Source organism: Dasypus novemcinctus, chromosome 2 (assembly GCF_030445035.2).
Source record: "Dasypus novemcinctus isolate mDasNov1 chromosome 2, mDasNov1.1.hap2, whole genome shotgun sequence".
Taxonomy (NCBI): Eukaryota; Metazoa; Chordata; class Mammalia; order Cingulata; family Dasypodidae; genus Dasypus; species Dasypus novemcinctus.
In genome coordinates, this window is record NC_080674.1 from 197,392,920 (window position 1) to 197,465,008 (window position 72,089).

At 39.6% G+C, this 72,089-nt stretch overlaps 1 protein-coding gene across 3 annotated transcripts; it reads right to left on the reverse strand.

Annotated features, from left to right (window-relative positions):
• Nucleotides 1-2,183: 2,183 nt before the first annotated feature.
• Nucleotides 2,184-59,899, reverse strand: LOC101436713 (zinc finger protein 596-like). Of its 3 annotated transcripts, none has more exons than XM_012526198.4 (6): nucleotides 59,336-59,899; nucleotides 10,125-10,223; nucleotides 8,409-8,535; nucleotides 7,157-7,252; nucleotides 6,651-6,733; nucleotides 2,184-6,203 (listed from the first exon to the last, which is right to left on the reverse strand). In XM_012526198.4, the coding sequence occupies exons 2-6, from the start codon at nucleotides 10,134-10,136 to the stop codon at nucleotides 5,001-5,003; spliced, it is 1,521 nt and encodes a 506-aa protein (XP_012381652.1). In that variant the 5' UTR covers nucleotides 10,137-10,223; nucleotides 59,336-59,899; the 3' UTR covers nucleotides 2,184-5,000. The 3 variants fall into 3 exon arrangements, with proteins under 3 accessions (XP_012381652.1, XP_012381655.1, XP_012381654.1); XM_012526201.4 differs by having other exon boundaries at nucleotides 59,033-59,670; XM_012526200.4 differs by lacking the exon at nucleotides 59,336-59,899 and adding an exon at nucleotides 34,774-38,150.
• Between the last annotated feature and the right edge of the window lie 12,190 nt (nucleotides 59,900-72,089).

Consider the following 72,089-nt stretch of genomic DNA (forward strand, 5'->3'; position numbering starts at 1 on the left):
AGAGAAATACAAATCAAAGCTCAAGTACGTGTAAAATGAGGTATCATTTCACACCTATTAGAATGACCACTATTAGAAAGACAGAAAACGGCAAGTGTTGAAGAGGATGTGGGGAGAGAGGAAATCTTATTTACTGTGGGTGGTAGTGTGCAATGATACAGCCACTGTGGAAGACTGATCATTCCTAAGGAAGTTAAGTATAGATTTTCCATGTGACATGGCAATGCTATTACCAGATGAAGCGAGAGCACTGACAGGATCAAATATATGCATGCTAATGTTCATAGCAGGATTATTCACAAATGCCCAAAGATGGTAGTACCCAGGGTTCAAGAGATAAATGGGGGCGGCAGACTTGGCCCAGTGGTTAGGGAGTCCGTCTACCGCATGGGAGGTCCACGGTTCAAACCCCGGGCATCCTTGACCCGTGTGGAGCTGGCCCATGCGCAGTGCTGATGCACACAAGGAGTGCCACGCCACACAGGGGTATCCCCCGCGTAGGGGAGCCCCACGTGCAAGTAGTGCACCCCATGAGGAGAGCCGCCCAGCGCAAAAGAAAGTGCAGCAGGCCCAGGAATGGTGCTTCACACACAGAGAGCTGACACAACAAGATGACACAACAAAAAGAAACACAGATTCCCATGCCGCTGACAACAACAGAAGCAGACAAAGAAGACGCAGCAAATAGACACAGAGAACAGACAACCAGGGTTGTCAGGGTGGGGGGGGCGGAAAGGGAAATAAATAAATAAATCTTTTAAAAAAAAAAAGAGATGAATGGATAAAATATGGTATATACATATGATGGAATATTCAGCTGTAGGAAAGAATGAAAGTACTGGCTCACCCAGTAACACAATGAACCTGTTATGTGAAATATCAGACTCAAAAGAACAAATATTGTATGAGAGGCAGCCAAGCTTCATGGATCCCCAAGTGGGATCCTAGCTGCCAGGAGCTTTAGAAATACAGAGAAATGCACTTTACAGTCTCTATAGTGATAAAAATCATGACTATCAGGAGTGTGGCATGGATATAGAGTGGGCCAAAGTGAAGTATACGTAGAACTTTATGAATGCAGGGTAATGAGGATCATTTCCTGAGCACTTACTCATCTTTACCCACAACATATTCGGATAAATACCCTACTTCCTGTGCTGAAGTCACATGCATAAAATTTATTATTGTGAACCTTTTAAACTTCTCAAGTCTTTTTCATTTACCATTTCAGAGAACTCTGTACAAGTGTAACATAATTTCAGAGTACCTTTTCACTACTGTGAACTGACATTTTTCGTAAGGAAAGTTAGAGCACTTCTTGGATCTTTTCTTATACCCTCTCCCAATGCCATTTTTTCTGCCTGGAAATTTACTGGCTTCCTGCCCAGTGGGAGTCTTGGAACCACAGAACCTCTTCCATTCCCAACATGCTACCTCAGGCGTTTCATTAGTTTCCTCACCACAGTCACCCACTTTCAGTAGTTTGTTTCCCAAAGTCTACCCAAAAAGCCTTGGTTCTCTTCCATGCTCACTGAAGCTAAAATAAATAGCCAGGGAATGGTAAGCCTGGTCCTATCACTTTTAAATACTAGTACGTTTTCCAATCCATTTCGCCATAACACTAGTAAGAATCCATGGATAAACAGATTTACTCCACTGACAGACCCCCAGTACCTACAGTGTGTCTTTAGACAGTGTGTTAAAGATGGTGTGGCCAGCATCCTGGGATATCATTTCCTTCACCCGAAGTATCATATCACATGCAAATCACAGTCATCAGAGTCCTGGGTTCTACCTCAGTCCCAATCCTGACACCTGCTCAAGGTTGATATTGGGACAGTGATTCAATTAATGAAAGTAAAGTTTCTTTAACAGCATATGACACCGAAATGCAGCTAGTAAAGGATTATTATGTCCATCACTGAGTTATTAAAAATGATAAAATGTTAGGGGGCAGTTCTAGGTTAAAATAAAACAGAAGGTAGTGAGTAAACACCTGGGACAAAGAGAAGATAATGAAATCTTCCAGTTAGTAAAAGAGGTTATATACAAAGGAACAGGACTCAGAACAGCATCAGTTATCTTACCAAGAAATGTGCATGCCAAAAAACAAAACAAAACAAAACAAAAAAAACCATATACTTCCTGTGGAATAAGAGACTGATAAAACAATCAGACAATTATTTTAAGATAAATCATATCAAATGTATTTGAAAGTATTATCATAAAAGGCAATGCAATTCCTATGCTGTACTACTCCAAAAGGAATACTGAGAGGAAGACAGCACATTAAGAACATGGGGAAATAGAACTTCCTTGGGAACACACACAGTTCTCAGGGGATGATACTGAGCTTTGGGTATGAAAATTGGTACAAAAACCTGGATCATATAGCATGAGGAGGATGAATGGGATTGTCCCAATAAGTGACATAAAAGGAGGCCACTCCATCAATGCAAGGGTAAGATAAAGAAATTTGTCCAACAATTTGTCTTTCTTATGATTTCAGCTAGTCAGAGTGGCGTTAGCTAAGTATCCAGTAATGGGACTGCTTTTTCAGACCTATGAGATATAAAAAATACATAAAATTTCACAAATGTACGCCATATCTAGTCAAGAAATCCCAAAATTAAGAAACGAAATAACAAGTGAATAAAGAGACAAATAATTGCAATACATGATCCAGAAGTGGGTCTAATAATTAGGGATACCTGGGTGATGTTATTTTCTCTGAACGTGCTTACTTCTACATTCTCAACAAAAGGTCTTTCATGAAAATCACTTCAACCCATGCTAACTTATATCAGGGAAAAGTACTTCACACAAGTTTGGATTTTTAACTCATACCTTGATGAAAACAAATATTTTTTATTGGCACACATGGAGTAATCTGCAGGAAAGAGATAGTGAAGTGTGCCTGTTAATTCTGTGTGTCTTTAAGGAATACTTTCATTCATGGAGGTGCCTTGTGTTTAGTATCAATATATTCAGATAAAATACATTATCTGTGCAAATGGGACAACATCTCATACACCCGTTCGTGACAAAATGGATATACATTGGAACTGCATTGAATCTACAGATCTGAAAGAAAACTGATACCTTAAGAATACTGAGACTTTGAATACATGTGTGAGTGTTATCTATAACTTTAAATTCTCTAAGTAATATTTTAACTTTCAGTAAAGACTGTGCAAGACTTCTATTTTTTGTGGTTTTATGGATTAATATAAGCATTTAAGGCACTCTGGAAATTGGACACTAGCCCCATCTTCGATATACTTCCATACCCTTGTTTGTTGTAATCTCTATTCTAGTTGACAATAACCCTGTGCAACAAGATTTCTAATACATGGCATGAAGCAATGCCAAATTCTAGTATTAAAAAAATTTTCTTGCTAGTGTATGTATAATTCTCAAGGACTGAAACATTTTTCATTTATTTAATATTAATTTTTATTTCTTTCTGAAGTTTTGATGCCAATTAAAATGGAGAATCTATCTACAATCAGGTTTCTATAGTATATTTATTTATTCATGTCTGTCTAAATAGCTGATACGCACATACATGCTCTAATATTAGTGTAAGACATTTGTTTTCTGTTTTCTGTTTCAGTTGACACTTCCACTTATTTTCCAAGGAACCCAATTATTTCTGATTATAGCTACATTAAATAAAGTAGAACTTTGCCAAATTAGAAGTTCAGCAACAACTTTTGTTACTTCCATATATGAAAATATTAATCTGGTGAGTTCTCATTACATACTCTTGAAAATTCTTCATCCAATACTCCCATGTCATTTCATAATCCTGTATTGCTTTATTACATATTTTCAATAATAAGGCTTCTTCCAAATTCTGGGTTCTTTGCTGAATTGGGTACATATAAATTATATTATTTTCCAATTTGAAAATTCAGCTGAAGGTTTACCCATTTTACCTTCAGGTAATTACATCCCCACTGGAAGGCTATTAGAGCTACTAGGAAATGAGTTATCGCTGAACACCTTCTTTCATTTATGACCTGAAGATTGTTTTAAATAATGTGAATTCCTACATGCCCTACAAATGTTGCTGTATGAATAAATGATTTCATGTAATTTTCACTTAAAATTTTTTTTCAGCTTAAAATATCTATTACTCCTCCAAGGGGTTTTGCCTTTCTAGTAAAGACTCATTATTTTTTAAGTAGTTATTCCTGCACTGAATTTTTTTTTGCACACCAAGGTTGGTCCTTGAGTAAATGTACACACTGATTACAAACCTAGTGTTTCTCCAGTTGTGTTTCCTCATTTCATTTAAACAATAACAAATTCAGGCATTCCCCCACTGATACCAGATGTAGATTTTTCTAGTTTATTTATAATTTAGAAAAGTAGATTAGGACTCCTACTTTTATTGCATTTCTACTGTTAGTTCACTCGTATCAAAAGATTGACAGTTTTTGCTACATTAAGACATTGTATGGATTATTTTCTGAATGAATTTAGATAAGATGAAGTAGTAAAGATGAAAAGCTCTTCCATGTTGATTACAAACAGGGTTTCTTCCGAGTGTGAGTTCTGTGCTGTGTTAAACGTTAATTTTATGGTTGCAAATCTCTTCCACATAGTGAATAATGTTACTGAATGTTGTTATATACTCAGGGCAGAATGTTGCCTGGTGGTTTCCAAATATACATGCCTTTTATTCCAATTTGAGTTCTTTTAGCTGTGTTATGATTTAAAAAGATAAATATAAGGTTCTCAGAATAAGAAAACATTCATACATTTTCTCTTAAGTGTCAGGACACTCATGTCATATAAGGCCAGACTGCATGAAAGCTTTCCCACATAGACAACATTCATGTGGTTTCTCGTGAATTCCCTCATGTTGCTAAAAGCCAGTGATGGCTTGCCAGCGTAGATAACATTGACATGATTTCATTTGAGTGTGAGGAGACCTCATGTTTTCTAACATCAGAATAAGAGGTTAAGGCTTTCCCACATAGACGGCATTCCTAGGGTTTTTCTCCAGTGTGAATTCTCTCATGGACTCTAAGATAAGATGATGTTCTGTAAGATTTCCCACACAGATGGCATTTGTAGGGTCTCTCTCCAGTGTGAGTCCTCCCATGTTGTCTAAGGACAGAACTAAAGGCAAAGGCTTTCCCACATATATGACATTCATAGGGTTTCTCTCCAGTGTGAGTTCTCTGATGTTGTCTAAGGGCTGATGATTGTTTGTATCCTTTCCCACACAGATGACATTCATAAGGTTTTTCTCCAGTGTGAGTTCTCTCATGTTGCCTAAGGCTCGAAGAATGATTGAAGGCTTTCCCACAGAGAGGACATTCATAGGGTTTCTCTCCAGTGTGAATCCTCTCATGTTGTCTTCGGTGGGACCAATTAGTGAAGGCTTTCCCACAAAGAACACATTCATATGGTTTCTCTCCAGTGTGAGTTCTCTCATGGCCTTTAAGTTGAGAACTTGTCCTGAAGGTTTTCTCACATAGATGGCATTCAAATGATTTCACTTCAGTGTGAGTTGTCTCATGTTTTCTAAGGTCACCACAATGGGGGAAGGCTTTCCCACATAGATGGCATTTGTAGGGTTTCACTCCAGTGTGAAGTCTCTCATGTCGCCTAACACTAGAAGAAGTATTAAAGGCTTTCCCACACAGATGGCATTTATAGGGTTTCTCTCCAGTGTGAATCCTTTCATGTTGTCTAAGGCCAGTAGAAAAGGTGAAGGCTTTCCCACATAAAAGACATTCATAGGGTTTCTCTCCAGTGTGAGTTCTCTCATGTGGTCTAACTGCTGAAGACTGTGTGAAGCCTTTCCCACACAGACGACATTCATAGGGTTTCTCTCCGGTGTGAATTCTCTCATGTTGCCTAAGGCCTGATGGTTGATTGAAGCCTTTCCCACAGAGATGACATTCATAGGGTTTCTCTCCAATGTCAGAACCATTGAATCGGTTAAGGGCACAGGATTTAATAAAGGTCTTCCCACTTACATGATAGTCATCTGATTTATTTCTAGTGTGAACATGCTTCTGTCGAGTAGAAGATGACTGGTTACCAAGGGCTTTTCCAAATAGTTTGCTGAAGATGGGTTTCTTCCCCTTGTGAGTTGACACATTTTGAAAAACTGTTGCTTTGTGTGTGAATTCTTCTTTAAAATCGTTATATTTCAAGGGATTCTTTCGAATGTGAGATCTCTGCATTTGGGAAGTAGGATGAGAGATATAAAAGATTTGTCCATACACATAAACTTAACCCTTTTTCTACATATGCATTCTCAAAAGAACCATTCACTGACACTCTCCAATCATTCCTAAATTAGATATATACACACACCATCATCCTGCATAAATAGAAAGTTTCTGATTTATAGCATTCTAATGGCAGAACGATCTAATTAATTTTGAAGACTGAATGATGCTTCTCATTAGGTATATGAGCCATGTTCAAGCAATTATCCTTTTATAAGAACTGAAGTTACAGTTCAGTGTTCAAGTTAATTATTCCTTAATTCAAAATATCTCAGGCTTTTTGTTCAATTAGCCCTGTATGCCAACTTTAATTATTTAGATTGTACAAATTTCCTAATTCATTCCATTCAGTTACCAATGTGGAAGATGAAAATTTATACTCATGAAGCTTACCAATGACATGATGGAAGATGCATCTTTCCTGCACACATTTTGTATGGTTATCATTTCTTTTTTTTTATGGCCATTTTGCCTGCCTGAGATAGAGGAAAAAACCAAAACAGTTTATTTGGGTAGCAGTAGGAGAATAAAAAAGATGGAAAAGCACACATATCCCTGTATATTTCAAATATTCACCCTTATTGAGGAACAATTATCAAATTATAAAATGCTCTAGGCAGCGCAACACACTATAGGACACTGGAAATAACAAGGGCGATTACACAAAAACTTAACTCCAAAAGAACTTGAAAATTCATTTCCTGAAGGCCAAAAATACATAAACAGAAACTGACAAGTATATGGTAAAATGTCCACCTGTGAGGAAAATTTCCCCAGTATCACCTACATTTGTGAAAATATAACAAAACAAAGGAATCTGCAGAAAATATTCCCTAAAACTTTTGTCACTAACTGATGAAATTTTTCATTGTATAGAAGCAGAGGTTCCTAGAGCTCACCTGAACTCCCGTCACGAAGAAAACCTATTCCTTCTCTCCAAAGTTCCTCTCCTTGCTCCAAATGGGAAAGCACATCTGATTTGCAGACCCGAGTACCTGTTTCCATGTAAAAGATAAATGGGTTTTTCATTTCTGTGCAGATAATTGGGGATGATACACAAGTCCAGCATAGGCTAATAAAAAATAGTAAGTTAAACAGGAATCGGGAAGTGGACTCGGCCCAATGGATAGGGCACCTGCCTACCACATGGGAGGTCCACGGTTCAAACCCTGGGCCTTCTTGACCCATGTGGAGCTGGCCCACGTGCAGTGCTGAATATGCGCAAGGAGTGTCGTGCCACACAGGGGTGTCCCCCGCGTAGGGGAGCCTCACGTGCAATGAGAGTGCCCTGTAAGGAGAGCTGCCCAGCGCGAAATAAAGTGCAGCCTGCCTAAGAATGGCGCCGCACACACGGAGAGCTGACACAACAAGATGACACAACAAAAAGAAACACAGATTCCCGGTGCCGCTGATAAGGATAGAAGAGGTCACAGAAGAACACACAGCAAATGGACACAGTGAGCAAATGGGGGGAGGGGAGAGAAACAAAAAATAAATCTTTAAAAAAAAAAACAAGAATGGTCAGCTGAGGGAACCTGGAACATAGAATCATGACAATACTTCAACATCCAGTAAGGACCCTAGGTGGTATATACCCATGCTCAAATTCAAAGAGATACTGTAGAATCCCTTATTTCCAAACAGTGTGAAATTCTCTATCTGCAAAGTGGCTGGTTATTCTTTTTATAAATAAATCAATAAACAATCTCCACTACAACTATGTAATTTCTATGTAGAAAAAGAACATTTCTCTTTATTACTACTATGGTATAAAGTCTCAGCACAGATCTTCAAGCAGAATAACTATTGGAAAAATATGTACCCCACTTACTTATGGGCTCAAAAAATATTCACTGAGTTCCCATCACTGTTCTGAGTGTTGGAGATGAAAAAGCTAACAAATTGTCAAAAAGATCCCTTTCTAATGGGTTGAAAAACTAGATAGAGGAAATAAGTATAAGGAAGAAACTGTCATAGGTAGCTGTTAATGTTAAAAAACATTACAATTTAACACTGAAAGCTTAAAATATAATAAGTACATAACAAGAATGTAAAACAAAATGGAAAATCTGCTCTAAGCTTTTCTAGAATAAATGGCAGATGGCATAGAAAGATGATCAATGTATAAATTGATAAAATTTTGAGACTCACCCACTGAAACCAGATGATTGATGATCTCAGCCATCACATCTCTGAACAGTTTTCTCTGGGACAGGTCCAGGAGATCCCATTCTTCTTGGGGAAAGTCTATAGCTACATCTTTAAAGGCCAATGACTCCTAAAACATCATGGACATTTGGGTTCAAACAGGGCCACCCTTGCCAATGTCCAGAGTGGGATGTTCATGATGACAGCACAGAGGAATCAGGAATTGCATGTATATAGGAAACTCAATACTCTTTTATGGTTTCAGTCAGATCATTCTCAGTGCTGAAGTGCCACCTACATTTCAGATGCACACGCAGATACATACACACAGTGAATAAAATAATTCTATTATAAAGGAATATCACAGGTTATGTGATGTGGGACAGCTGGGCAATCCTCAGTAACTGAAAATCATGACTTCCAGATGAAGATGATACAAATTTGTATAAAAGCATTCAAGAAAAATACATTCTTCTCCACTAATTTCATGTAAATTTATAGACTCCTCACAAACTAATCAATACCCATGACATGGCACATTAAACCATTTTCCTCTCATCTATGATATTTTTAAGAAATACATTAGGAGATCTGAAAGATCCACTGATCTGATGGGCAAAGCACTTTCTTTCTGAACACAACTCATTAGTACATTATTCATTATAATGGCAGAGAGCCTTATATAAAAATGGTAGGATAATTCACAACTAAATAGGTTTCATATGCAACTTTAGCTTGGTAGGTGCTGCATCACTCAACTCTAATACTCAGGTGATCACAGTAACATATTAAAATAAATAACACTCAGCACACATCTTCAACACCTGACACTGCTCTACTGAAAAACTGTCCTAGAGCATTACAGCGGTTTCAGACCTTCCATGTTGAACTTTTCCTGGCATCTCCAAACACCATTTTTTTATTAACTCTCTTTATCTTCACCTTATCTCTTTTCAAGGGTAAAATAAATTTCTTTATTTTCTTCAGATCTATCCAATTAATCAAAAATTTTCACAGGGACATACATTTTACTATGCTTACTATAATTCTCCTGAGAACATAACCCAAATTAAATAAATAATACTTCCTACTCATTGCTTCTATTTATCAAATGTGAATGAAATTATATACAAAAGTGGAGAATGAGCAATTGGGGAAAAATGGGTAAGAAGAATGGGAAGTACCTTTTTTTAAGGTTTTCAAAATGTGCGAATACGTTCTATCAAAACATAAAATTACAAATTGGGGAAATAAATAAATGATTCTGCTTTTCCTTCTATTACCTAACCTTCACTTGTGCTCCTCTCAGCAACACATAACTGTTACCCTAGAACCTGTAAAACAGGTGATTATAATGTTCTGCTCTTATTCATCTCTATCAGCTATTTTTGCAACATGCCCAACCAATATCAATGAGTGCATTATTTCTCCAATGTGATCATCAACTAGATGGGAAAAAAAAAGAAAACCTCACATGTGTTCAGTGAACAAACAGCATTAGTGGAGCATTACATTACAAGTTAGTGTAATGTTCGAATGATTACTTATTGATAAACCCCCAAACCTTCACAAACATTCTCAGAAGCAGGGATAAACTTAACTAGAGTTCAGAGCCTTGAATAATTCTGAATGCCTTTAGAATACCCAAACCAATAGGAGCAACCTGAGCATTGGTGGCAACATATTATAATGTCAGTTAAGGAAGAATTCCACACTTACCATAGGTTGCATTGTCAATAGCTCAGTTGAGAACTGCCTTCCTCTGTATTTCCTTTACAACCAGAAAACCAGTAGTCAGAGAATGGAGAAACCAGTAATCTGAGAATGAAGAAAGAAGCCATGAGACTCCAATCTTGTGCACAATTTCCAGACCCACCTGTCATGAGTTCCAAGTCATCATCTGGAAGTAATCCCATGCAATCAACAGGAGTATGAAGCATGCTCCAGTTGAAATATGGGGAGGACCCTCATCATGCAGGGCCAAAATTTACAAGTTCTTCTCCACTCTGACTAATCAAATATGTATGAACAAAATTTCATTGTACAGACAGGGATTGCTTTTTTTTAAATTAGAGAAGTATATTTACAGAAAAATTATGCAGAATGTACAGAGTTCCCATATACCTCCCTGTCACACCCACAGTTGCCCCTATTATTTATCTATTATTAATATGTATCATTGGTATGGTAGTTTAGTTAAAATTGTTGAAATAATAATACATTATTAACAGTAAGAAAATGTTAACATTAGCAATCACAGCTTGTGTTAAACATTTCTATGGGTTTTAAGAAGCTCTTGGGAAGCGGACTTGGCCCAGTGGTTAAGGCGTCCATCTACCACATGGGAGGTCTACGGTTCAAACCCCGGGCCTCCTTGACCCGTGTGCAGCTGGCCCATGCGCAGTGCTGATGTGCGCAAGGAGTGCCCCACCATGCAGGGCTGTCCACCGCGTAGGGGAGCCCCACGTGCAGGTAGAGTTGCCCAGCACAAAAGAAAGTGCAGCCGCCTAAGAATGGCACCACCCACACGAAGAGCTGACACAACAAGATGATGCAACAAAAAGAAACACAGATTCCCGTGCCGCTGACAACAACAGAAGCGGATAAAGAATAAGACGCAGCAAATAGACACAGAGAACAGACAACCCAGGCAGGGGTGGGGGGAAAGGGGAGAGAAACAAACAAATAAATTTTTAAAAAAATAAAAAGTTCTTATTCTGGCAAAAGATATAAAACCTGAAATTTTCTACTTTAACCACTTTCAAATATACAAGTCAGGGGTACTACTTACATTTGCATTGTTGCATTACCATTGCAAACATCAATTACCAAAACTCTACCATCATTTCAAAACAAAATTCTCTAGCATAAACTTCTCATTCCCTACCCACATCTGGCCCCTTGTAACCTGTATTCAGTTTTCTGAATCTATGCATTTGGCATATTCTACTGCACTCATATTAGTAAGCTCATACAATAATTATCATTTTCTATCGAGCTTATTTCACTCAAAGTGCGGTCCTGCAGGTGCACCCACATTGTATCATGTATCAGAACATCATCCTTATGGTTATTATTCCATTTTATGTATATATGTTTTGCTTATCCATTCATCTGCTTTCAATTCTGTCGGATAAGTACCTAGGAGTAGAATTGCCAGGTCATATGATAATTCTATACCTTCCTTTCTGAACAAGTGTCCTCAGTTCTCTGTATGCTCTCAAACACTTTTTTTAAAGTAGCTTTTGCAGATTGAAGCATTTCCCCCAAAAAAGGCGTATTTCAAGTCCCAATCCTGGTCCTGGTGTTGTGAACCCAACTGATAATAGGACCTCTGAAGATATTAGTTAAGATGTACCCAAACTGAATAAGAATGAGCCTAAATCCAATATGGTTGACACCCTTAAAAGCAAAGTAAACTGGACACAGAGAAAGAAGCCACTTGGTGGAAAACATGAGGAGCCACCAGAAGGTGTTAAGACAATGAAGCACAGAAGAGAAAGGACACAATGCTGCATGCATTCCCATATGATGGAAATTCACAGAAACTCCAAAATTCCTGGCTAGCCTATGAATCTGTGAACCAATAAATTCCTGTTGTTAAGCCAACCATAGATTTGCTTTAGCAGTTTGGGAAACTAAAAAGCAATCATTATTCTATTGCATGTGAAAGGGTATCTCATTTTGGTTTTGATTTGCATTTCCCTAGTGTCTTGACAATTTTGAGAGACTTTTCAGGTGCCTATTGGCCATTTGTATTTCTTTGGCCCATGCGGTCACCCCTCGGGCTGAAGTGTGGTTTGCTGGCCTGGCGGGGGAGCAGCCGCGGTAGGCCAAGCCGCTGCCCCCATAATAGGGTGGCTGGTCGGACTCACCGCCACCCCTGAAGGGAGCTCGGCATGGGCGCAGAGTGCCCTCGGGTCTCCCCTTCTCGGCAGCCATGCTTCCGCGGCCGCCCCTCCTCCCGGATGGCGCCACACGATGCCTGTGGGGTGGCACCCTTCTTCTTCTTTCTCCCTGCGCAGGCGCAGGGCGGAAAATTCCAGTCTGCCCTTTTCCCCTCCCCCGACAGCAGCAACAGCCAGGCGTGGGCGGGAAACTCAAGTCTGCCCTCTACCCCAGCAACAGCAGCCACCAATCCCTAAACCCTGCCCCTTCCCCCAGCAACAGCAACAGCCAATCCCTAATCACCACCCCTCCCCCGTCCAGTACCGCCCACTGACCTTTCTCCGGCAACCAATCAGAACAGGGCGTGGCTTCGACCAATCAGCCTTCCCCAGCCCCTATAAAACTGTTGCCTCTCCCTCAATAAAGTGGACTTGCGTGTTTACCTTGTCTCCGCAGTAGTTCTTCTGCCGTGCGCCCTCCAGTCCTGAGAGCCCCCGACAAGGGCCTGGCCTCCCTTGTCCCCAGTTCGTCACCTGCTTCTCCGGGCGACCCCCTCGTCGCCGGCTTCGCCGGGCGACCCCGTCAGCCAAACCGCGCAACCCCTGTGAGACCGATCCCTCATCTGCTGCCGGACCAACCCCTCGTCCCAAGCGAGACCAACCCCTCATCCGCAGCCAGACCCCACCTTTACCGACTGAGCAAGCCGCCGCAGGCCCATTTTTAAATTGTGTTGTTTTTATGTTGTTTTGTGTAGGATTTCTTTACACATTATCAAATGCTCTTTCCAAATACTGTCTATAATTCTCTCGGATAAGTTTTTACTTTCATGAAAAAAGTTCTTTGATAGACAAAATATTTTAATATTGATGAAATGACATTTTCCTGTTTTCTTTTGTTACTTGCACTGTTGGTGTAAAGCAAAGAAACCACTGCCTAACACAAGGTCATGAAGAGTCTTCCCTCATTTCTCCTAGGAGTTTTACACATTATGATTTTGCATAAAGTACAACACAAAAGTGAGGCACAAAGGGATACAGGTACAGTATTTGTGTATGTTAAATTAGCGTAAACTAAAATGTGATTAGTATAGATTTAGGATTTTAAATTTAAGTTCTGACAAGGACAAAATAAATATCTGAAAATTATATACAAAAGAAAATGTGAAGGAACTCAGAACGATATACTGCATTATCAAACACTATAAAAGTAATTATTAACAGATAATTGAATGATAAAATATATAAGATTTACAAACACCAAATGTGAAAATAGCCAAAGAAAACCCTGCATTAACAATCATTACTTTAAATGTAAATGGATAAATACTCCAGTCAAAAGACAGATACTGGCATAATGAATAAAATGCATGAGACAACTAGACACTGTCTGCAAGAGATACATGGTTTTCAAACACACAAGGAGTCAGTGCTATAGGATAGCTTAATACCTGAAAGTAACTTGTTTCTCTCTCTGTTGCTAGGATAGAAAAGAATGAATTATATGTAAATTAGAAGGTTGGGAGATGAAACCCTCTCTTAGTGTCAAATTTCACTTTTGGTGGTCAAGAACACCCTGTTGAAGCAATGAAGTATGAAAACCTGCTTCCACTGGTTGGCCAGACCTGTGAAGAAGCAGGCCCTTGCTATCCTCAATTCAACTTGCTTAATTAACATAGTAAATTTCCCACCCAGGGATTGAGTCATCTGCCCTCTTTTTTATCATGCAATGCAAGTGCAAACGTGATTTCCTGAACATACTTATCATAAAATTATATAACTAGCTACGTATGTTCATCCATATGTACAAAAGCATTATCAAAGCAAATGCTAAGTAGTAGGTATTTAGTATTTAAGCAAGAGTGAAATCCAGACCTAATAAATGTGAGTTTGCCTAACTCTCATGTTGAAGTTTTCTTTATGCCATCTCTGGTTATCCATGAGGGCCCTGTTTTAAGGCCTAACACTTATGGATCAGTCTTCAGGATAGACCACATGTTGGGTCACAACACAGGTCTCAATTGAGAAGATTAAAATTATACAAAGAACTTTCTCTGATAATAATAGAATGAGCCTGGCAATCAGTAACAGACTGAGGACTGGAAAATGTACAAATTATGGAGTTTAAAAAACACAAACAACTAATGGGTCAAAAAAGAAATTGCAAGAGAAATAGTAAATATCTCGAGATGAAGGAAAATGAGAACAAAGGACATCAAAATATATGGATGCAGCAAAGGTGGTGATGAGAGGGAAATTTATGGCCTAAACGCCTACATTAAAAAGGAAGAGTTTATCAAAGATCTAATCATGGACCAGGGGAAATTTTTTTAAAAAAAGAATAATCCCAAAGCATAATATTTTGATGACATAGTTTCTAACAAATGTTTCACAAAATATAAGGTTGTCATGGTGGGGTGATGCAGGAGAGCCCCATAGTATGCTAGCCCTGTAGTATGATATGCATGTTTACTTTATAAATTCACTACTTTTACTGTAACTGTTGTTCATGTATGTCCATGCATGAATGATGTAACTCAATAAATATTTTTTAATTAAAAAGTTCCAGAGATAGGGGCAAAATGGCTTCATTTTAAGTGCGCACTCATCACCTCTCTCGCAAAAACAGCCCGTGGGGGCAAGAACCTGCCGAGTGAGCTGTTTTGGAATCCAAAGAGCAGGAGGCTTTAGGGTATCCATCTGGAGAGAGCTGGACAAAGAGATAAATTGCTCACGGCAACACCCTGAGTTTCTAGCCTCTGAGGCTGGAAACTGGGGGATGGGAAGGTACACACCCTTAAGGCAATAATCCCCGACTCCAGCCACCCAGTGGGAGGCAGCATTCCCTGAGGGTTCTCCAAGAGTGCGAAAGTTCTGGCAAAGGGTGGAGAGGGGTCTCCTTTCTGTGGGTTTGTTTACCTGGGCCACTTTGAACTCTGAGGAGCGCATACCAGCTGGCTTGAGGTGAATGTGCTGAGGCAGCCTGATTTACCTAGCTGACCTGGGAGACAAGAACCTGACCTGGGAGAGGGTGGAGTCAGGCAATTGACTAGTCCATGCTGAAAACTATCAAAATTTATCAAAATATCAATTCCCTCAAGGGAAGAGGGCAATAGGAAGGGCTTAATAAGCTTCCAAGAGCATATTTAGGGTCCCCTGGGAGAGGGGATAGCTTAGAAGAGGGTTGGCAGTCTTTCATGCTGCGAACTCAGTCACCAGAGTCCCCTTTGAATTTCAAAAGTGGACTCAAACAGACCCAGTACAGGGGAAGGGGATTCCCTCCCACAGGCTACTGAGTCCTGCTACCCTGGGGGAGAAATCAATAAGAACAGAAAGCAGACAGGGTGTAAACTGCTTGAAGAAAAGTGACTGGATAGCTTTCTGAAGACTTAACTGACCTAAAGAGAAAGTTTAGCTCACTGGAGCAGTTTCTGCCTGGAATATATGAGGTCTGTAGTTTGATTCCTGGCTCCTTAGAACAGTGATCCACTGGATATCAAACACCCAGCTGACACTTAAAAGACATGGAAAACAGACATTATATTTGTGTTAGCTTCTCTTGGGTCTCTTATTTTTCCTAAGGAAAAAAAGCCTATTTTTATTTACTCACTAAAAGCCACGTCAAAATCTGCAGAAGGCAGGCAGCAGAGTAATTGATTGATGAGCACCTGCAATCTAAGAAGGAAGGTTGTTTTTCCTTAATGTTTGTTTAAACTGTTTGCTTGTGTGTGTGTTCTTGTTTTTCTTTCCTTTTTCTCCCACACCACCCTTTTCTTCTTTCTTTCTTTTTTTTTAATATGGTGCTGCTGGTTTGTTTCTTGTTTACTGTGCTTCCCCCTCCATGAATTCCATTTCTGTGTATACCAATTTTGTCTACCAAGGCTATCTCTTTTCCTTCCTTCATCTTCTTATCTTCCACTCTCATTAGTTATTCTTATAGCCCATCTCTCTGCTTAGTCCTCAATTTTTCTGGTTTATACTTCTAACTTGTCTGTTTTCTTTCTTTTATTAACATTTTTCTTTTGTCCTTTCTTTACTCTTTGCCTTTCTCCTCATCATTCTGGCCTTTTAATTCATTCTATATATTTTTCTCTATTTGGATTACCAGTTCACTGCAGGTACCTCACTTTACTATTTCTATTACTTTACACTGCTTACAAGAGTTAAATATTCATTTTCCTAGGTCTTCTACGGTTCCTCTACTAGCTTTTACTATTATTATTACTATTATCCTCTTTCTTTTCTTATCTCTTTCACTTTCTCTGGCCCTAATATTTTTCCTCCAAAGGAACACAGAAACTGGCAAGGGAATAGAACAAGAAGAACAAAGTGTCAAAGACAAAACCTAACACACACACACACACACAAAGAGCAACTAAATAAAAACCCTAGAGTCAAGAGAGAAGCTAATCAACAGAATAAACCCATCAAGATAAAAAGGTAACTAGACAGCAACAAAAAATTACAAACCATGCCAAGAAACAGTACGACATGGCACAGTCCAATGAACAAACTAAAAACTAGCAAGAGATGCAGACCATGGAACAACGAATCAAAGCTGTCCAAACAAGTATCATGGTCCGACTTAATGAAGTGAAGGAATTAAGGATATTAAAAAGACACTGGGAGAAAATACTGAAGAAATTTTAAACATACATAGAAAGATAAAGGATATGATGGTAATGAAAAGCACAATCCAAGAAGTCAAGAATATAATGAAAGCACCTAACAGCAGATCTGAACAAGGAGAGGAAAGAATTAGTGATGTGGAAGACAATATATCTGAAATCAAACAGATAGTAGCTAACAGATAGATAAAAGACAGAAAAAATTGAGCAGGGGACAACACAAAACATGCAAACACACACATTATAGGCTTCCCAGAGGGAGAAGGGAAGGGAAAGGGGACAGAAGAGGTGCTGGAGGAAATAATGGCTGAAACACTCCCAACCCTATTGAGGGAGATGGATGTACATGTCTAGGAAGTGCAACACACCCCAAACAGTATAAATCCCAACAAGCCAACTCCAAGACATATACTTGTCAAACAGTCCAATGCTCAAGACAAAAGGAAATTACTGAAGGCAGCAAAACAAAAGAGAACCATCATATCAAGACAGGCTCAATAAGATTAAGTACTGATTTCTCATCAGTACCACAGAGGCAAGAAGAAAAAGAAAAAAAACTTTCAGCCAAGAATTCTCTATCCAGTAAACATGGCATTCAGAAACAATGGAGAGTTCAAAATATTCACAGGTAAACAGAAGTCAAGAGAGTATGCCAGTAAGAAATCTGCCCTTCAAGAAATACTAAAGGGAGTTCTCCAGATTGAAAAGGAAAAAAAGAAGAGAAAGAGCTGAAGGAGAGTGTAAAAACAACTAAAAAGATACATAAACACAAAGAAAACATGGTTAACGTAAGAAATTCCTTGAGAGTAGTAACGCTGAATGTTAATGGATTAAAGTCACCAGTCAAGAGATGCAGACTGGCAGAATAGATAAGGATATATGGCACATCATATGCTGTCTACAAGAAACCCACTTCAGACTCAGGGATTCAATGAGGCTAAATGTGAATGGCAGGAAATCAATCTTATAAGCAAATAAGAACCAAAAAAGGGCAGGAATAGCTATACTAATATCAGACAAAATAGACTTTATTTGCAAAACTATTTTAAGAGACAAAGACAGACACTATGTATTAGTAAAAGGGGTAATCTCTGAAGAAGAAAGAACAATCATAAACATTTATGAACCTAATCACGGAGCATCAAAATACATGAGGCAAACACTGGAAAAACTAAGTGGAGAAAGAGATGCCTCTACAACTATAGTGGGGGACTTTAATACAGCATTATCACCATTGGACAGAACATCTCAACAGAGAATCAGTGAAGAAACAAAGACTTTGAATAATACATTAGAGGATCTGGACCTAATAGACATATACAGAACACTACACCCAAATCCAAAGGGATATACATTCTTCTCGAGTGTACAAGGATAGTCTCCAAGATAGACAACATACTAGGCCACAAAAAAAATTCTCAATGTAACTCAGGAAGAAAATCCCACTGTACATAAAGGATGACAGATATCACAGTGATGAAAGGCAAAATGTCAAAAAACAATTTTTCAATATTTTTCACTATTTCTTTACTATCCCAATTTTTTTTACTTTCAGTTTTCCAAAATGATTATGTATTCTATTTCTTACATTTAAACCTATCATTATTATTTCATTTTCCTAATTATATTTGGCGATATTGTGGGCTTCATTTTTGAAGTTTTGGATCACAGAAGGGTTACAACTATGGCAGGGGAGGATTACTGGTGTGGGGTCTCAGTGATGGGGTATACAAGGGAGTAAGTTCACCTGGGCATGCATAAAAGGCATATAAATGTGTTCGAGTGTTCATGGGGCATTGCCACAGTGGGTAGAAATTCGCACAAATGAAATAATACTGAATTCCCATCCTGGGGAGCTCTGCCACATTCTGTAATGTAACAGCAACAATCACCCAAGTACAAGGGCAATAACTAGTGTTCACTGATGGGTCCTTGATATTTACGACTATCCTTATGTGCCTTTGCTCTTGAAGTTGCAAGGTATTCTAATGTTGTGAGGTGCCTACGAGTTACCTCCTGAGAGCCTCCATGTTGCTCAAATGTGGTTTCTCTCTGAGCCAAACTCAGTATATAAATGTATTACCTTTCCCCCAGTGTGGGAAATGACTCCCAGGGATGAGCCTTCCTGGCACCAAAGGATTACTACCAAACAGCAACAAAGCAATGCAACTGGAGAAAGACCTTGAATAAAAGAGGGAAAAGCTAAATACAAATAAGTTTACAGGACTACGAGACTTCAAAATGAGCCTGGAGGTCTTCCCAGAGGTAACGCTTGTGCACATCTCAGCAGGATGTCATAGACAGCCAACGTAGATATTACCCCAAATAGTGGGGTTCCTGAGGGCTCTGGAGATGCCCAGGTCCCATGGTCATGGCAGATAGCCCCAGTGGTTGGTGCCTCACCAGTGGTCCCTACAATTTGGAGTTTGTGCTCCACAGAGTAACAGAGTTGGACTCAGATATGACTTCTCTATACATGCCTCTTCTGTCCCTTTTATTTGAACCTATGAATTGGTGCTGGAGTTGGAAGGTGTTATGTCCAAGAGACTTGAATCTCTGGGCTGTTCATGTGCCATCTGGGCCCTGAGCCTCAGCACAGTTGCAACACATATTCTCCAATTCATTGACTCACCCGGGACAACAAATAAGGAGGTGACTATCACCACACCAAAGAACGGAAAGACTCTACAGCTGCAAGCAAGAGAGGCCCACCTATCAGCCATATGGAACTGAATCCCCTCTCAATTAGAGATGGAATGGGCATCACCATCCCAGAATCCTCAGGATTGGGGAATAAAATTTGGATTAGAATGGACTTAACTGGTATTCTACTATAGATTTATTGTGATTCCAGTAATGGAAAAAATATGTCATTGGTGTAGAGACAGTGGCCACTGGAGGTGCTGAAGTCAAGGATACAGACAAAGAGGTATAATATGGGGGCAATTTCAGAACTTGAAATTGTCCTGGTATAATATGGGGGCAATTTCAGAACTTGAAATTGTCCTGAGTGACACTACAACAAGATACAGGTCATATTATATATGGCCATAACCTACTGAATTGAGTGGCAGAAAGTGTAAACTACAACGTAAACTGTAATCCATGATTAGTGGCAATGTTCTAAAATGTGTTCATCAAAATGTGTTCTTAAGTGAATGTACCACACTAATGAAAGAAGTTGTTAATGTGTGGAAGGGTGGGAGGTGTGGAGAGTGGGGCATATGGGAATCCCTTTTATTTTTTTATGGAACATTTTATGTAATCTAAGTATCTTTTAAAAATATATTTTTTTAAAAGTTCCCATTTCAGGGGAGTAGATGCAGCTCAAAGTCTTTGAGTGCCTACTTCCCATATATGAGGTTCCAGGTTTGATCCTCGGTTCCTCCTTAAAAGAAAAAAAAAAAAAAAAAAACCATGAAAAAACCAACTCTTGCTGGGGAGCAGATGTAGCTCAGTGACTGAGTGCTGCTTCCCATGTACAAGGTCCTGGGTTTAATCCCTAGTATCTCCTAAAAAGTAAAAAGGTTCCCATTTCAAAAAAAAAAATACTTTTGTGCTTCTGATGAATTTGTTAAGAAGGTGAAAAAGCAGCATAGTCAAGTCAATGGGAAAAAATATTTGGAAATCCCACATCCAACAAGGGTTTGATATCCATGTTATATAAAGAGATGATACAACTTAATGATAAAAGGGCATTTAAAAATGGGCAAAAGATCTGACTAGATATTTTCCCAAAGAGGAAATACAAATGGCTAAAAAGCACATGAAGAGAATTTCAACATCACTAGCTTTTAGAGAGATGCAAATCAAAACTACAAGATATTTCACACCATACAGAATGTCCACTATTTTAAAAAATGGAAAACTGCAAGTGTTGGAGAGAATGTGAAGAAATAGGAATACTCCATCACTATTGCTGGGAATGTAGAATGGTGCAAACTCTGTAGAAGAACCAATGTTCATAGTGGTATTCACAATTGTCAAAAGATGGAAACAAATGGTGTCCATCAAATGATGAATAAACAAAATGTGTATTACATACCTACAACGGAGTATTATTCAATTTTAAGAAGAAATGAAATCAGGATGCATATAACAACCTGGATGAAACTTGAAAATATATGTTGAGTGAAATAAGCCAGACATAAAAGAAAAAATAATTGTATGGTCTCACAAATATGAGCTAAATAAGTAAACTGATGGAATTAAAACCTAGAGTACAGATTACTAGGAGACAGAATTAGAGTTAAGGAGAAGGAGCTGATGTTTAATGTCCATAGAATTTTTAATAAGATTGATTGTAAATGTTCGGAAGTGAACAGAGTTGATGGTAACACATTATAGTGAATATAATTAACGTTGCTGATTTTTAGATGCAAAATTGACTCAAAGTGGTAGTATAGGATCATACTGTCAATACAATGAAAGCTAGAGGATACACTTGGGAATGTATACAAAGTGAACTTGGAGGTGGCTGAAGAATGTGGTTAGTTATATAAATACAGTGCATTAATCAAGGTTCTCTAGGGAAACAGAATAGACAGGAAATATCTGTAAATAGTGTGAGATTTTATAAAACTGTCTCATGTGACCATGAGGATGCACAAGTCAAAATTCCACAGGGCAGGCTGCAAACCAGCAGCTCTTATGAAGGTCTTTGATGAATTCCCCGGAGATGTTGGCTGTTTGAAGCAGAGATCAGAATTCTCTGTTTGCCGAAATCACGTTCCCCTTTAAGGCCTTCAATTGAATGGATGAGAAGCCACTTCCTGCTGACGGCAATCTCCTTAGTTGATTGTAAACCTAACCAGTCATCTATGCAATCAACTCACTGATCATTAAAGTGCCATTAGGAAGCAGACTTGGTCCAGTGGTTAGGGCGTCCGTCTACCACATGGGAGGTCCATGGTTCAAACCCTGAGCCTCCTGGACCCGTGTGGAGCTGGCCCATGCGCAGTCCTGATGTGCACAAGGAGTGCCCTGCCACGCAGGGGTGTACCCCGCATAGGGGAGCCCCAGGTGCAAGGAGTACACCCCATAAGGAGAGCCGCCCAGCACGAAAGTGCAGCCTGCCCAGGAATGGCACCGCCCACATAGAGAGCTGACACAAAAAGATGACTGCAACAAAAAGAAACACTGATTCCCATGCCCCTGACAATAAAAGTGAACAAAGAAGAACACGCAGCAAATAGACACCGAGAACAGACAACTGGGGTGGGGTAGGGTGGGGTAGGGTGGGGTGGGGGGGGGGGGAGGGGAGAGAAATAAATAAATCAATCTTTAAAAAAATAAAATAAAATCCATTAAATGCCTTGGTATTGCAATTAGTCAAGTGCTTGCTTGACCAAACAATTGGGTGCCATTACCTGGCCAAGCTGATACATTAGCCTAACAATCAAAACAAGAATGTTCTTCCATGGGCTAGAATAAATGTATGTCACTATTACAATACGTTGATAACATGGTGATAAATGGGGAAAATACAACTAATGGAACTTAGGAACTATAGTTAACTGTAACACTGTAATATTTTCATATCAGCTGCAATGATCAGACTACATTAATGCTGAGGGTCAACAATAAGGGAATGCAGAGGTTGAGGTTTTTCTTTTTGGAGTCATGAAAACATTCTAAAATTGACTGGTGATGGCAGCACAACTCTGTGCTTAGACTGAAAGCCATTATATGTACACTTTGGATGGACTGTACAAAACAATGAGGCTGTATAACACAGTGAAGCCAGCAGGGGATGATGGACTGTAGTTAACAGTACAAATATAAAATGTACTTTCATGAAGTATAACAAATGTACACTCCTCCTACATGGTGTTAATAATAGGGCGGTATATGGTAAAAAATATACCTAATGTAAGCTATGGATTAAAGTTAAAAGTAATAGTTTAATATTCTTTCATCAATTGAAACAAAAGTACCACACTAATGCAACATATCAACAATAGGGGGATATGAGAATGTTGTATTTTTTACATGACTTTTCTGTAAATCGACACCTCTTCTAATTTAAAAAAAGGAGAAATTTTACATTTTGATCCAGCCCTACTTATTGTATTTTCCTTCTGTGTTTGCACTTACCTTATCCTGGGTAAAAAAATCTTTCTTACTCAAAAATAAAAACCTTTCTTACTCAAAGTCACAGGATTTTCTGGCTTCAAGTCCAGTGCAGTTTTATAGTTTTAAGTTTACACTTAGGTCTGTTTTCCATTTCAAGTTTATTATTGAATACAGTACAAAGTATGGGTTGATAGTTTCTACTTTGTCTTGTTTTTGTTTTTGCTTGCTTTTGTTTTCATTAATTTTGCATATAGAGATTCAACTGTTTCTGTATTTTTTTTTAAAGGCTATCCTTTCATCAAGTTATCCAATACAAAAGTCTGAAAAAACCAAGTAGACTGAACATAAAAGTCAAGATAGATATAGAGGATTATAAATCAACAGCAGAAGACTTGAAATGCACAACTTTCAATAATGAATAGAACATCTAGACAGAAAATCAATAGCTAAAAAAAAAACTTGAATGATACTATAAACAAACTAGACAGAGCATTTTACCCAACAGCTGAATAAACATTCTTTGCTAGTGCACATGGGTCATTCTACAGGATGATATGCTAAGGCACAAAACAAGTTTCAAATCTTTAGAAAATACTGAAATCATGCCTTTTCCAACTGTTGTGGAATGATGCCACAAATCAATAATGGAGGGAGAGTTGGAAAATTTTATTTATATGGAAATTAAGAAATAGCTTGAGGTAAATGAAAATCAAAACACAACATACCAAGCAAGACCTATAGGATGCAGGAAAAAGTACTCAGAGGGAAATTTATAGGTTAAATAATTACATAAAAATGGAAGCAAGATCTCAAATCAGAGACTTTAACTCACCACTTGCAGGAACTAGAATAAATTAACCAAAAGATAGCAGAAGGAGAGAAAAAGCAAAGATAAGAGTGGAGATAACTAATCAGATAGAAATGGGACATTACTAGCAATCCCAAAGAAATATGAAGTTAACAGGTGAATATCTGAACAATTATATAACAGATAATTTAGGTGAAAAGGAGAAATTCCTAGAAACACAAAAACCACTGAATCAAGAAGATTTATGTCAATAAACCAATTAAAAGTAAAGGGACTGAATTAATAAACAACATTCCACAAGAGAAAACCTAGGAGACAGATACACTGGTGAATTTTTTCAAATATTTGAAGAATTAAACCAATTTTGCTCAAACTGTTCCAAAAATTTAAAGAGGGAAGACTTCCTAACTCATTCCTAAAGGCCAGCATCACTCTAATATCAAAGCCAGCTAAAGATACCACAAAGGAAGTTCTAGAACAATAATGCTTCAAGCAAACCATGGCAAAAAAAAAAAAAAAAATTACTAAACAAAATATAAAAGAACATTAAAAAGCCTCTGGGTTAAAATTCTCTCCCTTCCTCACCAAATTGCAAGTAGACAAAAAGGTAAGGAAGCCAAATCTTATTGAAAATGCTTTCACCACATACCATTACTCAGAGCTCATTTCTTTATCTTGGAAAAGCACCATTTCGTGGCAGATTGTCATTTATGCAGTCAATCCTCATTAGTCCTTTAATCCAAACATAAACCCTGATTAACCCAGATGACACTCGACATTAAGTAATCAAAATATGCTTTAATACAATTTTTTCCCCTCAAATTAGGTAAACCATGTAGCTGCATTTAAGAAAAACTGTGGAAACTATTTGTGGCGGGCAATAATTTAGGCAATCTATAGCAAGAAGATCCCTACTACTCTTTATTTCTAAGAGGATCTGAAGTCAACCAATAGTCTCTCAGTCTGTAGGCATCAGTATATTGACATTACTAGAATTATTTCTGCAACAAACATATACAAGGAAAAATATTTCCATCGTTCTGAAGCATGCATATTTTACTGTTGAGTAAGGGAAAGGCCACTGAGTGTAATTTCTTTGTATCAGATTTAGCTGCTCTAAGAACTGTAAAACCCTACAAGTTTCAAAATACAGGGGTTCCCAGAACAAGTGATCTAGTTTGATTATTGATTTTCCTAATAGGATGTGTGCTAATATTAAAAATTAGATCCAATCCAGGAAATGTACTTCATTGACATATCAGTTTTAGTTGTTTTTGTTTATAAAAAATAAAAGTAAACATATACAGTATAATCATTCCCAGTCACTTCCAAGCAATTTATTGTATTGTATTGTGCTATCCTCACTAACATCCATTACCAGAATGTTATCACTCCAAAAGGAATTCCTACAACCAGAGTTAACTAATCGTTAAAATGAAAATTAAAAGTTTAAGGTTGAAAGACATACCTTGAGATACAGAGCAAGGTTTATTTCAGAAGCAAAATCAAGTAATGTATTTTCGATTTCAAGGCATTTGATTCTAAAGTAATATGTTGTCTTTTTCTTTTTTAAATTCACTCAACTGAAATTTTAAAAGTTTTAGTCTCAATTATTTTATAAGCATACATTTTAGGTAATCATTTACTCCATTTACATGGTTTTCTTAAGTATCTGTATGTTTTCTGCTTAGGTACATAGCAATAGTCTTGAGACACATGATGATCTCCTTTTCAGAGAAATATGTGTAAATTGCAAGGTCAACTCTGAGCTAGGCCTGTCCAAGGATTATACTAACAAATAGAAAGCAAGTCTACCCTTTGAAGTTTAAAAGCTACTTTAGAGGAGATAAATTTCAAATAATCTATATGCAAAGGTACTTTTCCTACATAATCTTTATTTACCTTTGGGGAAGGAACACACCCTTAGAAATGATGATATCCTGTACCAATAATTTTTCTGAGGTTTTGTTACTCAGCTACTGTGTGACAGCTAAGGTCAATTAATATGATTTGAATTATTAAAGAAAGGCCAGTTTTCAAAAGTTGATGAGTCCATTTTATTACTGAGGAAGAACCTGAAATATCCCAGTGGAGAAAGTAATGTTTAGGTCTGCAGCTCATATGTGAAATTTAGACTAGAAAGTTTAAGTTTTATAAACATAAAGTAGAAAATGAGATAAAAGGAATGGGAGATACTACCCAGTAGAAAAGGAAAGGAATGGCACTGACTTCAACATTTAATGTTTCAAAAGAGCTTGCAAATACCTAGAACATGGGGCCAGAAGAATCCAGGAGAATGTTGCAACCTAGGAGAACAGGACAGAGATGGAGTTTTAAGAAAAGAATTGGAGATTTCATTAAGGAATAGGTATTCAGTGGACTCACTGAAGTGGAGGCAACTTGCCTCTAAAAGGCACTGGATTTAAGTGTAGACAGTTTAAACCACATCAAAGCACACTAATAAAAAAGAGGGATACGTAAAACTTAATTACCTCTCACAATATACTACTTAATTTTATTAGCTTTTCACAAAGAACTGAAATTTATGAGTGGAATTCAAGGACTTTAATTTTATTAATTCCCAATTTTAGTGAATTTTTTTGGTCTGAATATGGCTGCAAATATCACTAGAAAAAATTGTGAGAAATATACACCTACGCTAATATATACATGAAAACTTTTTTTAATTAAAGAATATTTCAAATTATTGTACATAAGACTATTTGCCTATTTTAATGGAGTTCTACATATTGCACCTCATTCTCCAAGGAAATGGATCTCAAATGTCTGTGCAGTGAAACCATCTGGGAGCTTTAAAAAATTCCAATACCTGGGTACCATCATCAGAAATTTCAATTGAACTCCCTTCCTAGAATTCAGAATTTGAAAAGTCTCCATTTCTAAAGGTATGTGAGTTTGAGAACTTTTATAAGGAACTGAGAGCCCAAAAAGGGTCACAGTGTATGGTAAATGGATTTGCAGCATGAGCATATTAGGAAGACAGGTAGAAAAGCAGAATCAAATGCCACAACCCAAACCTATTGAATGAGGATCTGCATTTTAGAAAGAGCACAACGGATTTGTGTAAGTCATAAAGAATGAAGAGCACTGCTTCAGAATTCACTCAACTCACTTAAAACCTCTAAAGAAAAATGAGACTACTACATTGCCACACTGAGTTCACATCCAAACAAGTGACAGATGAAAAGAAAAAATACAGACATTGTTAAGAAATCCCTGGAATCTGTCCTACACTGTAAGCATTCGGATACTATGAGTGTGGAAGAAAGCCCTGCTTCCAAGTTCCAGTTTTATTCCTGCTTTGCAAGTAGGACCAAAATAAAGTATTCTTAGTTTATAATATTGAATAATATAGCCAAGCTTAGCATGACAAACTAAGCCTGACAAGTTTCTCCACATTCTTAGCCACACTGTCTAAGCACAAGAGTTTCTGAACATTTAACTCTTCTTGTATATACAGTGGTACCTTAGTACTCATCATGGCATGATGAGTACCAAACTAATTTTTCCATAAGGAATAATGTAAATAAATTTAACGCATCCCCAAACCAAACACAATGCATGCTTTTAAGGCAATATGTTAAGAAGATTTGTATATCATTACTTTACATGAGAAATAAACCTAAATATTAATAAATACTTAGTTTAAAGAAAATAAAAACTTCACTTTACAACACTGAAAACAATCCATATCCTAATGGGACGGTGGGAGGAGAGCAGTGAGGGGAAGTTACATGGAGTGTGCATGCAAGGAGAGTCCCCCTCCCAATTGAAAATCGGACATTTGTATGTCAGGTATTCTTTCTCTTTTCTGCTTTTCAACTTACACCACAGGCTCTGAAACATTGTCACCATCACTAAAAACATTTCCAACAAGGACTGCTTCTGTCTTCACTTCAGAATTCCTTGAAAGTGTGAAACTGTTTGGTCATTCAATAAATTCACATTTCTACTTGTCAGAGCTTTGTCCAGATGGTACTCCTCCACAAAGTTTTGAAATTCTTCTCATTTTGCACGCATTTCTTTTCTCAAGGAACGGGAGACACCCTCCCTTATCTCCAACTCACCTGAAGAAATCTCTTCAGCCACCTCTTACTGCTGCTCCTTCTGTAGTTCCTGCAGCTCAGTGCTGAGCTCTTCACGATGGTCCTCCTTAAACCAAACTTACTCTCTAAATAAAAATCTTAACAGATATATATATATATTTCTGCCTAACAATATTCAACTGTCCTGTGTACAACCAGAAATTGCACAAATTCCCTCCAGAATAGGGTGCAAGTCCTTGGGGATTATTCACTCTTAAACTTGATATCCTTAAGTATTACGACATGAAACTAATACAACTTATGTCATACGATAAGGGAAAAGGTTAAAAAAGAAAATGGGGTTGGGGAATGAGGGTATATGGGATCCTCTCATATTTTTTAATGTGATATTTTATATGATCCATGAATCTCTAATAAATGAATAAAAAATCTATTAAAAAAAAGTAAGTGGACAAAGATAGTCATTTTATGTACATACACAATCACACACACAACAAAACAAGGAAGACACAGTCAGGGCCACGACAGGCCTCATTTCTATAACTGGTCACATGGTCCAAGTTCCTACTGATCACTACCTTCTTCCATTACTCATCCCATGTTTCTGTTACCCTCAGCTGGCCATGGTTCTATGCTTGACAGTGTGACCCAAAGTTTCATTCCTGAAGATTCGGGGCCACTGTTAATCCTGCTTAGATTTTTCCACTGACTATAATCACAGGGCATGGCAGTACTAAGCAATGCCCTAGAGGATCTCCTGGATTCCAGGCAAATTTTTCTTTACCTCCATTATGTAGGTACAGTCCTATTTCGCCTTGATAGGATCAACCATCCCAGCCAATACAATAATTCCCTTCTTTGCCTGTTGATTCAGAGGCACGAGGAGCCCTAAGTGGCCAGGTGGCCGTCTTAACTTTCAGTTCAAGGGAATCATTGTGTTCCCTGATAGAAGCACTTGATTTAAATTCTAAAAATTAGAACTAAGACTGGTAGACCAGCAAAGCTTAAGGTTTCAGGGAAAGGAAGCAAAAATTTTCCTTGGGAGTCACTAGAGTAATATTGAGTGGTTCCACTCCATTTCTACCCCTTGATTTCGGGACCCGTGAAACCTGGCTTTGAGAGAAACAGCACCATAGAGTGGATACTGATTTAGAGCACACACAGCTTCCTGGAGAAAATTGCCACAGCCCTACAAGGTATGGCCACCTAGATGGCACCATAATTGAATCTTCAAAAGGGCATTCAACAGTTCTATCAAATCGGCTGCTTCAGGATGATGGGGAACATGGTAAGACCAGTGAACTCCATGTGCATGTACCCATTCCTGCACATAATTTTGTTGTGAAGTGGGTTCCTTGATCAGAAGCAATGCTGTGTGAAATGCCATGGCAATGGATAAAACATTCAGTAAGTCCACATATTTATTTCGGAAGAAGCACTGCATATAGAGAAGGCAAACCCATTTCCAGAGTATGTATCTATTCCAGTTAAAACAAATCACTGCCTCTTCCATGATGGAAGTTGTCCAATACAATCAACCTGCCACCAGGTAGCAGGCCGATCTCCTTGGGGAATGGTGCCATATCAGGTATCCCCTATAAGCAGACTGGGATTCAGCAGTGGCTGTAGCTAAGTCAGCCGTGGTGAAGGGAAGGTCATGTTGCTGAGCCCAAGCATGACCTCCATCCCTACTTTCATGGACACTTTGTTCATGAACACCTTGGACAATGACAGGAGTGGCTAGGGAAAGAGGCCAAGCATTAGCCACAGAGCGGGTCATCTTAACCACTTGATTAATAAAATCTCCTCTGCTGAACTCTGGGAAGTACTCATGTGGGACACAAATATTTTCATAGTTTGTTGCCCAATCAGAAAAGTCTATCCTCATACCTCTTCCTCAGACCTCTTTGTCATCAATTTTCCAATCATGTTGCTTCCAGCAGCAAGACCTGACCATCCAGCCAAACCTCTGGCAACAGCCCATTAATCAATACAGAAATGCACTTTCAGCCATTTCTTCTTCCAAGCAAAATGAACAACCAGGTGCACTGCTGCAAGTTCTGCCACCTGGGAGGATTTGCCCTCACCACTGTCCTTCAAGGATGTCCCAGAAAGGACTGCAATACTGCAGTTGTCCATTTTTGGGTGGTACCTGCATATTGTACAGAACCATCTGTAAACCAGGCCTGAGTTTTCTCTTTTTCAGTCAAGTGATTGTAAAGAACTCCCCAAGGGGCCATAGCTGTGGGCTGGGAAAGAGAAAGCTAACGAGAGAGGAGTGGTGACCATGGGCATCTGGACTATTTCCTCATGTAAATTACTTGTGCCTTCAGGACCGGCTTGAGCCCTAATTCATATATATCACTTCCACATTATTACGGATTGCTGTTGTAAACGTCCAACTTCATGGTTTGGTAGTTCAGGCAATAAACAGCACATGATAGGGAACTCAGGTTTCACATAACTTGGTGGCTCATGATTAGAAGCATTCGTTCTTTACTAAGCACAGTTAAGAGGCCAAAGGCTGCTTCTCAAGAGAGTAGTTATCTGCAGAGGATGGTAAGGCTTTGCTCCAAAATCACAAAGGGTCTCCTTTGTGATTTTCCTATAAGGGGTCTGCCAAAGGCTCCAGACAGCATCTCTATTTAGCACTGACACTTCCAGCATCATGGGATCTGCTGGATCATATGGCCCAAGTGACAGTGCAGCCTGCCCAGCAAGCCTGGCCCTGTCATACAGCCTCCTTTTTTTTCCAGTTCCCAATCAAAACTAGCAGCTTTCCTGGTCACTTGGTAAATGGGCTGGAGTAGCACATCCAAATGCGGAATGTATTGTCTCCAAAATGCAGAGACCAGCTAAGTGTTGTGCCTCTTTTTTGGTTGTGGGAGGGGACAGATACAACAGCTTATCCACTTTAGATGGGAACCTCAACATGCCCCACACTACTGGACACCTACAAACTTCACTGAGGTAAAAGGCCCTGTATTTTTTTTTATTTATCTACTACACTTTCTCATGCAAATGCCTTACCAATGTCTAGAGTCACTGTTACTTTTGCTCATTAGGTCCAATCAACATGAAATCATCAATATAATGGATCAGAGTGATGTCTTGTGGGAGAGATGGCAAGGTCCTGGTGGACAATATTATGACATAGGGCTAGAGAACTGATATACCCCTGTGGCAGGACAGTGAAGTTATACTGCTGGCCTTGCCATCTGAAAGCAAACGGTTTCTGGCAGTCCTTACTAATGGCAATTGAGAAAAAAAACATTTGCGAGAACAGCTACATATCAGGAACCAGGGATATGTTGATTTTCAATAACACCGCATCTGGGAAAGCAACTACAACTGGAGTCACCACCTGGTTAGGTTTATGATAATGTACTGTCATCCTCCAAGAATCCTTTGTTTTCTGCACAGGCAAAATAGGAGAGTTGAATGGGGATGTGGTGGGTATCACCACCCCTGCATCCTTCAATTCCTTGATGGTGGCACTGACCTCTGCAATTCTCCAGGAATCCTGTTTTGATTGTTTTTGTTTTGTTTTGTTTTGTTTTTTGAGGTTCTGGGGGCGAGAGACTGAACTCAGAACCTCGTATGTAGGAAGTTGGTGCTCAACCACTGAGTCACATAGGCTTCCCTACATTGGTTTTTCCGCTTGTATTACTTGTTGCTCATTTTTGGTTTTTCAGAATGTACCAGAAACTGAATCTAGGACCTCACGTGTGGGAGGCGGGAGCTCAACAGCTTGAATCACATCCACTCCTCCCCATATCTGCTTTTGACATATTATTTTCCTATGAAGAGGCAGTTCTCAATGGCTTCCATTTGGCCTTTCCTACCATAATATCCCTCACTCCACAAGGAAGGGATCCAGTGTGGGGATTCTGCCAGTTACTGAGTATGTCTACTCCAATTATACATTCTGAAACTGGTGAAAGAAAGACCAAATGGGTCCAGGTACCCACTGAACCCACTGTGAGATGGACCTGAGCTAAAATCCCATCAATCATCTGACTTCCAAAGCCCCTACTCTGACTGGTGGACCATGGTGACGTTTTGGGTCTCCTGAAATTAATGTCGCTTCTGAGCCAGTGTCTAATAAACCCTAAAATGTCTCATCATGTCCTTTTCCCCAGTGTACAGTTATTCTGGTAAAAGGCCCTAAGTCTCTTTGAGGAAGGCTGGGAGGAAGATAAACAATATATATTTTTGTACCTTCTCCAAAGGGATCTGGTCTTCTCAATCAAGGGCTCTGGCACTGTATGCTGTGTCAAGTCTTGAAATTGATTAAGGAGCCATGATTCTCTGTGTCTGTAACTGAAGTTTGAGTTTTGTTTACTTGACCTAACTCTTGTGCTTATACAGATCAAGTAAGAATTTAGTAGACTGCCCATTTATTTCACTTCTAGGTACCCCATGGTCTATCAGCCAGCACCATAGCTCCACGCAACTCAGACTCTTTTGATTGCTGGTTTGAGTCTGCCTTGTGGTAGCCACGCCCACCTTGTCTCTGGTGTTTATAACTGCTGATGTTTGGCTTTTACCAGCTCGATATCTGGTCATCCCCATAATGTTTAAGGGTTCTAGTTCCGTGACAGCAGTTCCCACAAGATCTAGGCTTCAGAGAACAACAACCAGAGTTCTGAGGAAAGATGGAGTTAGCCTTACAAATTTATTCCTTACAGTCCTGTTAAAGCTGTGTCCTCTGTACATTCCTGGGGTATATGGGCAGGTCTTAAATGGTAAATCCGTTCTAGCATTCCAATCTCTCTAAGCCTTTGAATTCCCTCTTCCTCCATATTCCAGGGTAAATCAGGTATCTCGACCTCAGACATTCTGGGTCATCTTTTGTTCCGTGTTTCAGTAAGTCACCAAAGAGTAGAGCATTTTCTAACCCTTTGCCTACAGTGCTGAATCCAGTATTTCTGTTTAGTGGGCCGTATCAATAAATTCAGCCTGATCTAAGTTGATATTCCTTCCATCATAATCCCATACCCTCACTATCCATTCCCACATATTTTCCCCTGATTTCTATCTATACAGATTGGAAAACTTATGCAGTTCTTTTAAAGTATATAATACTTCCTCATGGTCACACTTTGTACTTTGCCTTTGGCAGCTTGTTGAGATTTTAGTGTAGTCATGAGTATCAAAGCGAAGAGAGGGGGTGGGGGTGGGTAAGAAGGATTAGAAATGTCTTGCAAGCTACTGACCTCAGGGAATTCTTCTGCATTTTTGTCTGGTAAGACAGGATTAATTTCTTCAGGCAGGGGTTGGAAGGCAGACTCCTCAGGGGAGGATGGAGGTTGGGCAGTGCATGCTAGACTTTGGCTGGTACCTACCTGTGCTGATTAGGCTAATGTGTGCACTCAGCCAGGTAATTGTGCCCAGTTGTTTGGTCAAGCAAGCACTGGGTTGACTGTAATACAAGAGCATTTATGGAATTTAGTCACCACTGACTTTACTGCATAGTGGATTGCAATTACATCAATCAAGGAGATTGCCATCAGCAATGAGTGACACTTTAATCAATTGAATGCTTTAAAAAGGGAAGCATTGAGGGAGAATTTCCCAGCTCATCTCTGGAGAGCCAGCATCTCCTGGAAACTCATCAAGGACCTTCAAAGGACTGTCACTGGAGCCCCTGGTTGCAGCCTGCCTGCAGAACCTGGACTTGTGCATCCCCACCGTCACATGAGAGACTCTGATAAAATCTCTTACTATTGACAGGTATCTTTTGTTGATTCTGTTTCCCTGGAGAACCCTGACTAATACACTATCACTGAGCTGGAAGGAGGTCCAGACTCCCTGGGGCAGGCTGGAGGCTGGGTGACACAAGTTTAATATTGTGTGGTCTCCACAGGGCAGATCATCACAGGTATCTGGCAAAGTCTCGGTAGAATTTGAGGTTTCAATGTCCCCACCAATATCATCATCAATCCTCAGCATTCCACTCCTTTCTAATCAATACCTTCACTGCAGCAACTTTGTAACTCTGCTACTCATACAATGTGTGTGAGTCTGTTTCTCAGAGATCTCAAGTCTGTAGCTGCATGAAACAAGATTTTCTTTCAGAGCACACATAGAAAATTCACATCATTCATGTGACATTCAAGTTGCAAATTTGAAGCCTTCAGCTCACCACTTTCTTTTATAACTGTATCCAGAGTATTTAGGAAGAGCCAGATAAATCATTGTACCTTCTAATTCCACAAACCCTGTTACGGTGTTAGAAACACCCTCATCCAGATCCCTGCCTCTTATAAGCTAAAAGCAGTTAAATCCAGTGTTGATATTTTCAATATGTCCATTGCCAAATCACACCATAGACTGCCAGTGGGCCCTTGATTATTGGAAAGGGGGTCATTAGAATGGAGAGCCAAATGAAAAACTCCAAGAATCACTTTAGAAATCCAATTTTTAAAATTGTTTCTCAAGAACTGTTACCAGATTTTCTTTAGTTTCTTTAACTATACTGCTGAAATGAATCTCAAGAGCACGTCAGATGAATTAAGCCAGTAATTTATTCAGGCAGGGAAAGACAAGAAATGGAAGAAAATTACTGCGTAGGGGTCTCAGATAGAGAGGAAGGGGTTGAAAAATGATAAAGTGGGCTGATTTTCAGGCTACAGTTCCCCATTATAGGTTATAAATGCCCAAGTTTTACTTGCGTGGCCACATGGCAGAGGAAAAATGGCAAGAGCGGTGCACAGAGGGCAGGACGGATCCACAGGCAAGAGAGCATCCGAGAGAACTCTGGCCTGGTGCCTGCCTTTCTGAACTGTTGATTATCCCTTTTTGAACAGGGTAGGAGTTCCAGCTGTTCACCTCTTTGATTGCTTATTTTTCCCATCCATCTCCTAGGAGGGCCCAACAATAAAGTCCTTGGGGAATACCCACGGCTTCTCCTGGCTTCCGGGGCAAGTCTTCTTCTCAGTGGCAAAATCTTGGCGAGGGTCTTCCAGCAGTCATCTTGGGGTTACTGATGTCCACGTGGACTTCTTGCCAGGTTCCAGATCCATTTACTGATTCCCTATCTTACTGGCAGGCTTCATTCCCCCTTCAGAATTTACATCTTTAATCTTAAAGGTTGCTGAAGGGAGATGATCTTTCTTCTGTAGCTACTTCCTGCTGGTTTGGGCAGTAGGCCCTACCTGACAAGGTGTAAAACCTTCCTGCTACTCTATCTCAGTTGGAGGAAGATGGATCTGGCATCCTGGCTGAAGCTGGATGAAGGTCCCATATGGCTAACAAAATGTTGATTCTGGAAGAAAGAGACTTGATTAGAATTCTGAAAATATATGGTCCCACTAAGAGGATACTGGACCACAGAAGTAGAAAAGGTTAGGTGCCTGCAAAGGCTATATTTTCCCAAAGTTGGTGGGAAACAGTATTCTTTCTTGAGTTATTTTATGCTGTTGGTTAACTCTAGAGAGAAACTGCAACAGACAACAGGGTTAGGTATAAATTGCCTATCTCAGTTCCTATGTAGGAGAGAAGAATGGGAAGAGGCACTGACCTTTTAGTTAAGTTAAAGGAGATGAAAACAAACAAGGTTTCTTAAAGGGAAGTCTGGTTTGCCCTCTCCCTAGCAATAGGCATTTGAGCTAGGGTTAGAGGGAACAGCTGACTTTGACACAGACACTACTTAGCTTTTTCTCTTGAAGAGGTATTTCAAGCCATCAAACAACTGGCATTTGTACATCCCGTCAGGTGCTTCTGGTGAGCTGGCACTTTCTTGGGCAGCTGGTTTCACTCAGGATTAGTGTACCAAGCTGGAAATTCCTTCAAAATGAAAACTGAAGATTCCTAATGGAATCAAGGTAACTTTTCATTACTTGAATATGCATATGAGGTGTTTTCCAGACAGGTTTCACTGCTACGAAGTTACTTTTTGCCATTAATATCAAATTAATTGGTTTCTAGTTAATAATGGCTTCTTAGAACTAGCCATTTAAATGCTTCAGTTTAGAAGATGGTTTACAAACTCTTTACAATTAACCACAACCACATAGACTGGATACTTTACCTTAAGATAAACTTATTAAATTACAGTGAGCAACTAAGGAAATTTACTTTATCCATTTAAAAGAGGGCAGATCTACATTTTCTTCTTCAGCTTAAATTCATTAAACATGCCCGATGTATGAAGATACACACTGAGCAAATAGGCAGACATGAACAGTTTGACACAGAAACACAACTTTGTTACTTAAAACTTTCATTCTTTTACAAAAGAAGTTCAACTATAAAACAACATTTGAGAGATCTCCCTGAAGGTTTTTTTCTCTAATTTGTACTATGACCATCTAGTTTTGCATAAGAATTTTGTCCTTAATTAATGGCTTACAACCAAAAGGTCCCCAATGCTTTAATACTTTATATTTTACTTTGACTTTAGCAGACTTTGGATGAGCAAGACTGGTTATATGTATACTCAGTAAGGCTATTTAAGCCTCAGGGAAACTGGTTCCTCTCATGAACTGCCACTTTTAGGAACCCCGACAGTCAAGGCAAGAGGCCTCCTTCACTTCCCAGTCCTCGGAGATAGCAGGACTCCGGCAGCCGCTGGACTGGAAGAGTGGACTTTCAATCCCAAGGGTCAAGAATTCCACCAGACAGCAATTTAGTCCACACTTGGATCCATGAGAGAAAGCAGGGTCACTAATACCAGTAGGACAGGAGACAGGGATGTCTCAAGTTTGCTTTTCCCTGAGCCACAGGGGCAGAAGCTGTTACGAAATAATCATAAGCAGGCAAGTGGTGAGGCTAGGCTTGAAGTGACCATAAACGAAGGTAAGGTTAGTTTAGAATTTACATTTACAATAATAGCTTCAGGCAAAATCCACCCAGTTTATAATTTCAGAAATTATCCTTCTCAAGTTTTATAATATAAAGGCATCTATAAAAAATCTTAATTCTGAGTTACAGTTTCTAGTACATTTTTACCTTAAGGTGAACTGGGTTACCATTATTAACTAAGCCACAAGAATTTTATCAGTAACAACTTCGTGAAGTTTCTCTGCTTTTCTAGCAATTAAATAAATTCCACTTGGGATTTATGCATTAAATCCACTGGCAAGACAGTATTGACATTCAAAGATGCATTTCTGGTTACCTTTCACCATTATCCAATTTGTTAACAGATGAATCCCAAATCTGATTTCCTAGGCACAAGCAAACAGACAAACACAGATTTTAAAGTTGAACAGAGGGAAGCAGACTTGGCTCAACGAATAGAGCATCCGCCTGCCACACGGGAGGTCAGTCCATGGTTCCAACCCAGGGTCTCCTTGACCCGTGTGGAGCTGGCCCACGCATAGTGCTAATGCGTGCAAAGAGTGCCGTGCCATACTGGGGTGTCCCCCATGTAGGGAGCCCTACGTGCAAGGAGTGAGCCCCATAAGGAGAACCGCCCAGTTAAGAAAGTTCAGCCTGCCCAGGAGTGGCACCACACACAAGGAGAGCTGACGCAGGAAGATGACACAACAAAAAGAGACAGAGAGGGAAAGGGACTTGGCCCAGTGGTTAGGGCATCCGTCTACCACATGGGAGGTCCGCGGTTCAAATCCCGGGCCTCCTTGACTCGTGTGGAGCTGGCGCATCTGGAGCTGGCCCATGCACAGTGCTGATGCGCCCAAGGAGTGCCGTGCCACGCAAGGGTGTCCCCTGCGTAGGGGAGCCCCACGCACAAGGAGGGCGCCCGTGAGGAGAGCCGTCCAGCATGAAAAGAAAGTGCAGCCTGCCCAGGAATGGCGCCGCCCACACTTCCCGTGCCGCTGACGACAACAGAAGTGGACAAAGAAACAAGACAAAGAAACAAGACGCAGCAAATAGACACTGAGAACAGACAACCAGGGAGGGGGGGATTAAATAAATAAATAAATCTTTAAAAAAAAAAAAAAAGAGACAGAGATTCCTGGTGCTGCAGACAAGAATAGAAGCGGACACAGAAGAACACACAGCGAATGGACACAAAGAACAGACAATGGGGGAAGGGGAGAGAAATTTTTTTAAAAAGTTGAACATAAAGTTAAGCATAGATTAAAATAGAAGAGAGAATCCTATACCTTTAGCATTTCTAGGAATTTTTTTATCTTAAATGATGGCACATGAGGTTTCTTTATCTTGATAGGCACAATCGAGTTTAAACTGAGAATTCTGAGGTTTATCTCGTCATTTCTTCATTTCTTTAAGGAGACACAACATGAGGTTTCTAGGCCTCAGATCTATCTGTTCTCTTTTCTTACACTGGCTTAACTGGAATTCAGGGTTTCATACAGAGGCTATTCTTGGCTACACTATGGCCACATGGACCAGCAGGGGTAGGCAAATTTTCCTGATTCTTGAGAAGAGAGATTCCTATGGGGAGTTTGTGGCAGGCTCAAGACCATGGCCATTATTCTAGGAAGAATGAAGAAGTACCTTTTCAGTCGACCGGTCTGCGTCCCAGAGTCCCAGGCTGACTAAACGTTCACCACTCCACATAATTTGGAGCTGATGCTCTGTTCTCAGCTTTCTGAGAATTTTAATTTTCAGAGCCCGCCTGGCCCACAAGTGTCCTTGTGGGAGACCTAAGTCCTGGGGGATATTTGATGCTTCCTCTGGCAATCAGATCAATACACCCAAGCCAAATTGGTGGGAGACTGAGCCCCAAATCAAAGCACCTGAGATGTCTATCTCAGGGGATATTTAACTGTTCTCTGAGCAGATGGGCCCAAGGAATGGGGGCCATTCAGTTTACTGCTCTGGTTCTCTGCACCTCTGACATTTCAGAGTCCGAGATTGACTGCACGATTACCCAAACAGAAGAAGTTCCTGAGTTAAATCTCAGGAAATATTTGGCTGCAATCTGAATCAAAATACCCACGCCTTCAAAAGTCTTGGGGGACATTCAGAGTTACTTCTCTGGTTCCCACCAGCCCGGGAATCAGAGACCCTGCTGCCAGGCATTCCCAGGGCTGTTCAGGACTCAGGAGACAGGCTGAATATATTTCAACCTGAAGTTGCGAAGCCGAACGATGTTTCTTCCTGGAATACCACTCCTTCCTTTGAGAAGGGGCAAAAAATTTCTTCCTATTCTAACAGAGATCCTTAAAGCCATCCTAGTTGTATGACTTTACTGTTTGATAGTTTCCCAGTTAAACCAGCCATCAAAAGGCCATTAAGTGATTAGAAATTAATTGCTCTAGCTAACAGGCTTTGGGACCCTGAGGCAATAGCTTCCTTGCTACACAAAGGTATTTTCCCAGTTTCATAGTCATTAAAACATTCCAAAGCATTCTAACACAAACCTGTAAAGAGAAACTCAGTAGCAAGAAATAGGAAGGTAAATCCATAAATAAGGGTTAATTATGCAAGGGTAAACCAGCCAGTGACCCCCTGGGGAAGGGAACTCCCACGGCATCCATATTGGCTCTGGCCCCGGCCTTCCTACTTCACCCTCCAGGTAGGTGTGGTCAGATAGGAATGCGGCTTGCAAAGGCGTGGACGCTGGGAGGGGCAAGTCTCCCAACTTTTCACCACTGCCGAGCACCCCCTAGGGGAGAGGGCGGGAGAAGGCAATGGCAGGCAGGCCCCAGGACAAAGATGCCGGCTGCTAAAAGGGCTTGGAAAAGAAGCTCTGCAGGGCCTGGCGCTCCACCCGGGAACCCGTCTTGGCAGGGCTGTGATTTAAACCACTGCCCTATCACCCAGCCGTCCTGGCTGGGGTCAGATCTCACAAACTTGGGCGCAAGGCACAGATGTAGAAAATTCCCGAGCCCCGGCCCCTTCCCTCCCAGGATTACATCCTTGGGGGCTCATAGGCGAACTCGTTTAAAATGGAGAACCAAAGGAAGGCATTAAACAGGCTGTAGGCCAGAGGTTCACTCACCAATAAACTCCTGGACTGGCTCGCCAAATATGTTACTGGATTTTACGCAGGTTCTTTGTGCTGCAGAAATGAATTTCAAGAGCACGTCGGGTGAGTTAGGCCAGTCATTTATTCAGGCAGGAAGGGACAGGAAATGGGAGAAAATAACGGAGTAGGGGTCCCAGGTAGAGAGGAAGAAGGGATTGAAAAATGACAAAGCGGGTTGATTTCTAGGCGACAATTCCCCATTATGAGTTATAAATGCCCAAGTTTTACTTGCATGGCCACATGGCAGCGGGACAATGGCAAAAGCGGTGCACAGGACGGGCCCACAGGCGAGGGAGCGCACAAGAGAGAGAACTCAGGCCTGGTGTCTACCTTTCTGAACTAATTATCCCACCCCTTTGCTAATGGCAGGGGAGGAATTCCAGCTGTTTACCATTTTGATTGCTTATTTTCCAGTCAATCTCCCAGGAGGGCTGAATGATAAAGTCCTTGGGGAATATCCGGGCTTCTTCTGGCTTCCGGAGGAAGTCTTCTTCTGAGGGGCAGAATCTTGGCGAGGGTCTTCCAGCAGTCATCTTGGGGTTATTGATGTCCTGTGGACTTCTTGCCAGGTTCCAGATCCATTTATTGATTCCCTATCTTACTAGCCTGCTTCAGAACCACTCCTGGTATCAAGCTTTATGAGTGAGGGAAACAGAACAGAGAGGATGTATCTGTAAACGGTATAAGATTTCATAAAATTCTCTCATGCAACTGTGGGGATGAAGAAGTCCAAATTCTGCAGACACGCTGCAAAGCAGGGGCTTGAGGAAAGTCCCTGATTCCCAGGAGATGAAGACTGTCCAAAGTAGAGGTGACAATTCTCCCTCTGAATGCTGAAATCACTTCCCCTTTAAAAGCCTTTGGACATCATTCATTCCTCAGAGCAATTCCTTGCTTGAATGTAGACATAATCAGCCATCTATGCAATCAACTCACTGATGATTAAAGTCCATGGAATGTCCTTGTATTACAATTAGCCCAGTGCTTGCCTGACCAAACAACTTGGCACCACTACCTAAATGAGGTGACACATTGGCCTATCACATACATAATCGATATACTGCCTTGTTTTGGCACTCCTGCAGCATATATACAAACTCAATAGTTCCAAAATAAATGCATCATAATTCTAGCAGAATGAATTCATTTTGTATCACCATGTAAACTTTATTTACTGCTAAGTGTGAATGTATATAAATTTCTTCAGTATGTAATTATTTTTCAAGGATAACTGTCATTTGCTATGTTTTCTTCAAATCTAACATTTACCAAAAATTTTTCCAAAATAATATTAAATTTTCTCCCAATATTCTAGTTCCCATAACAAAACATCTCACAATCTGTTTATGTATTTTTCCCCTTAGGGTGTATGCTGTGAAATGAGGTGCACTCAAATGTTGTCTTCTCTGTGCCCTTTATCAGCAAGGAAAAGAAAGTTAAATTTCATCTGCTTTTTGCCTTTCTTTGAGTTGACCTAACTTTTAATGGCCAGGAGATGCAAATAAAACCAACATGATTCTTCTCTGTGACTCCTCCCTCTGAAAATTGTTTTCCTCTACTACGGAGGGGCAGATTATAAGTTCTTCACTGCTGCACAAGATGGATCTCAGAGATGGTAAATGAAATTCAAAAACAATCACACCCAGGAGAAGCCTCTTTTTTTCTACCAGTGCTGGGCTTCAAATATATAAATGAGATGAGCCTAAAATAATGTTCCACCCAGCAAAAAAAATCATCAACTGGCAAAAATAGGAGACAATAAAAGTTTATGAAGGTGTATGGCAGTCTTCCACTCCATGAACATGGAATGGCCTTCCATTTGTTTAGATCTTCTTCAAATTCTTTCAGCAGTGTTTTACAGTTTTCCCTTTTCCAATTTGGATGCCTTTTATATCTTTTCCTTGCCTAACTCTTCTACCTAGACGTTCCAGCACATTGCTGAATAACAGTGATGACAGTGGTCATCCTTGTGCTGTTCCTGATCTTAGAGTGAAAGATTTCCACCTCTTGCCATTGAGTTCGATGTTGGTTATGGAATTCTCATATATGTCCTTAGCTATGTTGAGAAACCTCCTTTCTATACCTATCTTTTAACAAGAAAGGATGGTAGATTTTGTCAATTGCCTTTTCTGCATCAGTCAGGATGATCACATGTTTTTTTCCTTTGATTTGTTAGTGTGGTGTATTATGTTAATTGATTTTCTTAAGTTGAACCACCCTTGCATACCCGGAAAAAAATTTCACTTGAGTGGGGTGTCTAATTCTTTTCATATGATGTTGGATTGGTTTGCAAGTATTTTGTTGAGAATTTTTGCATCTGTGTTCATTATGGAGATTAAGCTAAAATTTTCTTTTCTTGTAACATCTTTATCCAGCTGTGGTATGTGATGTTGACTTTATAAAATGTACTGAGTAATATTCCATCCTTTTCAATTTTTTAGAACAGTTTAAACGGAATTGGTATTAATTCTTCTCAAAATATTTGGTATAATTCACCTGTAAAGCCATCTGGTCTGGGATATTTCTTTGTTGGAAGATTTTTGATGATTGATTCAAACTCGACTTCTGATGGGTTTGGAATTCCTGTATTTCTTGTAATAAATGTAGGTTGGATGTGCATTTCTAGAAATTTGTCCATTTCATCTAGTTGTCTAATTTGTTGGCATACAGTTTCTCATATCCTTTTATGATCCTTTTTATTTCTGTGGGGTCAGTTGTAATATCCCCTTTTCTAATTCCTGATTTTATGTGCGTCTTCACTCTTTTTGTTTTAAGAAGTCCAGCTAAAGGTTTGCCAATTTTATTGATCTTCGCAAAGAACCAGCTTTTGCTTTTACTGATTTTCTCCATTTTTTTTTTCTTAATTTCATTCATGTCTGCTCTATTCTTTTTCCTTTCTTTCTATTTGTTTTGGGATTGGTTTGCTTTCTTTTTCTAGTTCCTCCAGTTAGATCTTTGATTTCAGCTCTTCCTTCTTTTTCCAAATAGGCATTTAGGGCTATAAATTTCCCTCTCAGCACTCCATTTGCTGTATCCCATAAGTCCTGATAAGCTGTGTTTTCATTTTCATTTGTCTTGACATATCTACTGATTTTTCTGGCAATTTCTTATTTGACCCACTGATTGTTTAGGAGTGTGTTTTTTAGCCTTCATATATTTGTGAATTTTCCCGTTTTGTACCTATTATTGATTTCCAGATTAATTTCATTATGACCAGAGAAGGTGCTTTGTATAATTTCAATTTTCTTAAGTTTACTGAGAGCTGTTTTGTAGCCCAACATGTGGTCTATCCTGAAGGAAGATCTATGAGCCCTTGAGAACAATGTATAATTTGTTGATTTGGTATGCAATGTTCTGCATATCTCTGTCAGGTACCACTCGTTTATCACATTGTTCAAATTTCTTTGTTATCTTCTGTCTAGTTCTATGTATTGACGTGAATGGGGTATTGAAGTCTCCAACTATTATTATAGAGACATCTAGTATTCTTTCAAGATTGCCAGAGTTTGCCTTTTGTATTTTGGGGCACCTTGGTTAGGTGCAGAGATACTAACGACTGTTACTCCTTCCTGGTGGACTGTAATTTTTATTAATAGAAAACGGCCTTCTGCATTTCATCATTTTTTTGTATTTATCTCATAGACGATAATGTAGGGGAACACCAACAAGATATTTTAGTATGTGGGAGTCTCTTAAACCTTACACCCAAAATATGAGTAACAAAAGAACGAAATAGATAAATGGGGCCTTTTCAATATTAAACACTTTTGAACCTCAAGAACTTTGTGTACAGGGTAAAAAGGCAGCCTAGTCAATAGGGGAAAATATTTGGAAATTACACATCCAACAAGGGTCTTATATCCATGATATATAAAGAGATCCTACAACTAAATAATAAGACAAAGGACCCAATTTAAAAATGTGCAAACAACCTAAACAGATTTTTAAGCGAAATATAAATGGCAAAAAAAAAAAAAAACATGAAAAAATGTTCAAAATCACTGGCTGTTAGGGAAATGAAAATCAAAACTACAATAAGATATCATTTCATACCTGCTAGAATTATCACTATTAATAAAAGAGAAAACTACAAGAGTTGGAGAGGATGTAGAGAGATAGGAATGCTTATACATTGTTGGGGAGAATATAAAATGGTACAGCCACTGTGGGACTCTGGTGTTTCCAAGGAATTTAGGTGTATATTTACCATATAACCTGGCTATTGCCACTAATAGGTATACCTCAACTAGTATATGCCCAGAAGAACTGAGAGCAATGACACAAACACACACCTGCACACTGATGTTAACAGTGACATTACTTACAAATTGCCAAAGGATGCAAACAACTCGGGTGTTCATCAACTGATGAATGGGTAAGCAAACTGGTATATACACATACAACATAATATTATTCAGATGTAAGAAGAAATTAAGTCGTGAGGCATACGACAATATGGATGAACCTAGAGGACCTTATGTTGAGTGAAGCAAGCAAGGCAGAAAGGACATATATGACTTTACTATTATTAAATATAATTAGCAAACTCATGGAGTTAATAGCCAGACTATAAGTCACCAGAGAAAAGAATTGGTTAGAGAATAAGAATGCTGAGGTTTAATCTGTGCAGAACTGATAAAAAGTTGTTTGGAAATGTATAGAAATGGTCAAAGCACATTATAGGATTTATAATTAGTAGCGCTAACAACATATGGGTATGGAAGGAGGTTTTTTGTTGCTTTTTGATTTTTTGGAGTAATGAAAAGGCTCTGATATTGACTGAAGTAATGAATGCACAACTCTGAATGCCACTGATTGTAAACTTTAGATAAATCATATGGTTTATGAACAAAATATAATACGGTGGGTTGGGGGGGAAATACACAAAATGTAAGATATAGACTACAGTTAGCAGTAATATATTGAAGCTCTTAATTTGTTACAAATGTTTCACAACAATGCAAGGTATTGGGGGTGAGGTGAGATATGAAGCCCTGTAAAATCTTATGCATATCTGTTTCCTAAGTTCAGTACTTTTATTATACAGTTATTTTCAATGTACATTCATGTGAGTGGCAGACCAATCATTTTTTTTAAAGTGTGTGGCAGTTCAAGTGGGGAGTCATTAGGGTGAAAGTAAACTTAGAGAGTCTATAGGCTATATATATCTCTGTAAAGGTACACACACACAGTGACCAAACTCCTAGCCAAAATCTAGCATAAGTGATTTCATTTCCAAAGTGAGTGTCAGGATTTTCCCATCTGTGGCCTGACCAGAGTGTGAGATTGCATTCAGTGCCTGGTCTAAGGAAGGGCATTTTCACCATTGGCTGGCAAGCACTGTAGAAAAACAAATCTTTGCCCCACTCTTCCAAGATCACATTTTCCCATCCTGCACCTTAGCAAATACCCAGGAGATTTGGCTGGTGCATAATTCACATACTGACGGAAGACATGCCCTGAAAAAAACTCCCCAGTAACTCAGAAAACAAAAGAACATAACCCACTTCCTTAAAACACTGAAGGATAGTGGAGACGGTGGAGGGATTTCACAAAAGGTAAATCAAATAAAAAGAAAAATATCATTTCAGAAATTTCCATCCCAGACAGCCAGTCCCCATCCCTCCTCCTCAGTACTGTGCAACTTGGTAGATACTGAGAGACAAAGGCTGGGGGAACCCTCCCACTGTGGACACAGACTATACAGCCACTCACAGTACCAAGTCAGAATCTCATCCATATCCAGATACTGGTTCCCAAGGCCACAGAGACCCAGGGTGGACCATAAACCACTTGGGAGTATGGTGCACAAAATGGTCCCCATGGTGGGAAAAAACAGAGAAACTGCAGGTGGCAAGTGGTAGCCTCACTCAATCCAGTTTCCTTTATCTGGATCATCTAAATATAAAACAGGCTTTTCTGGATAGACGCACTGCAGCAGTTTGGCATTATTGACAAACTCCAAAAAGAAATATTGGATTATGTTTGTAAACTGGTCTTTTCCTCTGGGCATGTTAAGAGTGTACTGGATTCAGAAGTTTACTTTTAGTTGGTTAAATATATTAAGGCTTTGATTGGGCCTTGTCAATAGGATGTTACGTCACCGCCCCCTTGGTGGGTGGGGACTCACAGAGAAACTGCACCACAGAGAAGGGAGGTTGGAGTTTCGAAATGGAGCCTGGGAAGTAAGCACACAGAGGAGCAGGGCAGCTGAGCCTGGAGAGAATCAAGCCCTAGGGACAGTGACAGAACTGGTCACCTGAAAGTCTACAGCTGGCCTTGTGGAGAAACCAGGCTGAGCCAGGAGAGAAATGAGCCCTGGGAAGGAAGCCTGAACCCTGGCAGACGCTGGCAGCCATCTTTCCCCAACCTGTGGCAAGAGACCTTAGTGAGGGAAGTACCTTACGCTTTATGGCCTGGTACCTGTAACGCTTCTACCCCAAATAAATACCCTTTATAAAAACCAACCAGTTTCTGGTATTTTGAATCAGCACCCATTTGGCTAATACACCACCTTTCTGGAATGAATCCATCTGGCTTTGTGGGGCAGGATACCCTAATGGGAAAGAGATCAGAGGCAGAAAAGCCTCAGAGAAAGAGAAAAAAAGGGTTATTAAACTGAAATGATATACAGACAAGAGGTTCCCAGAACTGAAAATTGCAACAACAACAACAAAAAAAAATGGGGTACTGAGTAAGAGAATTTAAACAAATCATCCACACTTGGGAGAAAATTCTTCAAAAAACAATCAGATCAGATCAAGTTACCCAGGGTAGGAACACAGGAAAGAATCCTTCTCCTGTAGGTCAAACAATTGCACAAAAACTGCCATCTTAAATACTGCATCATCAAAGGCAGGAATCAGATGAAAAGTTGAAAAATATCTGCTCAGGTAAACATGAGCTATTCAAAAGGTCTATAATAAGACTAATCATCAAAGAAGAGTCTTGACACAAAGTCTACCAACAATAAAACCTAAGGCAAAAGGGAGAAATTGACCTTCACAATAAATTAATCAAATTAATAACAAGTCTAGACATCAGCAAATAAGATATAGGGCCCATGTAAGGGAACGAATTAAAATGTCAAAGGAGATACAGAAATTAGAACCAGTGGGAGTATAAAGAAATATCCTAAAAGCAGTTCAAGGAGGTAAAGGAAAAATGGTTAAAGATATAAAGAATAAGACAGTGTGTGAGCATAAAAAATTTAAAAGTATAAAAAGAAACATAACAGAAATCATGGGGATGAATGGCACAATAGAAGAAATTAGAAATAAAATAGAGAGAGGACTTCCAGGAACACGGATGATTAGAGACACAGGACTCATTTTACTTTCAGAAAAATATCTAGCAGACAGGCAGAAACTGTCTAGAACAAATAGGGCTTAGGACACCAAGAAAAGGCTGGACACCACCCAGAAGAGAGAGAAGCAACAAAAAGAAGGCTCAATGGGAAAGGCCACTGAGTATAAGCTGCAATTGCTGACACCCATAGCACCACCCTGGGAATGGACAGCATTGATCCTCCAGCTCCTGGCCAGTGGCTAAAAATGGAGTGAGTTACAAAGACCCAAGAGCAGTTGGCAAAGAATTTCTATTTAGGTTGATTGTGAAAGCTGGGAAATGGATGGCAGTGCTAACAGCATATTACTGTTGAGTGTTATTAATAGCACTGAACTATAGAGGTGAATGCAGTTAATAGGGAAAACTTTAGGTGTATTATATATATTACTAGAATAAAGATTAAATGATAAAACATATGACTACACATTGCAGAGAAGCCTACAGTAGATGATGGACTACAGTTAATAGTACATGTTTAAGAATGTTCTTCCAGGAATTATAATAACTGCAGGATACTAATATAAAGAGCTAGTAATAGGATGGTATACTGGGAAAAATACAACTAATGTAAATAATGAACAGATAATAGTACTATATTAATAATCTTTCATCACTGCTATCAATGGCAACTACTCTTTAAAAAGTAGAATAACTGAGGACTTTCAGGAAGATGGCATTGGAGAAAGTAGGCAGGGCTCAACTCTCACACAAGAACAGTGGAAGAAGGACAAAATATTGTCTAAGGGAGCTGATTTGGGGATCTGCAGGCAAGGTGCGTTGCTGTACATCCTGCAGGGGTCGAGAGATGAAGAAGCTGAAATGAAATTTTTAAGTAACTAAATCCTATGGCTCACTTCAGCCAAATGAGAGGGGAAATGACATCTTCCTTCCTGGGAAGAGGGACGGCAAAGCAGAGTCCAGAGAAAGGTTTCTCTCCAGTTAATTTGGTGAGCAGAGCCCACATTGAACCTTGGCTCTGGTTAGACCAGAATCATGGGCAAATTGAGGCTGAAAGAGACATCTCTTTGAAACGATTTGCCAATGAGCACCACCTGGCTGGCCAGCCTGGAAAATGCAAGGCTAAAAATTGCTTTTAGAAGTCTCTTACTCCAGACCATTGGAGTGGAGCTGTGCCCAAGTAGTGAGTCCCCAGTCCTATATAGATAACTAAAGCTGGGCAATTTTAAAAACTTAGAATGAGTTGAACCAAAAATCAAAGAAGAGGTATGAAACAAAGCCCTTAGATAAGGGAGAATAATTGACCATCAGAGCAAATTCACTAACATAGTCAGATATCATAGATATCAACAAGAAGTTATAAGCAATACTAGGAAACAGGAAAAATGAACCATCCAGAGGATTAAACCAAAAATCCCAACAAGAGTCAGGATTTAAGACAACTAATCAATGGTAATCACATAAATCACCTAAACCAATTCAAAACCTTAAAAGAAAACATAACTAAAGAGATAAAGGTTATTAAGACAACTGGATGAACATAAGAAGCAATGTGAAAGCCTGCCAAGAAAAGAAACAGAACTTATGGGAATGAAAACACAAATGACAGGGTTAAAAATACATCAGAGGCTTACAACAATGCAGATTTGAATTGATGGAGGACACAATTAGTAAAATCAAGGACATAACATCTGAAATTGAAAAAAATGGAGAACAGAAAGAAAAAAGGGAAAAAATGGAACAGGGTCTCAGAAAATTGCTACAACACAAAAGGCACATACACATGAATTATCAGTGTCCCAGAAGAAAAAAATGGAAAAGGGGCAGAAAGAACATTTGAGGAAATAATGACTGAAAACTTCCCAACACTTATGAAAGTCATTAATATCAATATTCGAGAAGAGCAACAAACAGCAAACAGAATAAATACAAACAGACTATTCCAAGACACCTTACTATTCAGGATGACAAATACCAGAGATAGAGAGGAATCTGAAAGGATCAAGAGAAAACGAACACATCCAATACAAGGGGACCTAAATAAGACCAAGTGCCAATCTCTCATCAGAAACCATGGAGATGAGAAAAGTGATATACTTAAGGCACTGAAAGAGAAAAACTGTCAGCCAAGACTTCTTTATCTGGCAAAACTGCCACTCAAAAATAAGGATGAATTTAAACTCTTCACAGAGAAACAAAAATTGAGAGACCAGATTTACAAGAGATACTAAAGTGGGTGCTATAGCCTAAAAGAAGATGACAAGGGTGAGAAACTTGCAGAAGAGTGCAGAAATGATTATTTATAGTAAGGGTAACTTACAGAGTAAAAAGATATGACAGAAAGCCAAAGGAGAAAACAGACAAAATAAGTAATGCCTTCACAAACAACAATGAATGCTAATGGCTGAATTTGCCAATCAAATGACATATACTGTCAGAATGGATCGGGACACAGCTAGGTTGAAAGGGAAAGGTTGGAAAACAATATTCCACACAAACAGTAACCAAAAAAAGAACTGGAGCAGTGATATTAATATTGAACAAAATAGATTTTAAATGCAAAACAGTTACAAGAGATGAAGAAATTCATTACATTGTAATAAAAGAGGCAATTCAACATAAAGAAATAACTCTAATAAATTTTTATGCATCTAAACTGGGTGCCCCAAGGTACATGAGGCACACACTCAGAAAACTGAAAGGAGAAATAGATGTTCCTACAATAATAGTTGGAGAGTTCACTACACGACTCTCAGCATTGGACAGAACATGTGGACAGAGGATAAGGACAGAAAGAGCTGTAATTATATGATAAATGAATTAGAGCTATAATTATATGATAAATGAATTATAGAGCATTACACCCCAAAACAGCTGGATATACATTCTTTTCAAATGCTCATGGAACCTTCTCTAGGATAGACCATATGCTGAGTCACGACAGTTCACATAATTTAACGAGATTGGAACTATACAAAGCATATTCTCAGATCATAACAGAATGAAGCTGGAAATCAATAATGATTTACAAAGCAAAAATTAAAAAATATGTGGCTATTAAATAAGTCTCAAATAATCAGTGAGTCAAAGAAGAAATTAAAGAGAAATCAATAAATATCTTGAGATGAAAGAAAATGAGATCACACCATATCAAAACCTATGGGATACAAGGAAGCAGATAAAAGCTCAAGTGGTTGAATGCCTGCTTCCCATGTATGAAGTCCTAGGTTCAATCCACGGTACCTCCTAAAAAATAAAACAAGAAACCTCTGAGATACAGCAAAGGCAGTGATAAGAGAGAAAATTACAGCCCTCAATGCTTACATTAAAAAAGAATAAAATGTTAAAATCAAAGACCTAACTGCACACCTGGGGGAAACAAGATAAATAATAGCAAACTAATCCCAAACCAAGTTGAAGGAAAGAAATAATAAAGATCAGAGTAGAAATAAATGAAATTGATGGGTGTGTATATATATGCAAAAATTGTCAACAAAGTATGTTCAAACCAAATCCAAAAGGACATTAAAAGAATTATGGGGAGTGGATGTGACTAAAGCAGTTGAGCACCTGCCCTTCCACATGGAAGGTCAATGAGCAGACAATGAGCACAAACAACAAGCAACCAGATGAGAGAGGCACCTCATCTGTGAGTGGGGGAAAGAATTATGTACCATGATCAAGTGGGTTTTATGCCAGGTATGTGGTTCAACAGAAGGAAATGAATGTGTAATAAACTACATTAATAAAGCAAAGGAGAAAAATCACTGATCCTCTCCATCGATGTCAAAAAGGCATCTGACAAAATTCACCATCCTGTTCTGATCAAAAACCCTAATAAAGATAGGAATAGAAGGACGCTTTCTCAGCATGGTAAAGTGCATCTCTGAAAAACTCACAGCTAACGTAGTACTCAATGATGAAAGACTAAAAGCTTTCGCACTAAAACTGGGGACAAGACAAGGAACCCCACTGTCACCACTGTTATTCAATATTGTGCCAGAAGTTCTAGCTAGAGCAATTAAGCAAGAAAAAGTGCCCAAGAATAAGAAAAGCTTTCACTATTTACTGATGATATGACCCTATATCCTAAAAATCCCACCCCCCACAAATTTACAGCAAACCTAGTATAACTAAAAGAGTAGTTCAGGAAAGTGGTGGGACATTAGATTAATATGCAAAAATCAGCAGCATTTACATAATATACAGATGAGGAATCCAAGAAGGAAAGCAGAAAAAAATTCTATTTATAATAGCAACTAACAGAATCAAATATTTAGGAATAAACCTAACCAAGGACATAAAGGACTTATATTCAGAAAACTAGAAAACATTGCTAAAAGAAACCAAAAAAGATGTAAATAAAGGGAAGAACATTCTGTTTTCATGAACTGGACAACTAAATATTGTTAAAGATTTTACCCAAACTGATTTAGATTCAACAGTCTTTTTTGTTAAACTGGAACAGCCCATTATCAAATTTATCTGGAAGGGTAAGGGGACCCAAAGGGTCAAAAGTGTTTTTAGAAAGAGGAACAAAGTTAGAAGTCTCTCACTTTCTGACTTTGTAGCATATTACTTAGTTCCAGTGGTAAAATCAGAATGGAACTGGCATAAGAAAAGACATATTGAACAATGGAACCAAATCAAGAGCTCATTAATAGACCCTCACATCTACAGTCAAGTGATTTTTGGCTAGGCTATCAAGCCCAACCAGTTGAGTCATACTGTCTATTCATAATATGGTGCCGAAAGAACTGGATATCCATATCCAAATGAAAAATAAGTGGCCCATTATCTCACACTTTATACAAAAATTAACTCGAAATGGATCAAGGAACTAAACATAAAAGATACAACTATAAAACTCCTAGAAGAAAATGTAGGGGAAAATCTTTAAGCTCTTCTGGTAGGCAACAGTTTCTTAAACCTGACAACCAAAGAACAAGCAATGAAAAACAAATATACAAATGGGACCTCCTCAAAATTAGGCACTCTGTCAAAGTAAAAAGGCAGCCTACTCAATGGGAGAAAATATTTGGAAACCACATATCTGATAAGGGTTTGATAATGACATTATATAAAGTGTTCAAACAGCTCAATAATAAAAAAACAAGCAACCCAATTTAAAAAATGGGCAAAAGATTCAAACAGACATTTTTCCTAAGAGGAAATACAAATGGCCAAAAAACACTTGAAAAAATGTTCAACATCACTTGCTATCAGGAAAATGCAGATCAAAGATACAATGAGATTTTTATAAACTATTTGGACTAAAATTAGTAGTAATACTTTGATGATGCTTTCATAATTTATTAAAAACGTTTTGCAACAATGCAAGGTATTTGTGGTGTGGTGATGTATGGAAGTCTTGTATGACGTTATATATGCTTGTTTTCTAAGTTCACAACTTTTACTATACACTTACTGTTTATAGATATTCATGTGTGAAATATATACTTCAATAAATTGTTTTCAAAATGAATAAAACGTATAGTGATACAATTTCATACCTTATAGAATGGCCATTATAAAAATAGAAAACTACAAGTCTAGAGAAGTTGTGGAAAAACAGTGCAACCTCTGGAAGAGTTTGGCAGTACCTCATGAAGTTGAATATAGAACTGTTGTATGATCCAGCAATCCTGTTACTAGGAATGTATGCAGAAGAATTGAAAGGAAGGGTGCCAAGTGACATTTGCACACCTACATTCTTAGGAACATTACACACAATTGCTAAAATATTGGAACAGCCCAAGTGTCCATCAAATGATGAAAGGACAAACAAAATGGTGTGTGTATACATATATACACACACACTGGAATACTACTAGGCTACAAGAAGAAATGAAATTGGGATGCATATGATAACAAGGATGAACTCAAAGACATGTTGAGTGAAATAAGCCACAAACAAAAGGACATATATAATACGGTCTCACTAATATGAACTAAATACAATGAGTAAACTCATGGAGGTAAACTCTACAGAGCATAGGTTACTAGGAAATAGAATGTGGGTTGCGAATGGGAACTGACACCAAATGTATGTAGTTCTTCTCTTTTTTAAAGATATTTATTTTCCCCCCTTCCCCTCCTCCCACCGCACTGTTTTTGCTGTGTGTTGTGTTCTCTCCTTATATCCTCTCCTCTAGGATTCAGCAGGATTCGATCCCAGAGAGCCCTGATGCGGAGAGAGGTTCCCTGTCAACTGCACCACCTCAGTTCCTGGTTTCTGCTGCACTTAAGCCTTGACTCTCCGTTTGTCTCTCTTCTGATGCCCATCATCCTGCTGCGTGACTCACCTGCATAGGCACTGGCTCGCCAGGCAGGCACTTGCGCTTACCATGCCGCCACCCATGTGGGTACCGACTCACCACACGGGCATGCTTTCTCTACCTCTCCCTCACCAGGAGGCCCAAGAGATTGAACCCAGGTCCTCCCATATGGCAGGCAGAAGCACCATCACCTGAGGTACATCTGCTTCCCTATGTAGAATTCTTAATAAAGTTTACTGTCAAAGTGTGGAAATTAATAGTGTAGATGGTAACACATTATAGTGAATATAACTAACACTGCTGATATACAAATATGATTGTTGCAGAAAGAGGTTGTCAGTTTCACATAAATGTCCACTGAATGGAAGCTAGAGAGTAATCTAGGGACTCTATATTACAGTAATTTCAGGAGCAGGTGAAGATTGTGGTTAACTAAATAAACCTAAAAATGTTCTTCTTTTACAAAGTGTTAAGAGTTAAGATGACACACAGGAAAATTACAAGTAACATAACTTATGTTACAAGTAACATAACTTATGTAACAGTGATACTATAATACTTTTGAAGCAATGGCAAAGAAGATATTATACCACTTCTGAGAGACAACAATGGGGGATATAAAGGGATATGGGATTTTTCCTCTTACGACAAGGTAAATATTCTAAAATTGGCTGAGGTGATGACGGCACAACTGATGAAAAAAAGAGCCACTTTGAAAGGATGGCACAAACCATGGGACTGTATAACACAGTGAATCCTGTGGTGGAAGATAGACTGTGGTTAACTGAACAAGTATGAGAATATGCTCTCATGAACTACAACAAATACATAATACTAATACAAGGTGTCAATAATTGGGTAGGTTAGGCAAAAAATACACCAAATGTAAGATATTGGCTATAGGCGGTAGTAATATTTTGACAATGCTGTTTCATAGTTTGCAACAAATGTTTCCTAACAGTGCCAGGTGTTGGAGGTGGTGTGATGTATGGCACTGTTGATCATATGCATGTTTGCTTTCTAATTTCCCAACTTTCAAATGTTTGGCTATACTCATAGTGGAAACAATTAAAAACAACAACTGGGGGGGGTACTGGGTTCCTGGCCGGTGGGGGCTCTGTCAAGGTCCCCAGGGGAGCAGCGGCAGTCCCCCAGGTGCAACGGCAAGGACCAGGAAGGAATGAGGGTCCAACAGTGATCCCCTGATACTAATGACTATGCTTGTGAGCCTATATACCTGAAATAAGAACAAGGCCTAGAGCAGCACTGTGCCCGGGAGTTCCCTCCTGACAGCCTCCGTGTTACTCAAATGTGGCCAGTCTCAAAGCCAAACTCAGCATGTAAATGCAATGCCTTCCCGCCAGCATGGGACATGACACCCGGGGATGAGCCTTCCTGGCACCGAGGGATCACTACCAAGTACCAGCTGATGGCGTAACTAGAAAATGACCTTGAATTAAAGTTTCAACGTGACCAGCAGAATATCCCTGTCTACATATTAAAAACAGGAGTTAAAAATGCTGTTTGACCTAAATTAAGGGGGAAATGGAAAGGACAAATGAGTTTATATGGCTATGAGTCTCTAAAAAAGAGTCTGGAGGTTGTCAGAAGGATTGCCTTTATGCACACCTGAGCAGAGTCTCAGAGACAAAATAAAGCAGATACAACCCCAGGTATTGATTCTTTTGAGGGCTAAAGAGACCCACAGGTTCTATAGTCATGGCAGATGGAGTTCACTGCCATGTCAGTTGGCCCTTCTTTGGAGCTGGTGTTTCTGCGTGATGGAGCTGGACTCAGATGGACTCTCTTTTCACAAGCCTTTCATCTACTTCACTGGAATTGTAGTTGGTGCTGGGGTTAAGATATATCTAGGGGATGTGAATCTCTGGACTGACAATATGATAGCCAGACCCTGAGCCTCAACAGACTTCAGTTCCTACACTCTGATTTATTGGACTTACCCCACTCAGCTAACATGGAGTTGAAGAATGTCAACCACCACACCATGGAGCCTAGAGTGCCTACAACTGAAAGGAGGAGGACTGCATCCAGTATCCATGTGGAATCTAAGACCCCTCTTGACATTGATGTGGAATGGACACAACCAAGCCAAGGTCCAAAGGAAGGAGGAATACAGTAAGGATTAGAGTGGACTTACTGATATTCTATTTATGAACTATTGTGGTTAATAATCCAGAAAATGTGGCATTGGTGTGGAAAAAGTGGCCATGGTGGCTGCTGGGTGCGGGGAATGGGAGGAAGAGATGAGATGTGGAGGCATTTTCAGAACTTGGAGTTGTCCTGGGTGGTGCTGCGGGGACAATTGCCGGACATTGTATGTCTTCCCATGGCCCACTGGATGGAACGTGGGAGAGTGTGGGCTATGGTGTGGACCACTGGCCATGGGGTGCAGCGATGACCAGAGATGTACTCCCCAGATACAATGTATGTGTCATGATGATGATGGGGGAGAGTGTTACTGTGGGGGGAGTGGTGGGGTGGGGGCAGTGTGGGTGAATGGGGACCTCATATTTTTTTAAAGTAATATTTTTTTAAAAAAAATGAATAAATAAATAAATAAAAAATTTCCCAACTTTTACTATACACTCATTGTTTATGTATGGCCATGTATGAATGATACACTTGAATAAAATTTTGTATTAAAAAAGTATCAAAACTACAGAAAAGTGCTTTTTAATATAATTACAATAAAAGTTCCACACCAAAGCAAGAGGTTTGTAATGAGGTGGTATACAGGAATCCTATATTTTAGGCATGATTGTTTCATTAAACCACAATTTCTCTAATAAAAAGTTAAATATATATGTATAGGATAAAACAGAACTGAAGGGGAAATACAAAATTCCACATTAAGAGATGGAAAATTCAAATTCCTAATTTCAAGAATAGGCAGAACTAGACAAAAGACCAATAAGGAGGGAAGCAGATGTGGCTCAAGTGATGGGGCTCCTGTCTACCATATGGGGGTTCCCGGGTTCAGTTCCCAGGGCTTCCTGGTGAAAATGAGCTGGGCTTCGCAGAGAGCTGACACAGCAAGATGATACAACAAAGGAAACACAGAGGAGGGACAATGGGAGATGCAGAGAACCAGGGAGCTGAGGTGGCTCAAGCAAATTGAGTGCTTCTCCCCCACATTGAAGGTAGTGGAATCGGTTCCTGGTACCTCCTAAAGAGAAAGCAAACAGACACAGAAAGCACACACTGAATGGACAGAGAGCAGACAGTGAGCACAAAAACATAACAGGGTGTGGGGGGCAGAAGAAATAAATAAAAATGAATCTTAAAAAAAAAAAAAAAGACCAGTAAGGAGGTAGTCTTGCACAACCTTATAAACAAACTAAACTCATCAAAATATACATTCTTCTCAAGTATAACAGAACATTCCTCAGGTTAGACTATATAAAACCCTACAACATACCTAAAAAACAAAGAAATCATGAGTATCTTCAGTGACCAATACGGAATGAAAACAGAAAGCAGCAACGGCAGGGCAATTGAAACAATAATAAATACGTGGGAATGACACAACACACTTTTAAATAACCAATAGGTAACAGAAATAATTCACGTTGTAATTTTAAAAACACACTGAGACAAACACAAACGAATATACAACCTATCCACTTATATGACACAATGGAAACATTGCTCAATAAGAAACATATAACCATAAACAGCTACATTAAAAAGGGTCATTTTAAATAATTTTAACCCAAAGGAACTAGAAAACGAAGAGCAGAAAAACCGTACACCAAAATATTAGATAGCTCATACAAATTTTGAGGAAAACATCCAGTCTTTCTTACTCTTAAAAAGTCACTATTCTGAAAAAAAGGTTAAATAATAGGCATTTTAGGTATTTATTCCATTTTACTGTTCCCATCATCAAACATATTTTCATGTTATCATTCATCTTCTGAGTCTAGATATTCTGCAACATTCTAGAGACAAGTGATGATCAATTTGAGTAAGGGCTCTGCCAGGGAGTGGGATTATATTGGCAAATCAAACAATCAATTGCCTGATCTGTGAGAGTTTAATTTAGAAAAGATAACAGAGTAAAATGACACAATTAACTTCTGTACATTATGTGGAAGGACTTGATTTGCAGAGATGGAAAATGAGAAACCCTTTGGAAAGAACAAGTATGTTACCTAAAACCTTACATATTTGCCTGGACAAAGTCTAAGAAAATTTGCTTGGGGTACGAATTAGTTTAAAGGATATGTGTATAAAATCTCTGAGAAAACAGAGTCAGCTCTATCCAGACAGTGTGAGTAGAAATGCACTGCACGCAAATGGGTAGACTGGGCTGGAAATGGCAGAATTGAAGCTGACAGTCTTAAGACCATTATGATAAGTCCCACGTCCTTGTTCTAAAGCCACTGGGGATCCATCTAAAAAGTTAAAGCAGGATTGTAACAAAATGAGATTTCTGTTTCAAAGAGAACCTTTCAGGTGCACAATTCATTGAAGTAAGGACTAGTGAATAGAACCAAATTTTTTAGAAAAAGTAATTTGAAAACGGTACATTATCAGAGGAAAATGTTATTATGGGGAAAAAGCATATAAAAATTGCGATTGTGAAAATGCCAATTTTGCCATTCAAATGGAGACATGCAAAGTTAAAGTGAGTACTTTCAGATTTGGAATTTCTAACAAAAAAAATTTAGTTTAATGAATACACCTAATTTACAAAGAGCAGTCATCGACTTGGCCCTTTAACAACTAAAGTCCTCGAGAAATTTCATCCTAAATAGTTTTAAGCAGTATGCAAAAGTATTAAAAATCACCGTCGTGTTTTGAGCTTCAAAAACTGACTTTTCTTAATGTAGAAATTTTACTTTATGCTAATTTTGAAGAGGCATGTGTAATTATATAGAAAAGAAATGAATTATGTATCTTGCAAAAATTTTATTGACAAATGAAAAAAAACAAAACAAAATGGAGTTACTCTGGCTAAGAGATTTAAAATGGAGTCTGTAAGCCAGTCAGGATGTTACTCTTTTGTAGATCTCAGTCGCATATCACAACTTGCAAAGGTATGCCAAACCAAAAGCAACAATGTTTCTAAAGACATCTGGAAGCCAAGAAACAACTGCAAGATAAATCAGTAAACTGTCTAATTTGACGGACATTTAGAAAGCCATAAATATCCAATGAAATTTCTTTACAAAGTTAATTCATCTTTTTCTTTAGGAATTCCTGCTTGAAAGTCACAAAAGGGGGAAAACTTTGCGTTACCACCGGAAACGGTACTCCCCGAATTGCCATTTCTAAGACCCCCAAATAAACGCTTTGAGGGTCCGTCATACACCTCGGTCTGTAATTTCTCCACCAACACAGGCTGGCTTCCATTAAAGCCTAAAGGAGAATTAAAATAAATTTTGTTTTTTAGAGTGGAAATGGTATTTCGAATTTTAAATTAGCTCGGATTTTTTTATGTCTAGTACTTGCAAATTTTTCAACGTCTTTTCCCCATTACGTTAACGTTGTAGGATGGAACAACTGGTAAAAAAAAAAAAAAAAAATTAATCAAAGCGTAGAAAAAAGGGCACCATTTTCTCTTTCCCTTCGGGCAGTAACAACGCTCAACCGGGACCGACCTGTCCCCAACTTAACCAAAATTGGAAGGTTCGAATATTTTGCTTACTCGTTTCGGCGTTGAATATGCTTTCCCCCTCTCTCAGTATCTATTTCACAATTATCTCCAAGCTCAATTCTGACTCAATTAAAAACCCGCAGTATGGCAGACAGCGAGCTGGCAAATCCCTCAGAAAATGGGTATCAGGTCAAATAAGTCTCGCTAAAACACCCCACGAGAAGGTGGAGAACGCCTCGCACAGCCCCGGGAAGGGCAGGAGGTCCTCGCCCGCTCCTCAGCACTCGCCTCGCCGAGGCAGCCGCGGCTCAGCGCCCTCCCCCGCCGGCCGCGCTCAGGGCGCTTCTCACTCACGGTGCACGTCGCCGACTGGCCCGGCGCCCCGGGGGCGTCCCGGGAAGTTTCCGGGGAGGTCCCGGGCGGAGGAGGGGGCGCCTGCGGGCCCCGGGCGCGGGGAGGGGGGCTTCTGGCTCTTCCGCGCACGCCGGCCCGAGCCTCCGGCTGAGAGGCGTTTAGGCTCTCCTCAGGGCCGGGCCCGAGCCCCGGGAAGTGCCTCCCGCGGAGTCGAGTGGAGGTCAGGCAGGAAGACTCGGCCGGAGGAGGACGGCCGGCTCCTCCAGGTGCCCCGACTCCGCGGTCCACACGGACCCCGCGATGCGGCCGCCCGCCCCGGCCCCGCGCCTCCGGGCAGGCCTCCGCTGGGCTCCCGACGCCGACAAAGCTCGCCCGCCGCCTCCCACGTGACGCGCGGAAGCCCCGCCCGCTGTGCGTCTTCGCCCGCAGCCCACGCTCCCTGGTCCTCCGCTGGGAGACGGCGGGTGTGTGGCTGCATTTACTGGGCCCGAGGAGGGTCACCAGTGCGGGACCACTCTGCCAACTGAAAGCGGCCCGGCCCGAGCCGGCGTGCCCGGCCCAAGTGCAGGGCGGTGCAGGGACCCGGCCGCCGGGCTGCCTGGGAAGTGGTTGAGGCCCCTCCTCCGTCGTATGCCCCTTTGACCCTTACCCAGGAAACCCCTGCTTGAGCTCGCAGAAGGGGCGTTCTGTGGCAGATGTAGAGAAATCCCTTTTGTTTTTCATTCGTGTGCATTGGAATGCCAAAGCTTGTTTGACACCAAGAAAATTGGAGCGCGTCAGGTCCACTCCTTGCAAGATGTAATTGTTTCAGGAGAGACCTGCCAGAGTGTGGGTCTCCACCTGCCCCAGCGTCTGGAGTGACTTCAGCTCCTCTGCCCCTCTGTCACCTTCTATCTATAAACACAGGAAAATGGAGCCTGGCTCAGAGGGCTCCGTGGGGACCAAGAAAACAGCTGAGAATAAATGGGCTCCATGTTACCTCTTTTGTGATCTATTCCGGTATTTTTTTTTTTAATGTTTTAACTTTACTTCAACTTCATAAAATATCAGGCAAACGGCATCTTAACAAATTACTTTTAAAAATCATTTCGAGGCACGTTTATCTTATTTAAGCCTAAAATCAAATTCAGTGGTTTCTCCCGTGTTCCGAAAGTTAAAAAAATAAATGAACATAGGTTGGTTAAGTGATAAGACCAAGTTTTCTCGTTAGTGAAGAAAATGAAAAAAATAAATGCTTGATCATATTTTCATTCCATAAAATTATATGCCATATTGGTTTTTTTCATCTTAGGCATTGATATAGTACCTCCTTTGCCATTGCTGGGAAAATATAAAAATGTTATTGTTAACAGTAGTATTTTTCCAGTGTATCATCGTATTCTTAACACCTTAAATAAACAATCTCATATTTGTACTGTTATGCACGATCCTCATCTACCATCTAAAGAACTATGCTATGTAGAGTTTATCCTCTAGCTATCTTTCAGTCAACATTAACCTCCCTCGACTACCCCATTCAGCCACAATCATATTTATAAATCAGCACTTAATTAAAATGTGTTGCCATCAACTCTATCCATTTCTCCATATTTAAAATCAACCTTATTAAATATTCTTCATATGTTCACTATCATCAACCCCTTCTCAACCTATGTTCTGTCTCCTACTAATCTATACTGTACAGTTTAATTTGATAAATGTACTAATTATATTTAGTTCATATCAGTGAGACTATACAGTATTTGTCCTATTGTGTCTGGCTTATTTCATTCAACATAATATCCTCAAGGTTCACCATGTTGTCATGTGCATCCCAAGTTCATTTCTTCTGTCAGCTGAATAGTACTCCATCTTATGTATATACCTATTTTGTTTATCCATCCATTGGTTGATGGGCACTTGGGTTATTTCCATCTTTTAGAAATTGTGATTAATGCTGCTATGAACAGAGGTGTGCAGATACCTGTTTGCATCCTGGATTTCAGTTCTTCTGAATATATTCCTAGTAGTGGGGTTGCAGGATCATATGGCAGTTCTATATTTAGCTTCCCAAAGAACTGCCAAACTATCTTCCACAGAAGCTACATCATTCTACATTCCCACCAGTAATCAAGGGGTGTTCCTATTTCTCCATATCCTCTCCAGCACTTTTAGATTTCCGCCTTTTAAATAATGGCCTGTTCTATAAGGTGTGAAATGATATCTCACTGTAGTTTTGAGCTAATTTCCCTAATAGCTAGAGATGTTGAGCAAATTTACACATACTTTTTGGCCATTTGTATTTTCTCTCTAGAAAAATGTCAACCCTTACTGGATATGTGACTTCCGAAGATTTTCTCCCATTGAGTAGGCTGCCTTTTCACCTTCTTAACAAAGTCATTTGAAGTACAAAACTGTATAATTTTGAGGAGGTGCCATTTATTTTTTCTCTCATTGCTCATGCTTTGGATATGAGGTTTAAGAAACCACCAGCTACCACGAGATCTTGAAGATGCTTCACTGCATTTTCTTCCAGGAATTTTATGGTTCTACCTTTGATATTTAGCTCCTTGATCCATTTTGAGTTAATTTTTGTATAAGGTGTGAGATGGGGGTTCTCTTTCTTTCTTTTTTTCTTTCTTTCTTTTTCTTTCTTTCTTTCTTTCCTTCTCTTTCTTTCCTTTCTTTCCTTTCTTTCCTTTTTTTCCAGTACTCCAAGCACTGTTTTTTGACTAGCCTGATCTGAGCCAGCTAGGTGGGTACGACAGCCCTGTCAAAAATCACTTGACCGTAGATGTGAGGGTTTATTTCTGAACTCAGTATTCAATTCCACTAGTCAATTTGTCTATCTTTATGCCAGTAACATGTAGACTGTAGCTAAGTAATTGCTTTAAATGAAGTGAGAATCCTTCAACTTCATTCTTATGTTTTAAAACAGTTTTGGCTATTTGGGGCCCTTATCCAAAAAATAATTTTGATAATTAGCTTTACAACACTGCAAATCAGGATATTATAATTTTTATTGGGATTTCGTTGAATCTATAAACATTTTAATGATATTTAGTCTTCCAATCTGAACACAGAATGTGCTTCCATGTATTTAAGTCTTCTTTGGTTTCTTTTAGCAATGTTTTGTATTTTTCTGATTCCATGCCCTTTATGTCCTTGGTTAAGTTTATTCCTCAGTATATGATTCTTTTAGTTGCTATTGTAACTGGAATATTTTTCTGACTTCCTTCTCAGTTTGCTCAGTAGTAAATAGAAATGCTATTGATTTTTGGCTATTAATTTTACATGCCACCACTTTGCTGAAGTCATCTCTTCTAGTAGCTTTATTGTAAATTTTTTGGGATTTTCTAGGAATAGGATCATATCAACCAATTGTGAAAGCTTGGCCTTTTCTTTTTCTATCTGAGTGCCTTTTAATTCTTTATCTTCCCTAATTGCTCAAGCTAAAACTTCTAGCACAATGTTAAATAACGGTGGAGACAGTGATCATCCGTGTCTTATTCTGAATTTTTTTAAAAACCGTGAGCAAATTAGAGTAGATTTACTGATATTCTACTATAAAACTATTGTGACTACTAATAGAAGAAATTGTATCATTGACGGGGAGAAAGTGGCCACAGTAGTTGCTGAGGGCAGGGAGTGGGAAGAAGAGATGTGATGAGGGGGCATTTCTGGGACTTGGAATTGTCCTAAATGATATTGCAGGGTCAGATGCTGGACATTATATATCCTGCCATAACCCACAGAACGTACTGGGGGAGAGTGTGAACTACTGGGTAAACTATAATTCACATGGTGCAGCAGTGCTCCAAAATGTGTTCGTGGAGTGCAGTGAGTGTCCCACAATGATGGGGGAGGTTGTTGGTGTGGGAGAAGTGGGGTAGGGGGATGGGGGGTATACAGGAACCTCTTATGTTTTTTATAATGTAACCTTTTTTTGTGATGTATGTATCTTCAAAAAAATACAATTTATAAAAATGATGGGGGTGGGGGGTGGGGGGTTGGATATAGGGGAACCTCTTATGTTTTTTTAATGTAACATTTTATGTCATCTATTACCTTTAATTTAAAAAGTGTTATTTAAAAAAAAAAAAAAACACCTGTGAGCAAGTGGCTCAATCAGTTGGGCTCCCATCTACCATATGGGAGGCCCTGGGTTCGCATCCTGGGGCCTCCTTGTGAAGGCAGGCTCACCCGCACACTGTGGAGAGCTACTGACCAGGGCACCGCAGAGTGCCACCCGGCCCGCAAAAGCGCTGCAGAGTGCTGCCCGACCCGCAAGCACTGCGGAGAGCAAAGGTGATGCAACAGAAAAAGGGAGACAAGCAAAAACGCAGAAGAGCACACAGCAAATGGGCACAGAGAACAGACAGCAAAACAAGCCGCAAGGGGGGAAATAAATAAAAATAAATACAAACACAGAAGAATGCACAGCAAATGGACACAGAGAGCAGACAGCATGCAAAAAAAAAAAAAAAAAAAAAAGCCGCAAACGGGGGATAAAATTTAAAAAACAAAAAACCTGTGAGCAAGTTTAAAATTAATTTGCCAAACGAGAGCTCTACCTCAATTCAATTTGTCACAATTCTTAATTCAGAGGTGACATTTGTGGGGTTCGTCAATGTTCTTACATCTTCCTCTTTGTAATAGTGAAAAGGCAAATGAAATCACTTGGACATATTACTGCTACAGATGGATCAAATTAGACTGAGGCTTTTCTCTGGGAAGCTACTGCAAAAGTGAGAATGAATCCTTTCATTTGAAGATTAGTTATCAAAACCTGCCCATATAGCAGAGTGTAGTGTAGGGGTATATTGGGCCCATAACCCATGGTTAAAGAGTCAAATAAGATTCTGTTAGGTCTTGGTCCTTATCACTTTTTTTCTGTGTTTTAACTGTGAAGTCTAGGATACCAATATCATCTGCTTAGCATTCTTGGACTAGGCCGCTCCCAGTGAAAACAAAGTAAATTGTCTCCCTCTGTGTCAGTTTTCAAATGACTTGGAGATCATCTGCTTAGCATTCTTGGACTAGGCCGCTCCCAGTGAAAACAAAGTAAATTGTCTCCCTCTGTGTCAGTTTTCAAATGACTTGGAGATGTTTCCAGGGTTAGAAAAAATAAGGGAATGGAGTGGCCCTATTGTTCAGTGTTCTCAGACACCTTCAGTTTTCACCCTGCAGCCTTGGTCTGGGGTATCACAAGATCCAAATTGAAGTTCTACCTTTCTATAATTCTGCATTTGAATGAAGTGATTAAAATAAGCGATTGAATTTAGGAATAAAGGCAAGATACATGCTCCTGAGGGGTGGCAGTCCATATCCACTGGGTACTCTCAGGTAGGGTTAGAGCCTGTTCTGGAACCCGCATTAAACTGCTTTAACAGTCCTCTACCTGAGCTCAGACATTTCCTAAGGATTATCAAATGTAATAGTATAATCTGTTCTCTAGAAATAAATCATCCATACATTGAATTATCACAGGAAAGAGAAGCCTGATGCATCTACTTCCACAACTGGGTCCGTTTTATCAGTGCAAATGGTCACCTGCCTCCACCAGAAGTCTCACCATGAGGAAGGAGGTCCTCATTCTTTCTTGCAAAGTGGGAGCATGCAGGGTCTCCACCCAGATTATGCTTATAGAGACCTTTTAAAGGCTGAAACATTTCGGGACTGAAATTCATTTGTTGTTTCAGTCTGTCGTTCAGAAGGAGTGACACTTAAAGAGATATCTACCCACTCCAAAGCCCAAAACAGATATCAAAGTTAGTGACAAAGGCATGACACACAGAGCTCTGGATCGAGCAATGTTTCTCTCAACTTAGAGGAGACAGAGCAAGGTCAGCTTCACTCATGGACCTTTTTTCCCCATAGCCAACTGGTCTCAACCCATCGCTCCCACAGTGACATGTTCTGTGCAGCAAACCCTGTCTTACTTTGTGTGCTATAGTGGAGGAACTCGGCTCTCTCCCCACCAAGTACAGATCTATCACAGAGTTGATAGCTGGATATCATCAAACTTACCCACCAGGAACTCTGGGGAGACCAGGGCTGAGGTTGAGAATGCTCTTGTGGGAGCGTTCTTCCCGGATTGTCGCTGGTGCAGGGTGTCAGTGGTGGGGGATTTGTGGGTTTGCCTGGGCATGCCTCTGTGGAAAATGAAAGTGTTCGTGTTATGATAGGTCCTTTTCTCAGTGGATGTATACACACACAATAACAAACAAAATATTAAATTCCTATCCTGGGGAGTCCTGCTACTTTCTCAAAGAGAGTAGCAAAATTCTCTGGAGTATATAAGCAGTGCCTAATAAAAGAAACGGATCACTATCCCAGCCTTTGATATTACTGCTTGGACTTAAGAAGCTTATTCTTGTAAAATAGAAATTAGCCTAATAACAACTAATGTCTAAGAATTACCTCATGAAAAACCTTCCTTATACTCAAATGTGGGCTCTCTGTAAGCCAAACTCAGCAAATAAACTCACTACCTTACCCCACCCCACCCCCTGCCAGCATGGGACAGGGCTCGCAGTGAACCTACCAGGCATTGTGAGATTACGCCAAGCACTAACCAGTGATGCATTTGGAAAAAAGTCTTGACCAAAAGAGGGAAACTTTAAATGCAAAAGAGTTTTAAAGTTAAGAGATTTTAAAGTGTGCCAGGAAGGCATTTCCCTGTTATGCTGTTTTTCTTTAAGATTTATTTTTTATTTATTTCTCTTCCCACCCTCCCCCCCCCCTTGTCTGCTTTTTGTGTCCATTCACTGTGTCATCTTCTGAGTCTGCTTGTATTCTTGTCAGTGGCACCCGGAATCTGTGTCTCTTTGTTGCGTCATCTTGCTGCGTCAGCTCTCCGTGTGTGCGCCGCCATTCCTGGGCAGGCTGGACTTTTCTTTCCCGCTGGGTGGCTCTCCTTACGGGGCACAGTCCTTGCGCGTGGGGCTCCCCTACACGGGGACACCCCTGCGTGGCACGGCTCTCCTTGCGCGCATCAGCACTGCGCATGGGCCAGCTCCACATGGGTCAAGGAGGCCCAGGGTTTGAACCTTGAACCTCCCATGTGGTAGGCAGACGCCCTATCCATCGGGCCAGATTCGCTTCCCTTCCTATTATGCTTATACACATCTCAGGCAGATCTCATTAACTGCCACAGTAAACAAAACTGAAGCACGGGTACTCCTGAAGACTCCAAAGGCATTGAGACACTATAGGCAGGGTACACCACCCTATGACAACAGCACCATTTGGTGGGTTTTACCTTGGAATATATGATAATCTCTTTCCCCAATATATTAATAACAGAGTTAAACATATTTAAAATTTCCCTACTCATGATTCTCCCACCCCCCGTTATTTGAACCTGTAATTAGCACTATACTCACTTAATGTATGTCCCTTAAATCTTTTGTCTGCTCATATACTGATTGACTCCTGAATCTTAGCAGTGTTGTGGCCAATACGACTCTTCAGTTCATCAGACTCACCCAGGACAACTAACGAAAGAATTAGGATGGTTAACACCCACCCCCAAAACAAATAATATCTACAATTGCAATCAAAACATTTCCGTCCATCTGCACCATAAGGTCAAAGCCCCCTCCCAGTCTGAAACAGAGTAGGCATCACCACCCCAAAAACCTCAAAACGGAAGAATAAACAAGCGTAACGGGGGAATGCAACCATGGACCAAAGTAGACTTATTATTGCAGCAATGGAAGAACTTGTAACATTTGATATAAAGATAGTGGTTACCAGAGGTTCTTTGAGGAGTGGGAAGGAAGAATGGGTGGAACATAGGGCATTTTTAGGGCATTGGAATTGTTCTGCATGATACTGCAGATCATTAAACATTTGTCAAAACCTATAAAACTGTACGGTACAAAGTATAAACCACAATGTAAACTATAGACCTTGGGTAGTAGCAATGCTTCAACACTGGTTCATCAATTCTAACAAATATACCACACAACTGTAAGATCTTATTAAGACAGTAAAATGTGGGTAGGGGAGGAAGTGGTTATATGGGAATCCCCTAGACTCTTTTTTTTAAAAGATTATTTTATTTATTTATTTCTCTCCACCCCCTCATTGTTTGCACTTGCTGTGTCTGTTCATGGTTTGCTCATCTTCCCTTTTTTTTAGGAGGCACTGGAACTGAACCCAATGCCTCTCATGTGGGAGGGAGGCACCTAATTGCTTGAGCCACTTCCACTCCCTGCTTTGTTGGGTCTCTCATTATGTTTCCCTCCTTTTCCTCCTTATGTCTCTTGTTGTGTCAGCATTATGCCAGCCTGTCAGCTTGCTATCTTACTCATCTTCTTTAGGAGGCACCAGGAACTGAACCCAGGACCTCCCATGTGTAGACAGGAGCTCAATTATTTGAACCACATCCACTCTCCACCCCCCCACTTTGATGTAACTTTTCTGTCATCTAAAACTTCTCTAAAAATAAAGTTTACTATAAAAGAAAGAAAGCTTTCCCACCAGCATCCATCAGTCTCCAGTGAATGTTTACATAGTCTAAGGATCAAAGGGGAAGGACTATCCAGGCAGTCACCTTATCGACTAGGAATGTTGTTTTATCCCTCCAGGCCTACACACCTGGTCCTGAGCACAGCATGTAATTCTGGGTCCTAGGGAACAGAAGCTCTAGGATTGTCGCCCAACAAACAGACAAAGCAATGATGCTGGTGATGTATTTATGCGTGAGATTTATTCTGGGAAAGCTCTTTCATATAAATTATGCTAATCTGTCTTTCCACTCTGACATTCAGAAACAGCAAGGGAGGCTGAGGAGGGAGGTAGGGGTTGAGAAACTAGAGGGATGTAGAGGCCCCGTGATCTGGACCCTAGGAGCCTGGAAGGCCTCATTAAAAAGACTGGAGAAGTTACAAATTATGATGAGATAACATCTCATGCTGCACAGAAAGGCCATTATAAAAACAAAACAAAACAGACAACAATAAGTGCTGACAAGAATGTGTAGAAATAGGAACACTCCTTCACTATTGGTGGGATGCAAAATGGTGCAGCCTCCATGGAAGACAGTTTGGTGGTTCCTCAGGAAGCTAAATATAGAACCACCCCATGATTCAGCAATTCCTCTACTAGGAATATATCCAGAAGAACTGAAAACTGTGATGCAAACAGACATTTGCACACTAATGTTCATCGCGGCATTACTCACAATTGTCAAAAGAGGGAAACAATCCAATGCCCATCAAATGATGGTATACGCTGTGCTGCTGTAAGAAGAAATGAAATTGGTACACATATGATAATATGGATGAACCTTGAAGACATTATGCTAAGTGAAATAAGCCAGAAACAAAAAGACAAATATTGCATGGTCTCACTGCTATGAACTAAATACAAAGAATAAATGCATGGAGTTAAAGCCCACAGTGTAAGTTATGAGGAGATAAGAGGAGCGCTTAGAAGGGGTACTGGTGCTTAATGTTTGTAGAAATTTTAATTAATTTGACTGAAAAGTGTGGAAATGGATTGAGTTGGTGGTAACACATTATAATGAGAAGAACTATTGCAGCTGGTTTATAAATGGGTTTGTGGTTGAAAAGGGTGTCTAGGTATGTAAATGTCAATTGAAAGAAAGAATAATCTAAGGACTGAATAACAGTGAATCCAGAGGTGGATGAGAATTGTGGTTAATAGTACCAATATAAGAATATCCTTCTATGAACTAGAAAAAAATGTATGTCACTATTGCAAGGTGGTAAGAATGTGGAGAAGCATGGGAAAAATACAGTTAATGTAACCTATAGACTATAATTACAGCAATACTATAATATTCTTGCATCGATGCCAAAGATGTACTTACTGTGTTAATAATAGGGGTCATAGAAGAAATATATCAAATATATGTTATAGACCATAATTAGTGGTAATAGTGTGATGATATTATCTCATAATTTGTAACAAATGTTCCACAGAAAAAAAATAAGGAAGGCCAGATTGTTCCAAAGATACCTGCATTTTTCACAATGGAGTGGCTGCATGTACTATATTTTAGAGGGTACACTGAATGTGTAATATGAATACATTGTCAAGACACCACTGCTGCTCTCAGAGCTGAGCCACTTAGAGGAAAGCTAAGCAGGAGGTAAAACGTTGTGCACTATGACTCAGAGACCAGCCCTGAGCTTTGATTGTGGTGTGAAGTCTCAGGATTGTTCTTGAAAATTATACTTCTTACCTTATTTTACAGAGGATTGGGATAACTGGCACTGAATGACTGCGTGAGAAAATGAAATGAAATAAAAATAAATACATACATATATACATGTTTGTTTATGTGTATTGTATATATAAGTTGATAGATAATACATGTATATATGCATGAATATAGGTAGGTATTTCGGGAGAAAATGTGTGAATACTCTTTATAATAGTAGTTTTTACCTCTTTAAGATGAGGAGTACAAAAATGATCATTTCCGTTGATGTAATGGGGGGATTTGAAATTCTCACCCTCCAAGGATAATTTGAGGACCACGGACCAACCAAGTGATCCCTGCAGCTTTCTTTCTCAAGGGTCTTCCTGACTTGGCAATAAAGGAGAACCTGAGAAGGCTCTTCCTGGCAAAGTGTTAAAGACTCAGTACTTGGAGCTGCACTGCTTGGGTTTCATTTCAGCTCCAGATACATCACTTCTTATTTGAGGCACTTTGGGCCTCTCTGTCTCTCCATTTGCTCTACACAAACTGGGATTGATGAGAACAGTGATCACCTCAGAGATTTTGTAAGATTCCTATTTTAATATGTTTAGAATAGATCCCGCAATTATGCTTAAATGTTAAATTGTTACTATTATCTTCTCTAATTCTCAAATAAATCTTGACAAAAAATTATAGAACACAGCTTGACAGATAAATGAAGGGCCTATCTTGATAGTACACAAAAGTGGGTTCTTTCCCCATGATGCACTTTACTTTTTTTTTTTTAAGGATTCTCTTTTTTAAAAAATATATTTATTTTTACCTTTACTTTTTATAGTCTTTTTTTAATGATACATAAGTCACAAAAAGAGTTACATTAAAAAATATAAAAGATTCCCATATAACCCACACCACACCCCAGTCCTCCCACATCAACAACCTCTTTCATCATTGTGGCACATTCATTGCATTTGGTGAATACATTTTGGAGCACTGCTGTCCTGCAGGATTATAGGTTACATTGTAGTTTACACACTCCCCCAGTCCATTCAATGGATTATGACAGGATGTATAATGTCCAGCATCTGTCCCTGCAATATCATTTAGGACAACTCCAAATCCTGAAAAAGCACCCACATCACTTCTCTTCTTCTCTATCCCTGCCCTCAGCAAATACTGTGGCCACTGTCTCCACATCAATGATACAATTTCTTCCACTTCTAGAGTAATAGTGATTCTATAGTAGAATACCAGTAAGTCCACTCTAATCAATATTTTAGTCTTCATCCTGTGGACCCTGGGATAGCAATGTCCACTCCAACTCTACATCAAGAGGGAGCTTAATTCCCAAATGGGTGATGGATGCAATCCTCCTGCTTACATTTGTAGGCACACTCAGTTCCCTGGTGTGGTGGTTAACCATCTTCACCTCCCTGTTAGCTGACCTGGGTAATTCCAATGAGCCAGAGAGTAGGTTTTGCAACTCTGCTGAGGCTCAGGGCCCAGCGGGCACATGGCCAGTCCAGAGATTCAAGTCTCTTGAGAATACATCAACCCCACTGCCATCCACAGTTTCAGTAAAAGTAATGGAAGAGGCATGTGTAGAAAGGTCATATCTGAGTCCAACTCCATCACACTCAGGAACACAAATTCCAAAGTAGGGCCCACTGACAAGGCACTGAACTCCAGAGCCATCTGCCGTGACCATAGAACATGCGGGTCTCTGTAGCCCACAGGAGCACCAGTACCTGGGGTTGTATCTACTTTGGCTATCTCTGGGATTCTGCTGAGAAGTGCATAAGCGTGACCCCCCTGATGACCTCCTGACTCATTTTGAAGTCTCTTAGCCATATAAACTCATTTGTCTTTAGTAACATTATCCCCCTTTTATTCAAGGTCTTTTTCTAGTTGCATCACCAGCTAGTGATTGATAGTAATCCATTGGCACCAGGGAGATTCATCCCCGGGAGTCATGTCCCATGCTAGGGGCAAGGTAATGCATTTACATGCTGAGTTTGGCTTAGAGAGTGGCCACATTTGAGCAACAAGGAGGCTCTCAGGAGGAAACTCTTAGACACCCTGCAGCTTTAGGCTTAGTTGAAATTTCAAGCACACAGGCTCATAAGCATAGTCATCACAAAATTCAATTAGTAGGAAAATGAAATGGTAATGATAGGATTAAAGATTAGAAATATTATACATACAAATTTAGAAAAAATACAAATAAAAAATAAATTGGGATATTAAAAAATGAAAAATACTATAGAACTTTGTTTTTGACATTTCGCCTTTCATCACTGTAATAGGTGTTGCCCTGTATGTACAGTGGCAAGGCAATCTCTTTTATTCCTTCCTCAGTATCTATATCCTTCTTTTTTTAATATTTAATTTTATCTTCAAAATGTTTTAGATCACAGTAAAGTCACCTATACACCATAGGGGGCTGCCATATATCCAACATCAAACACTTTCCCCCTTCCACAACAATGATCTTTTTACATGTTTGTGTTATATTTACTACAGCTGATGTACAGATATTGGAAAACAGCTAATAACCATGGTTCCATTTTGGTTTACATTATGGTTTATATTTCA

Excerpts from the sequence above, each read along its gene's own strand:
- LOC101436713 (XM_012526198.4), bottom strand. Across the intron at positions 7,253-8,408 it reads CAATCATCTGGTTTCAGTGG|GTACTCGGGTCTGCAAATCA; the intron begins GTGAGTCTCAAA and ends ACATGGAAACAG. Across the intron at positions 6,734-7,156 it reads TCTTCGTGACGGGAGTTCAG|GCAGGCAAAATGGCCATAAA; the intron begins GTGAGCTCTAGG and ends CCTCTATCTCAG.